This window comes from Somniosus microcephalus, chromosome 24 (assembly GCF_052327205.1).
Source record: "Somniosus microcephalus isolate GS21.2 chromosome 24, FLI_Smic_1.0, whole genome shotgun sequence".
Lineage (NCBI taxonomy): Eukaryota > Metazoa > Chordata > Chondrichthyes > Squaliformes > Somniosidae > Somniosus > Somniosus microcephalus.
Window position 1 is genome coordinate 14,587,328 of NC_141010.1, and position 72,089 is coordinate 14,659,416.

Below are 72,089 nucleotides of genomic sequence, written 5' to 3' on the forward strand. Positions count from 1 at the left end.
TGCAGAAAGAAGTACCATGGAAGTGGAGCGAGGACTGTAAGAAGGCCTTTCGCAAAAGCAAGGCATTGATCACCTCAGAGGAAGTGTTGGCTCACTTCAACCCAACGCTACCTATTCGTTTAGCTTGTGATGCTCCTCCTTATGGTATTGGAGCAGTACTCTCACACAAGTTGCCAAATGGCTCGGAAAGGCCAGTCGCATTTGCATCCAGATCATTGACCTCCGCTGATCGCAACTATGCTCAGATAGATAGGGAGGCTCTCAGCCTTGTGTGGGGAGTAAAGAAATTTAATCATTACCTGCAGGGCAAGAAGTTTACACTGCTGACAGACCACCAGCCGTTGGTATCCATATTCAACCCTAAAAAGGGCGTTTCCATTATGACAGCGCAAAGGCTACAGAGGTGGTCCCTTTTCCTAGGGGCACACCAATATGACATAGAATACAAAGGATCAAAACAGCATGGGAATGCTGACGGTTTATCGCGCCTACCGTTGCCAACGGTAGAAGAGGCGCCTACAGTGGACCCAGTGGAGATGTTCCACTCAACCATAGTGGAATGTCTACCAGTAACAAATTCTACCATCGAAAAGGAAACGAGAAATGACCCGACTCTCTCACGAGTCTACGATTTAACGGTGAAGGGATGGCCAGCACATGGCGAACCACTGTTGCCAGCATTCTCGCAAAGAAGAGAACAGCTGTCAGTGTGCCGAGGAACTTTGATGTGTGGATCCAGAGTGGTGATTCCACCCAAACTCCGGCATAAAGTGCTAAAGGAGCTTCACGAGGGGCATCTGGGTGGAGTGAAAATGAAGAACTTAGCCAGAGCGTTTGTGTGGTGGCCAGGTATCGATGGAGACATCGAAGAAATGACCAAGAGCTGTCTAGGATGTCAGAAGGTCCAAAACGCCCCACCACAAGCCCCTCTACATCCATGGGAGTGGCCCTCATCTCCATGGCAAAGGGTACATATCGACTTTGCTGGTCCATTTATGGACTCAATGTTCTTAATCGCGGTGGATGCACACTCCAAGTGGCCGGAGGTAATAAAGATGTCCTCCACCACCACGGAAAAAACCATCACAGTATTAAGGACCATATTTGCCAGGAATGGGCTGCCAGAACAGATCTGTTCTGATAATGGACCGCAATTTGTGTCCGAAGAATTCAGGAAGTTCTTAAAAAACAATGGGGTTAAGCACTACATGTCCGCCCCATACCATCCCGCCACCAATGGATTAGCTGAAAGGTTTGTCCAGACCTTCAAGAAGGCCATAAAGGCCATGGGTAATGAAGACATAAATCTACAACATAAGGTAGATAACTTCTTGTTGGCGTACAGGAATGCAACACATGTGGTTACAAACCAAACTCCCGCCATGATGTTTTTCAATAGAAGACTAAGATGCCGGCTGGATTTGATCAAGCCAAACATCAGAAGGGACGTAGAGAACCGGCAATTTCAAGGCATGAATGAAAGACCAACTAGAACCTTCCAGATAGGTCAACAAGTTTTGGCCCGGGACTACCGTACCGAGAAATGGCAGCCTGGAACTATTTGCACACGACTAGGACCGCTGATGTATACCGTGGACATGGGTGAAAGCATAATAAGGGACTAGGGACAGGGTCACTTGTCAAGGCTTGGAAGCTAAGCAGAGCCAGGCTTGGTTAGTACCTGGAGGGGTGACCATCAGGGAAGACCAGGTGCAGAAGGTCACGGAAGGAGCCCTGAGGAGGGGCGGTTGGTGAGATGGTCACGGAAGGAGGAGCGGTTGGTGAGCAGGCCCGGGCGTTGGGCTGAAGATTGTCGGACAGGAGGAATGGTGGAAATGGAATGGCGGCGTGCACTGACGCAGCAGCTTTGCTTCTCCCAGTCATGGGAGCTTGCAAGATCACATTTTGTTGTTCATGTACTTGTGCAATGACAATAAAGTTGAATTATTATTATTAGATCATAGAGTCATCCGGAAAGGGACAACCTACTCCACAACTCTATACACCTAATGATGAAGCAGAGATACCCATAGTATCTACCTCCGATCCGGTGATACTGGAATCAGATGAACCCGACACTGGCATTCCAGCTGAATCGACCTTGCCAAAAGAAGCTACTACACCACCGAAAACTACTACACCACCGAGGCGTTATCCGGACCGAGTCAGGAAGCCTCCAGAGAGACTGAATCTGTGAACTGTTTTTACATGAAGTTGTGTATATATGTTATTATGTTATGTTAATGGGGAATATATACTGTTAAGCTAAAAAGGGAGGATTGTGGTGTATGTAACCGTTCCACCTTTAAGAGAACTATTTTAAGAGTTGCACTACTTTATCTTGGCTGCTGTATACTGTAATACCGGTGGTGACCACACCGGTATATAAGTGCTGTGTAATGATTTATTGGACAGTTCAGCCCGGACCTTCGACTAGTAAAGACCTGTTAAAAGTTACTCTTGTGGTCTGTGTAGTAATTCTCATTATAACACACAGACTTAACAGAGGAAATAGAGGTAGAGAGGCAGTGAGGTTTAAGGAGGGAATTCCAGAGCTTAGGGCCTTGACAGCTGAAGGCACGGCCACCAATAGGCCAAGGACAGTTAGCCCATCAAGCCAACTCTTTCTGCAGACTAGGTGCAACTTACCATACTGTGGACTCTATCATAGCCGTTGACTTTCCTGAGGGAAGATTCTGCATAGATACACTCTCAAGTAATCAAGCAAGACTCCAAAATACTCATGGCTTTGATATTAACACCTCCACAACAGGCAGGAGGAGGTTGGTGGGGCGGGGGGGTTAAACCCTAAAAAATGGGGAGAGTGTCTCCAACCCACCTTGTACGCACCTGTTGCCATTTTTACGGCGGTAGGTAGCAAGGCGTACGATTGCCCTGTCTTGGACAGGTGGGGCACTTCTTTAACAGATTTAAATCATGCTCCCACTGTGCAATTGGGAGCCTGATTTAAATTTAACAGTTGCCACACGGGTTTCCCAGGGCTCGGGAAACCTGGCAGTGAAATGGAGGTGGGGGCTGCCGGCTCCAGAAGGTAAATGCCTTTTAATAGCACTCCTAGAGTGCTCCCCGCCACCCCCCCCAGCCCACCTCATGGAAGCCTTCGGCCTTCTCTCTAGCTCCTGCCACGTTCGGTGACCTCCCCACTACACAAGCCCCGATCTTCAGCTTGCCCCATGATCCAATTGCCATGGACTGTCCCCAAGGGTCCCCGGCTGCGGCCTCCTGACGTTTGCTTTCCTGCCTGCCAGCTGGCCAGGCTGTCAATTTGGCCGGCTGCCGGGCGGGAAACGGAAGAAAAAAAATTAGAATTTCGGCAGGACCTCAGCATCCCCAGGATTTTTGGGTTTCCCCTGTGCTCCCCCGCACCCTCCCCGCCTCCCAGTTATATCATAAGAACATAAGAACATAAGAAATAGGAGCAGGAGTAGGCCAATCGGCCCCTCGAGCCTGCTCCGCCATTCAATAAGATCATGGCTGATCTGATCCTAACCGCCAATCCGCTATCACAGAACCATCTCCTGAATCTAACAGAATTAGACACACGAAATAGGAGCAGGATCAGGCTACACGGCCCCTGGGCCCGCTCCGCTACCCACAGGGCCATGACCGATCCGAACCTAGACTCATGTCCAAATTCCTGCCCGCTCCCCATAACCCTTAATTCCCTTTACTTCTAGGAAACTGTCTATTTCTGTTTTAAATTTATGTAATGATGTAGCTTCTACAGCTTTTTGGGGCAGCATATTCCATGGACCTACCACCCTCTGAGTGAAGTAGTTCCCCCTCATCTCCCGCACGGGCAGCATTTATCTTTGCTATCCCCCCATCCCAGCAGTACGCGAATCATTGGAGAATTTACCACCTCAGTCTAATATCTATTTTTATAATCTCCAATCCCACTTCCAACTAGATACTTATCCAGTTCCTTATTGAAGGTGTTAATCGGCACAGCATTAACTCTTTTTCATGGGTGTTCACTGTTCTGTGGGAAAAGTAATTCTTCCCGATCTATAATTTTGCTTGAGGCTTCTTAATTTGAGACTGAGGTCCTCCAGTACTGCGCTCACCATGTAAGTCAAATAGTCCACTTATACCTACATCACCCATGCCTCGCAGCATTTTAAAAATCACCGCCCCACGCAAATTTTATTTTCTCTACAGAAAACATGTAGTGAAAATCTGATAATGCAGGGCCCTAAATCTGGAATCATCCTTATCACTGCTCCCTGAACCCTCTCCACTGAATGGTAGCAAAATACTGCTGATGCTGGAAATCCAAAATAACAACAGAAAACACTGGAAAAACTCAGCAGGCCAGGCGACATCCGTGGAGAGAGAAACAGAGTTAACGTTTCAGGTCAAAACCCTTCTTCAGAACTGAGACCTTTTAACGGTGGTTTGATGTTCGGTAGTGGGGCCATGGTCCAGGTGGAGGTAGGAGGAGGTGTCGGAGAGTTGGCGTTCAGCTTCCGCTAGGTAGAGGTCGGTTCGCCAAACAACAACAGCACCACCCATGTCAGCAGTTCTGACGAAGGGTCCTCGACCTGAAACGTTGACTCTATTTCTCTCTCCACGGATGTTGCCTGGCCTGCTGAGTTTTTCCAGCATTTTCTGTTGTTATTTCCCGCTCCACTGAATCACCGTTCCATTGAAGGCTGCGCACAATATTCCAAAACGTGGCTCCACGTACAAGATTGGAAGAACTTGTTTTTGACCCATCAAATGACCCTGAGAAAGGTCCGAGCATTTGGATCACTTTGTTAGTTGATAACAGCTTCATAATGACCGGAAACTTTCAGTTATTGGTTCATCGACGCAGCCAAATCCCTGCACGTTTCCATCTTGCCTGATGGGACAGCCCTTCATCATGTTCTCATTTGTTTCTTGTTCTACAAGAACAATTATAGGCAGGTCAAGCCTGCTTCTATTTTGCAATTGAAAACTATCTCAAGCTTGCCCAGTAGTATTAACGGCGTAGTACAAATATACTTAATTACCCTACAGTTACGGCCATTAAAATCCATGTGTTATTCATTACCCATCTGCTTAATTCAAAATGCCAGCTCTCAACTACTGATGAGGGGCAGTAAAGATGGTGCTTGATAAATCAAGTCTGCATGATTTTCATGTATAAATATGGCCCAGTTGCAAAATATTCCTATATGTATACAGGAATCCCGCCCCAACCGCGGTTTTGCCATACGCGGATTTCATGTATACACGGTTTCCACTCTGCGACAATTTTCGCCAACTGCGGCAGTGAAATTCACGTATCTGCGATTTTTAATTTAGGAATAAAGTAGATAACATGATTTTTATGCTTTTTATATGCTTTTTTATTGTGTTTATACACATTTATACTGAATTTGCCAACCGCGGTTTTACTAACCACGGGGGCTTTCAGGGACGTATCCCCCGCGGTTGGGGAGGGATTCCTGTATTATGCTTTAATACTACTGAGCTGGTTTAATTGTGGCACAGCAGGCATGACCTGTCTGTAGTTGATCAAATTGTTCTTTAAGCAGAAAGAACCTTAAGTTCTGACTGCTTGTTGCCAGACGTGTCCACTTGCAAGCAAAGAATTTCACAGCACTTAGGGGGCTATTTTCCCCACTGTAGCGCTGGTAGTTTAGGCACTAAAGGATCCTCGAAGTGGCCAAGTTGGGGTCTTGAGCTGCAACGCCTGGTTAACGCACCTTTAGCGCAAGACGACATCTTGGTAAAGGACTTGGTAAAGTCTGCGCTGGGAATGTAGGGGTTTTTTTCTGCTCTCTTGCCCGTTCTGGCCCCCTGCCAGGCTTCGTGCAAGAATTACCCTTGAGTGGTTCGACCCACCCCCCCCCCTACGGTTCTAGACCTTGGACTTAGATGCAGAGAACAGTAGTGCAGAGAAGAGGACTCAATAGACCAGGCTGAATAGCACGAAATGGATGCTTTTATTTTTGAACAGTTTGAAGCATTACAAAATACATGTCATAGGCACAGATTAAAGTAACTACAATCATGCACAAATTTATGAACTTGACTCTATGGAAATGGGGAACACACGGCACATCGTAAAAGGGGAAACACATTACGATTTCCCTTAACTCCCTCCCCTATACCTAAACTAAGTTTCGACCGCTTCCCGTCGTCACGTGGATTGGAAGCTTCTGGCGCAGTCGATATTCTCTCCTCCCTCGAGGCGGTGGGGTAGACCCAGCCTCGATGAGCGCTCGTCAAGGTTGAGATCCACAATCGTGGATTTTTGTTCGTGGAGTAGACCTAGATGCAGGTTATGCACATGGGAGAATCTTGTGGCATCGATCGCCGGTTCTCCAGAGGGTTTCTTCTCCGTCGGCCTGGGTCGTCGATGATCTCCCGACCCCAGTACCCGGGCCACCCTTGTCGTCTTCTCGTCGTGGCCGAGCCTTGTTTGGCTGAACACCGGCCACGTTGTCCTTTTTCCGAAACCGTCCGTCTTTAAAAAGACGAAAACGTTTTCATCGATCTGCCGAAGTGGAAGAGGCGCCGATCCGGGCACCGTCCGCCCTTCGTTCGTTCCTCGTAGAAGAAAGTTCTTGAAGAAATGGAAGCCTGAAGTCGCCCAACAAGAAGCCGTAGCAGTGAAGAAGTAACTTAGATGGACTTTCAATCCATAGTTATACTCTTTTGGGACAGTCTTATCTCCCGCCAAATCATAGTCCTGTCTTTGTATTAATTTTGGCGGGCAGAAATCTCTGCAGGGGCGCTTTGTCTTGTAACGGAGCCGGTGATAACTTGAACTGGCCTTCCTGGCCGATAATGTCTGTTAATGTCCTTTGCATTGTCACCGCGGCTCGGTTCGCATATTGATCGGTCCGGACATTTTCCTTGATGGCTGCTAAACGGTTTTTCCTTTGTACGATAAATGGGTATAAGTGTTTTTACATTGTCCGCCCATATCTTGGTGGGCCCCATCCTGTACTTATAATCCATTGAATATGTATGCTGTTGCTCTGAGTTTCGGTTCCCAGATACTGGCTTTCGCGGGCTCACTGTCTTCAATCCACAAGCCTGTCTGGCTTGCAGTAACAGAAATAAAATGGTTCATAAACTGATCACGGGGCCTGGCGGCCATTTTGTATGCCCTTTTATCAAAGGTTTTTCTGTGCAAGCTTACTTTGGTCAATAAACAGTCTTATTTTATCCAGTTTTCTTGCGTGATTTTTTGCTGAAAATTGCGAATCTTACAGGCCCCCCTGTGATACTGATAGCTTGCTTAAAGTATCAATAATCCTTGATGAGCAAATTTTCCCTGATTCCCCACATCCAAACATTCCTGGCACTTAGCTATCTATGACCCTCACGACACATGCAGTTCCCATTTCCGCAGAAAACGAAAATTACCTTTTGTACATTTGGACAATCATAGACAGCGTGTTTTAAACTATAACACATTCACTTGTCAGATGTGCGGGGGTTGATACCCCCTGGCACCATCTGCATGCATCTTTTATTAATCCAAAAAAACTTAAGAACAACTAATAACATAACAATACTTATTTCCTTATAACCCAAAACAATCACAAAAAATTTTAAATGGAGGGACGCTTAATCTTATACTAGCAGCTTAGAGTGGGGTATCTGCTTCCCCCATTCGCACATAGCGTTCTCTCCATTCTCCTGTGTTCTCGTGCCTCTGGAGGCGTTTGCCTCTTTTGCAATGCACGAAGAGCAAAAATATCACAATCAAAACCTGACATACTACTAGGATATGGGATGCTATTCTAATCCAGGCGGGGACCTCTATGTTGGTGAACAAGTCCCACCATGGTGGGATGGTTATGTCCAATATGTCTTTTCCTATCTCTAAAGTCTTCTGCTCCAGTGTGTAGAAATGTTTCTGCGAAATTATAACGGCTTTTAAAATCTTGGTGAGGTTTTCGGGAAGAGGGGGAATGACATAACCAAAATGCGCGACAAATCGTTGTAAGTCTGTGAAATTCTCTTTGATAGTGATGTGCACGGTGGAGGGCGCAGGAATGGGAACAATTCGTTGTTGTGCCACTTGAACCTCGGCCCTGGGTTTGAAACAGAAACTGCTATCACCGACCGAACACCACTCGTGTTGTCCATATCGGTACTGAGGCGCTGCAGTGGTGACGCAGTATGTCCCACCCCCGATATATGCTACCTGTGGGGGCACATGGTCCTCTGCCATTGCCTCCATGGTGCAATTCACCGGCTTCGCGCTAGCGGTTCTGAACCCGCACTGTGGTTTCAAAAAGGCATTCAAGTGCTGGGGACACAGGATGATGTGTGCTCCCCGGCTCCGACATCCCGAGAGGTCGGTGCCTGTCATCGTACGCTCCCATCTGATGACGTAAGGCGGGACCACTGCGTAACGAATGTGTGCGCCCCCCTGAATGACTCCAATGTTCTCCACTCTGTATACCGGGGCGGGCTTTGCTGCGGGACCCAACACCGGCATTCTTACTACTATTCCCATAATAGTGTGATTCGAATGTCCGCAGTCCACTGGAACTGGGTATGCTTCTGCGGCTAGCCTGAGCTGGCACGGGCTTAATGCATTCTCAAAAGGGTGGAGCGCTTGCAAGTGCTTGTTGCTGATCCAGGACGGGACCAAACCCTGTTTTAAATCCTCAAGATTACTGCGGCCCTCGCCCAGTAACCACGCCCCGTACAGCACACAGGCCTCGTTTTGCGCAGCTTGATCGGACGCATTCCGATCCTCCTTAATGAGTGCATTTACCGTTCTCGCGTGTTTCTCCAGCTCAGCAATTATGTCCTTAAAGTGTAGTGTCATGGCCTGGTCCTCATGCAACTCAGAACCCACGACCTTGTTTTCGTCTGTCAATATGTTCCTTAACTGGGCTTTTAAACCGTTGATCTGTGTCTGCAGCTCCACGTTATCTAGAGCGTTGACAACAGATGTCCCGGTATTAAAAGCAGTGAATATGTCATTTACAGTACCCCTTCTTTGCCTCCCGACTCGATCCAAAACTTCTGGCGGTGTGGTGTATAATTTTTCTCTGTCGATGTCGGCAAAGTCAAATTCGTAAAATTGTCTAAACATACGGGTTAACAGGACCTGGTATAATTGTTCCGTTTCTTTGGGACACCACTCCGGCAATCTTACCTCAGTGAGATTTTAAATCACTGAGGCCACCGCGTAGTGTACCCCTTGGTACAGCACCTGACCGGTGGGTACCAATACTAAATCGTTCCCGGGTCCCTTGGTGGTGGTTGGGCACCCTCCTTTCTGGGCTAGTGCTACCGGAAGCGTGGGCAGGGGCTTGCGTGGGCGGGTGATGAGTTCAGTGGCGTTCACCGGAATAGGGGAGTATGGGGCTCCGCACGCTCGAGTGCTAACATCCCATCTCATCCCCTTCCCTTCATCCTGCCACTGCCTCTGGAAGAAGATGGACACGCCCTTGGGGCAGACGTGTCTCGAACCCCACATACAGACATATATTCCCTCATCTGGTTCCCACCATTTGTCCCAACACACACGTAATTGTCCGTGAGTTCCCGTAATAGTCCGATGGGTATTATTACCCAGTCGCTCCCACTCGACCGTAGAGTTTCTCATGTCCTTTCCCAGCTTTCGTAGCCACCACCATCGCCTTGGTGGTACGTTCCCATTGCACACCAGACAAATCCTCTTTCCCACGGTGACGCTGACTCTGGGCGCTAGGATCCTCACTCGAGGGCACGTTAATGAAGTCTCTTGGTAGGCAAAACCGAAATTGCTGGAATATTCCGTAGAATTCGTTCCCAGCCAACCTGGCCATCTCCCTTGGTGGAAGTAGGTGGCGGTTTCCTCTACCTCTCGCTCCCCCGTCCCATCCGTTGCGATGGGGGCCGTGTCCCCGGAGCACCCGAAAATGATGACGTCCTTGGTGCGGCCTCGGTAGGCCCACCCGCACCCGATCGCCATGAACGCGACGACAATCCTTTCCATCGTATCCCAGGTTTCTGTAACCAACAAAATGATGTAGCCGGGCTCCCGATAGGTGCTGGCCTAAATTAATTGGACGCGCGGGTTCCTGGACCCCGCTCCCTAACAAACACACATACCGGGCAGACCTCAAAATTGTACTCTTAACACCATATACTTTACATTCCTTAAACTATGACCATAATTACCTAACTTAACTTATGTACAGCGCCGCCCTCCGTGGGGCGGCTTTCCGAATCCCTGTGAGGTCTGTCGTGTGCCACACCCTGCGGTGGGGCTGCATTGATCTTTGGTTTTGATCCCCCGCAGCCTGTCGCTGCTGAACGGGGATCATGTCTTCCTGGGGCTGCTTTAAACCGTGGTTGGGGAGGATGGGGAGAATCTGGCCAAAATTTTCTGGGCTGGGGCGCTCGAGCCGACCTACGAGGGGCTGCTTTGGGTTGGGCTCCCGGGGCCGATGGACCGGGGGTTGTGACTGTTACCGTTACAGCCTGTGGTTCCTCCACAGCTGCCGGCTCCAGCTCCCCTCCCTCAGGCTCCGCCCCCCCGGGGTCGGGATCTGTGGCTTCCGACTCCACCTCACCTGTCCCTACAGGTAACGAGTCTCCACCCCCACTCCCTACCTCCCCCAAGCTTGAGTCGAGGGCGGGACTGCCGTCCTCTGACTCTTCCTCCTCCGTGATTGGGTCTAAAGCGAGGTTGAGCTGTTCGGGCTCTCCCCTGCCTAAATCCCATTCAAAAGATGAGACCTCCCACTCCAATGGGATGGCCTCTCCCTTCACGCAGGCTACTGCTCCAGCCTGTGTGGTCTGTGACTCTGTTACAGGCTGAGGATCTTTGTTCTCAGACCTGGTCCCCTTTGGTGGCCCTTGTGTACCCGGTTTAAACAGTTTACACTGGTTGATGTGAAACCATTTGGTACGTCGGGGCGTCTTCACTGCATAAACCATGGGGCTGGCCTTGTCTACAATGCTGTATGGCCCCATGTACAGTGGTTCAAAACTCCCTACCCTGGCGTAGTTTCGGACCATGACCTGGTCTCCGACTACCCACTCTTGTTGTTTCCGAGGTTCCAACAACAGTTTATTTCCCTGGTGCTGTCTTCCCATGTTCCCAGCCGCCTGCCCATAAATCTGTCTCAGGCGCTCCAAGAGGGTTTGGGCGAATTTGTCCCGTTTCACCTCTCGGAGCTGGCCCTCAGTGAGCACCGGGGCTAGCACATGGGTGGGTGTTCGCATGATCCTTCCAGTCATTAACTCGTGCGGGGAATACCCCGTGCTTTTGGACTGGCTGGCTCGGATCCCCATGAGGACTAAAGGCAGGACCTCCGCCCATTTCTGGGGCGAGCCCATTGTCTCTTTCCTCAGCTTTTCCTTGAGGGTCCGATTCATATGCTCAACAATCCCGGATGACTGGGGATTGTATGCTACGTGCCACTTTCCCTCAATGCCCAAGAGCATGAGGGCGTTCTGCATTACTTGACCGGTGAACTGACTCCCTTGGTCGGACTCTACAAAACGGGGGAGTCCCCACCGTGAGAACACTTCCCGAATCAAGATCTTAGCAGTACCCAGTGCCGTAGCTGTTCTGCACGGGAAGGCTTCTACCCATTTGGTGAACACATCTACCAGGACAAGGCAGTACTTATAGCCTCCCTGGGCGGCGGGCAGGGGCCCTATGTAGTCGACCTGAATCGACTGCCATAGTCCCTCTACCCTCCTGATGTGCCCCATGGGCACCTTCCTTTTGTGGGGGTCTGGGTTGTTAGCAGCACACACAAGACAGCTTGCGCAGAACTCGCGGACATCGTCCCGAAGTCCCGGCCACCATCCCGCCTGCTCCACCCGTTGCCAGGTGACCTCAGGTCCGGGGTGTCCCGCTCCTGGACCCTCGTGGGCCAATTGCAGGAATTCCCTTCGGTGCTGCTGCGGCACAACCCACTGCTCCTCTCGGAACAGCATACCTTCTTTGACTGTGAGGGCTGCCGTACTGTACGGACCTTCTACCTGTTTGCCCTCTGTGATGGCTTTTAGGACTGCTTTTAGGGCGGGATCCAGGGTTTGGACGGTCTTTAGGTCTGGGGGCGGTGTCACCCCTGTGTTCCCGGGAATTCCCTCCCTGCCTTGGATCGCCGCCACGGGTCCGGGTTCGTATGGGTCCCAGAGAATGCCGTTGCGGGCACCCTCCCTGGCTAGCGCATCCGCTTGCTGGTTGCCCTGACTGCGGGGTTCTGTAGTGGAGTGAGCCTTCACCTTATGGATGAACACCTCTCCTTTCTCCCCCACAGCTGCTAGGATCTTCTCCAGCAAGGGCTTAACTGTTAAAGGCCGCCCGTCCGCGGAGGTGTACCCGCGTCGGGACCAGATGGCGAGGTACTCTGTACACGAATTGCACGTGAACATGCTGTCTGAGCAAATCGTGTATGGGGTTGGGAAAATCTCGGGGTGGGTAACCACGTACGCCACCGCGGACAGTTCAGCCTGCTGCGCGCTCATAGTGCTGGGGAGCTTAATTGCCAGGGCAATGTTTGCCGCAGGGTCATAAACTCCACACCCTGTGAGTCGCTTGCCGTCAGCTACAGTGCTAGAACCGTCTACGTAGATCTCGCGGCCCGTGGGATGTATCCCGGCCCGTAAACCTATGTTAACTTCCCATACCCCTTCTACGGAACATTGATGGGCTGTCCCGGGATATGCCATATTGGCTGCGAGCCTTGGCGCGCAGAGGCCTTTAACTTTGAGATCCATCTGGGAAAGGAGGAGGGTCCAGCGCGCAATCCGAGCGCTGCTTACGGTCCCATCCTTAATCCTCCCGTCCAGAAGCATCTTCGTGGGGGTGTGATGGGTGAGGAGCGTAATGGGAGAGGTCCCTGTGAAGATCACTGATCTGTTCACAGCCCAATGCGTGGCCAGGAGATGCCGTTCGCAATTGGAGAAACTCCTCTCCACATCCGTGAGCACCCTGGAGGAATAAACTACTGGTCTTAGCTTGCCGTGCCGCTCTTGGAGCAGCACTGCGCTCAGGCTGTCCCCACTAGCGGCTACCTCCAGAAAGAACTCCTCTCCCCCATCTATGGCCCCTAGGGCTGGCGCGGTCTGCAGATCTCTTTTCAACTTCTCGAATGCTGCCTGGCACCCCTCGTCCCAAGACCACTCGACTCCCTTGTGTAAGAGTCGAAGTAGCGGGGCCGCTGTGGCAGCATAGTCCTCGATGAAATCTCTGCAGTACCCGGTCAATCCCAAAAAGGACCTTACACCCGTTACTGTGTTGGGAATCGGCAGATCTTGTATAGATTCCCGTCTGGCCTTATCTATGGCTCTTTCCCCAGCGCGGATGGCCAGACCCAGGAATTTAACTTCCTGCTGGCCGATCTGGGCTTTCTTTGGGTTTACTTTGAAACCCTTCCTTTCTAACAGTTCCAACAATTCGGCTAACAGTGGGCCGTGCTGCTCCCTTGTATCTGTGAACAGGAGTAAGTCGTCCACATACTGCACTATCTGGTTGGGCTGGCTGAACTCTTTCAAACTCCCCGCCATGCACTGATGGAAAATGCTGGGGCTGTTGTGAAAACCCTGTGGTAAGCAGTTCCAAGTGTACTGTTGCCCTTTGAAAGTAAAGGCAAACTTGTACTGGTCCTCCCGCCGCAGCGGAATGGACCAAAAACCGTTCGAGATGTCCAGCACCGTGAATGTGGTCGCCGATGCTGGAATACTCCCTATTAAGTCTGCAACTGCTGCTACCGTGGGCGCGCAGGCTGGGATATTACTATTGAGGACTCTGTAGTCCACCGTGGCTCTCCACGAATTGTCCGGTTTCTTTACCGGCCATAATGGGGAGTTCACGTGGGTGGCTATCGTCCTCAACACGCCCTACTGTACCAATGAAGATATTGCTGTCTCCATGTCGGGTTCTGCCTCCTTGGGGAAATTATACTGCTTTTGGGGTCGGATCATGGGGTCCCCGTCTACGCTGACTTCGAACCCAGTGACTCTCCCGCAGTCGTGCTTGTGGGTGGCGAACGCGGTCAGATTTTCTGACACACGCGCCTGCAAGTCCGTTGGGACGTTTGTTATCATGAGCTCGAGATCGTAACCTCCTGACGGCTTCATAGTGCACAGGGCTCCCTTTTCTTCCTTCCCCGGGATTACGACTACCTTACCTAAACCGCCCTCGGCTCCCCAGAGACAGTGATTTCTCAGGTCCACGAGGATCCCGTGTTCCACCAAGAAATCAGCCCCGAGGATGCCTTCCCCCCCCCCCCTCATTCCACTTCAATAGGATGCACGTCCATGTGGTGTGGAGCGCTCCCAACTGAATGGAGAGCGGGAGGGAGTACGCGCCAGCCTGTTCTCTACCTGTGAAACCCGCTACTAAATATGGAGCCTGGGCGGACAGAGGTGAGGCAAAAGGTTTCTCCGTGTGGATCACGGTACACGAAGCTCCCGTATCCAACAGGTAACTACCCCTTTGTTTCTCCACCTCCATCTCCACCACAGGTCTTCTCCAAGCGTCATAGCGGAGCGGACACAAGTAGATGGGCTGCGCGGGCGTCAGTCATTTAGGTGTTTCGGCTGGGGTCTCGGGGGCGATAGGGCTGTTAGCAACCGCTACCTTCCCCTGCCAGGTCATCAGAGACCGCATAGTCTCCAAGACTGACTCGATCACAGCGGGGTCCACAACCGCACCACCCCCTTTATTCGGGGCAGAGGCTACGGTTGGGTTCTGGACTGGTGTTGGGGCAGCGGCCTGCACTTGTGGTTGTGCTGGTGTTGGGTAAACTCTCGGGCCGTTGGCGACTCGGGCTTGGGCTTGATCTTGGGCTGCGGCGAACGCTCTCTCCCTCTTATCCTTCCAAGGATTCCTACAGTCCTTGCGCCAATGACCCTCCTTCCCACACCCGTAACAACTGCTATTTGCTTGGGGATGGCGATTTCCCTCCTGACGCCATTCCTTTTTAGCAGAGGCTGCGGGTCTCACCTCATGCACCTTTCCTTTCACAACAGGCGTTTTCTTGCCCTTGTTGTTTCTATAACTGATCGTGAGCTGATCTAGTACTACTTCCTCCGTGGAGCGGGCGTTAGTGGGGTCAAACCATGCTTTGGCCTGTTCCTTCACTACTGGCAGGCAACCTGCTACCAGGCACCGAAGCCAGTGAGCCCTTTGTTCGCCATCCAGCCCGGCCCGGGCCGGCCCGCCCGGGCAGCTGCGCCGATACACTGGCCACAACCTGTCGGCGAAAACCCGTGGGGGTTCTCCCTCTAGCTGCACTGTCATTTCTAAACGGAGGAACGGAGTTCCGTCCCCCTCTCCCATGATCTCCAGAATCTCATCCCGTAGCAACTCATAGTCCCTGTGCCCTCTCTTGCTCTCGTCAGGGAGACACTGGAGGAGCGAACTGTCCAGGGAGAACAGCAGCATTTTAGACTGTTCAACCCCGTCGCAGTCATTGACTGCTGCGGTCTGCTCCACGTCCCTGAAATGCACGGAGGGATCTCCTGACTCGGAGAGTTTTGGGATGTGACTTATCATCTCTCTTAGCTGTCGTGCGCTATGAGGCATTATGATCTGACTCTCAAGGGGTCCGTCATCGCCATTTTCTTCATTTGGACCGGTCCTCCGGTGTCTCGTTGGACACATTGGCGCCGGCCCCGACTCTACTGTCTGGGGTTGCTCTACCTCAGGGCTCTCTTCCTCTACCGTCTCCGTCTCCTGTCCCGGAGTCCAAGACTCCTCATAGGCAGGAGGCGCAGAAGGTTCGGGGGTTGGTACCCCAACTGCCTCTTGTGGAATCGGTCTTTTGGATTCCTTGGCTAGCAACAGCTGACTCGCTGGTGGATTTATGAGACACACCAACCCGTTTGCCTTCGCTAGGGCCTTTCTCAGGTCCTCTAGCTCCCGGCGGCAAGCGCTGTGGTCGGTGTTCTCAGATCTATCCTCCATGGCCATTTTATATGCTGCCCTGGCTCCCAGGAGCTTTTCCTCTTGGGCATCTACTTGTTTGGCTAGACGGAAACACCTCTCTCTCATTCTACCTTCACTGGCCTTGGCCTCAATGACCTGACATTTTAAATATTCTACCCGGGTTTCGTGGCAGCGAATTACAGAGCGGCGTTCCTGATTCAGCGCGTCAAGCGATTCAATCAGTTTTTGACCTCCCGCAACCTTTTCCTCTACGTCTTTAAGCAAGCCGTTGATCTGGACTGTCTGTGCTGCAACTACCTGGTCCAAAAGCTGGACTTGCTTCTTGTAGCACATCAGCCAGACCGCCTTTTCTACAGATTTCTTATGCTCTCTACCCGCTGTCCACTTGATGGCTGCGTCTAGCGGGCGCCTATCCCTTAGTAGATCAGATATCCATTGTTTTGTGAGGTTGACTTTTCCGAAAACATAATCTGCTATTCTTTCATCCATCACATTTCATTTATTCAGATCTTGATCTAACACACTACTTTCCTGCTGCCAAGGTCCTGCCGCGGTCGCCATTTCTGTAGGGGTTTTTTTCTGCTCTCTTGCCCGTTCTGGCCCCCTGCCAGGCTTCGTGCAAGAATTACCCTTGAGTGGTTCGACCCACCCCCCCCCCTACGGTTCTAGACCTTGGACTTAGATGCAGAGAACAGTAGTGCAGAGAAGAGGACTCAATAGACCAGGCTGAATAGCACGAAATGGATGCTTTTATTTTTGAACAGTTTGAAGCATTACAAAATACATGTCATAGGCACAGATTAAAGTAACTACAATCATGCACAAATTTATGAACTTGACTCTATGGAAATGGGGAACACACGGCACATCGTAAAAGGGGAAACACATTACGATTTCCCTTAACTCCCTCCCCTATACCTAAACTAAGTTTCGACCTGGGGAACTTGGGATCATGCTCACCACTCTCGAAATCGCGAAAAGGGGTTCGCAGACTTTTTGACACCGCTTCCCGTCGTCACGTGGATTGGAAGCTTCTGGCGCAGTCGATATTCTCTCCTCCCTCGAGGCGGTGGGGTAGACCCAGCCTCGATGAGCGCTCGTCAAGGTTGAGATCCACAATCGTGGATTTTTGTTCGTGGAGTAGACCTAGATGCAGGTTATGCACATGGGAGAATCTTGTGGCATCGATCGCCGGTTCTCCAGAGGGTTTCTTCTCCGTCGGCCTGGGTCGTCGATGATCTCCCGACCCCAGTACCCGGGCCACCCTTGTCGTCTTCTCGTCGTGGCCGAGCCTTGTTTGGCTGAACACCGACCACGTTGTCCTTTTTCCGAAACCGTCCGTCTTTAAAAAGACGAAAACGTTTTCATCGATCTGCCGAAGTGGAAGAGGCGCCGATCCGGGCACCGTCCGCCCTTCGTTCGTTCCTCGTAGAAGAAAGTTCTTGAAGAAATGGAAGCCTGAAGTCGCCCAACAAGAAGCCGTAGCAGTGAAGAAGTAACTTAGATGGACTTTCAATCCATAGTTATACTCTTTTGGGACAGTCTTATCTCCCGCCAAATCATAGTCCTGTCTTTGTATTAATTTTGGCGGGCAGAAATCTCTGCAGGGGCGCTTTGTCTTGTAACGGAGCCGGTGATAACTTGAACTGGCCTTCCTGGCCGATAATGTCTGTTAATGTCCTTTGCATTGTCACCGCGGCTCGGTTCGCATATTGATCGGTCCGGACATTTTCCTTGATGGCTGCTAAACGGTTTTTCCTTTGTACGATAAATGGGTATAAGTGTTTTTACATTGTCCGCCCATATCTTGGTGGGCCCCATCCTGTACTTATAATCCATTGAATATGTATGCTGTTGCTCTGAGTTTCGGTTCCCAGATACTGGCTTTCGCGGGCTCACTGTCTTCAATCCACAAGCCTGTCTGGCTTGCAGTAACAGAAATAAAATGGTTCATAAACTGATCACGGGGCCTGGCGGCCATTTTGTATGCCCTTTTATCAAAGGTTTTTCTGTGCAAGCTTACTTTGGTCAATAAACAGTCTTATTTTATCCAGTTTTCTTGCGTGATTTTTTGCTGAAAATTGCGAATCTTACAGGAACGGCCACCCTGAGGATGATTAAGCCTCTGATTACCAATTAAATTGGCTCCTAATGCTCATTAAAGAGGCTGCACACCAGGCTAGTGCTGTAATTACCAATTTCTCCAAATAACGACCAAATGGACAGGAGTAAAGAAGTTGTTGGTAAGGATTGCGAGCGTTACTTAAAGCTATGCTCAACCAGAGATCAGTTAACTACACTGCGTTTGAAGAGGACATTTTTAATACACATCGAGAGACTTTCTGGGATATTTTGTCAAGACTTCACCAACACTCTCTATCAACATTTATTCTGGAAATTCTCTGAGGACTTCACCTAAAGCGAGTGAGTGCTGTGCTACTGTACTTTATTGGAGACTTTATAGGAGTCACCAGCAGAAAGGTCATGGGGATCTTGCTAGGGAACCCCCTTGGTCTGGAGGAGGAATGGAAGAAGGAGATGAGATAAGGCAGAGCAGCATCAGCTGCGGGAGGAGAAAGGGAGATGAAGGACAGGAGGGCGAGGAGGACTCCAGATTCATGGTGACTTGCTGCATGCTCCACAATCTGGCGATCATGAGAGACCAGCCGTTACCACCAGCGGTTGTGCCAGAGGGTTAAGCTCAGGGGCCACAGGAGGCGGAGGAGGTTGAGGAGGAGGAGGAAGATGAGGATGAGGGAGACCAGGGGGGTTCACCAGCGGGCTCCAGGTAGATGACACACACCTGGGAGCGAAGATCGCCGCCATCTAATTCAAGACCGCTTCTGAGAGACGTCCTTCACCGTCAGACTTCGGAGCACCGTTGCTACATCTCTTACCTTCCACAACTGAGGATCCATCAAGAAGTCCACCATAGAAACATAGACTTAGAAGATAGGAGCAGGAGTAGGCCATTCGGCCCCTCGAGCCTGCTCCGCCATTTAATGAGATCATGGCTGATCATCCAAATTCAGTACCCTGTCCCTGCTTTCTCCCCATATCCCTTGATCCCTTTAGCCTCAAGAAATATATCCAACTCCTTCTTGAATATATTTAATGAATTGGCCTCAACTGCCCTGTGTGGCAGCGAATTCCACAGGTTCACCACTCTCTGGGTGAAGAAATTCCTCCTCATCTCAGTCCTAAATGGCTTACCCCTTATCCTTAGACTGTGACCCCTGGTTCTGGACTCCCCCGCCATCGGGAACATCCTTCTTGCATCTAGTTTGTCTAGACCTGTTAGAAGTTTATAAGCTTCAATGAGATCCCCTCTCATTCTTCTAAACTCTAGCGAATATAAGCCTAATTGACTGTTGCCTCACAGCGCCAGGGACCCGGGTTCGAATCCAGCCTCGGGCGACTGTCTGTGTGGAGTTTGCACATTCTCCCCGTGTTTGCGTGGGTTTCCTCTGGGTGCTCCGGTTTCCTCCCACAGTCCAAAGATGTGCGGGTTAGGTTGATTGGCTATGATAAATTGACCCTTAGTGTTAGGGGGATTAAATACGTGGGGTTACGGGGATAGGGTGGGATATGTGTTGGTGTAGGGGTTACGGGGATCGGGTGGGATATGCGTCGGTGCAGGCTCGATGGACCGAAATGGCCTCTATCTGCACTGTGGGGTTTCTGTGAATCTCTCCTCATACGTCATTCCTGCCATCCCAGGTATCAGCCTGGTGAATCTTCGCTGCACTCCCTCCATGGCAAGAACATCCTTCCTCAGATAAGGCGACCAAAACTGCACACAATACTCGAGGTGTGGTCTCACCAAGGCTCTGTACAATTACATCTGCTCTGAAACCTTTCAACCCCTTCCCCATGAAGAACACAGTAAAAAAGACCACCAAATCCACCACTGCCCAATTACCATAATCACTCTTTATCTGGAGCAAAAACAACAATCAACAGCACTTACAAATATGAAGCAATTCACCCTGATGCCTGCCCTCAGTGGCTCTCCTATAAGTGCTCTTGCCAACTCTGGTGCTACGAAGTGCAACCCGAGTGGCAGCAGCACACATGGTGGATGCTGAGAATCTGAAGAGTGCAGTTCAGATGTCCTCCTGCCACGCCCTCGAGAGGCTGTGGGCCGTGATGGCTCCGCCTCAGCCTACACCATCTCAGCACAGGCTTGAGCAGTCTGGGCCGCCTGGCTGACAACTGCAAAGACAATGGTGGAGAGTGGCGGAGGGAATAGCAATGCTGGCATCCGGAGAGAGGCCAGTAGGTTCCTGCTCCATGATTCCCATGCCGCAAACCTCGGGGCGTCTGTTCGGCCAGTCCAGTGATCTGCTGGAGGACAGATCTCTGGGCAGCTGAGACACTCTGCAAGCCCCTTTCAACCGAGGAGCCCAGAGCCATCGTGGCAGCTGCCTGAGCTTCCATTGCAGCACTTTGCCATTCCATGGAAAATACCAGTAGTGAAATGGAAACTGTTTGGGCTTCGATTGCAGCACTTTGTCGTCCCATGGAAGCTGCAACCTCCGTCATCGGACGCTGCATGATGTTAGGCTCCACAGGTCGCTGGATGGAATTGGCCAGCCTCTCCACGCTGGGGAGGATGGGCTCCAGGCTCTGCGCCAAGCCACAGGCCAAGCTGGAGGCGGACTCCTCCACCACCCCCCCCTTAGCCACGACCCATAAGCTTTCAGGTAGGCAGTCCATTGCACCAGGCATTTAGTTTGTCAAACCCATCAGCCTTCTTCTGAAGCTTGGCCCTGCGAAGTCCCCATCTGACACCTCTACAGCAGAACTAGAATGTGACCTTGCCCCCACAAGTTGGCACCTCTGTTGTCCCGTCCAGCGTGGCTGCTGCCCACTAGTGCCCGGTGCTTGCCACTGTGAGGATCCGTGGTTCTACCCTAGACTCTAAGTTATGTGTGGTGCCAGTCTCTGAGCTGGTGCCTGCGACAGTGGTAGCGATTGACACAGTGCCATCTTCCTCACTCTCTTCCTCCTCCTCCTCCAGTGGGGGGGGGGGTGGCTCTTCCTCATCTTCCAGTTCCTCTGGGGGGGCGGGGGGGGGGGTGCGTGTGGCCACGATAGGTGGATTTGTGTGGTGAGACCATATGGAGCTTGTGAGTGAGGATAGGTTTGGGGGAATTAGGGATCATGAATAGTTGTGGATATGTAAGGGAGCTGGAGTGGTCACATACCTCTAGGTGAGATGTCCCCTGCTCTGCCTGTGGCCACAGCATCTGCCACTCGCCTGCCAATTACCGCTAGCATTGCCTCCTCAAGGAGAATGATCTCACAAAGTCGTGCTTCCCCTCCCCCAGTCAGGTCATGCTATTTGCTATGTTATGTGCTATTTTGTCCTGGAAGAGAAAGAGTGGCATTTGTGAATGAGGGTATTGGCAGAAGCGTTTGCGTGTGATGCCTCACATGGTCGAAGAGCCATGAGCTGTGTCTGAGGTGTTGGTAGTGCCTGTGAAGGATGCAATCGTGTGAATGTCACTGTAGAGTTAGATGGTGGGTGCAGTGAGCTGAGGTGGTGGCGGTGCAGTTATTGAGAAGTGTGTTTGTGAGCTGGGATCTTACCTTGATCGCTCATGTCAAATCGTTAAAATTTTTGTGGAACTGGAGCCATGTCCTGGGGACAGCGCTCCTGGCTGTGACCTCCTCGGCAATCTCCTCCCACATCTGCCGCATTAGTTGCCTCTGTGGCCTCCTTTCCCCCGCCCCCCTGTGGGTACAGGACATCCCCCTTCTGCTGTACCTCCTCCACCAGGACCTCTAGTACCGCCTCTGAGAACCTGTGTCCCTGAGCGTTGTCTGTCAGCCAACGCACTCCAGATCTTCAGTGGAACTGTGTGTGTGGAGGCTACATATACCGTTCCTGGAAAATTGCTCCTAATCAGCACTTGAGTGCTAAACATGCAGGCGTCCATTTTAGCATCTCCGGGTACATTTAAATCATGGTACTCAGCAATTAGCCCCAAAATTGCAGTCTAAAACCAAACTTTTAAGCAGGCACGTCTTATTCGCACAGCACCCATTTAGTGCCTGCTTTCACCCTTTTGCCAAAATAACCCCCTTAATTTTTAATTCCCTATCCACTCTCATATGTAATCTAAATGAACAATACTTGCATTTATAAAGCAACCTTACCACATTGCAATGTCTCAAAGTCCCTCACATAGTGAATTACGTTTGGAGTGAGCAGACTCCTGCTATTGCCGACTAATGTGTTACTATTCTCTGCCAGCCTCTCGGAAAAGCTGTAAGCTGAGTGACCAGTTAACCAATTTTTTTTCCTGTGGTAATTGGTTGAGGGAGAAGCATTGGCCAGAATACCAGTAACAAGTCCCTTGTTCTTCTTCAAACAGTGCCGCGGGATCTTTAACCCTCACCTGAGCAGTCAGACGGGGCCTCGGTTTAGTGTCTCATCTGAAAGAGACCACTGACAATGCAGCGCTGGAGCACCAGCCTAATGTAAACCAGAGAAATTGGCTGTAAGCAGTGATTTAGTGAAAAATAAAACAACTCACTATGTCGGAAGGAAGGGAACCCATAAGCACCAAGTAAGTAACTGCAGAGTTGGGTTATGCAGGTCCTTCTATCACCCGATGGTTTATTATCTGGTAAACTACTGCTCTGTTGTTTATTCTCTCTAGATTTAAACCAGACCTTTGGTTTTTTTGCAACATACCAAACAGTTTTCAGTTTTAAACTTATAAGACTAAATTGGAGTCAAATTAACTAGACATTTTGCGGCAGCGCTAAACACTACCGCCACGATCTCCTGCGCCGGCAGATCATGACGTCACTCGAGTGCGTAACGCCCCGGTAGCGCCCCGGACCGGATATTGAGTGGCGCCCCCTGCCTTACCGCCTGCCGCTAGCAACGACAGGTTGAGGGGAGTGGTTTGCAGTCAGGAAGGGACTGGGGGAGCGCTATTTAAAGGCGACTGCTTCCTGCCTTTTTTTGTTGGTGACATTTTTGCACCACGCATTCTGAGAGAGAGAGAGACTTCTGGAGAGATTCAACGCTGTGTGAAGGAGTTTTGGGTACTGAGCAGCACTTTGCAGGTTCATTTTGATTTGCCCTTCCTTGTATCGATTTAGAAGAGACTGTGGGGGCTGCACTCTGAGCTCTTTCCCTGGGCCTCTCCATTGTTCTTTCCAGCAGATTTGATGTGCAGGTCTCTCCAGGCCGAGATTCAAGGCTGCAATGAGCAGGATGTGGATGGAAAGCAAAATCAACCCTCCCCTTTAAGATAAAAACAGAAAATGCTGGAGAAACTCAGCAGGTCAAGCAGCATCTGTGAAGAGAAACAGAGTTAAGGTTTCAGGTCGATGACCTTTCGTCAGAACTCCCCTTTAAGAACTGGCCGGCGCCAGTGTGTCTGTGTTCCATTGCTGACTGACATCACATGAGCTTCGCCAGCGCTCTGAGGTAGTGCCTCGCTCCTTGGCCTTTGTGCCTTAAGACAGGTGTGAAGTGCCTGATTTAGCGCTCCATTCACCTCCAGGGACGATAAAAGCCAAGTTTGCCGTCGGAGGCGATAATTAGCGCCAGGCGCTAAACTTTGCGCATGGCCGATAATGGCGCCCCAAATGGGGCGATACTGAATTTTTCCCCCTTAATGTTTTTGGCACAGTGTCATCTGTATAATGAACCTGAGTAAGACAAATTGTATTATGTTATGCGTGAGATAGAATGGGGTTGCAGAGGGCATTTGATCATTCAAGGACATTGCAAAATCTTCTAATGTTGCCATTTATTTATTTGACTCAATGGTGACCTATCGTTGTGAATTTTTACTTTCACAATGCTTTATTTTCACGTTATTTTCTCCCCCTCCGGCGTGCATGTCACGTCAGACACCGTTCCCCTATTAAGATGATGATGGATGTCTGACCTGACCCCCATCAACTTTGGCCTTCTACCAGTCACTAAGTGGTTTACAAGAGTGATGTAGAGTTGGTGTGCATTGTGTTTACCCTGTGGTATAGATTGTCTGACTGAGATGGGAATGGCAGATGATGTGTGTGAATCATGGGTGTGGGGCTTGGGAGAATGCCTACTTGTTCTAATGAACCTAGTGTTTCATATCCCTGTGCTTTGGTATAAGTCACTGAAAGGTTTTAATCCTATCTTTCATTAGGGATGGGCAATAAATGCTGGCCTTGCCAGCGACGCCCACATCCCATAAACGAATTTTAAAAAAAGTAACGTGAACTGTTATGCTATTCCCATCTGCGCCATAAATTGAAAAATCTTATTTTATTTTTGTGAGTTACACCGTTTTGAGGCAGCAGGGTACTGATTGGACTGGGAGCCCAGGTCTGCAATAAGATTGGCCTGTAAACTGAGTGCAACATATCCACGTTCTTATACAAGATACTCATGGCATCTCATGATTTAGAAGAGTTCTAAAGTAAGTGAGATTTTCTGTGCTACCTGCATTTGGATTTTCAAGCTCTCCATACTGAGAATTATATACATTTTGAATTTTTGCTATTGTTGGGAGGCATCTCATTTACCATTTTGTAAAAGGTAAGTGGATGAACAGTCAACGTACGCATGGTCGTTGTGAGCCCCTGGACTGGTTTTGATCACCTGAGGGGGGTCGGAGAGGAATTTTCCAGATTTTTTTCCCCCCTTATTGGCGGTGAATGTTTCTGGTTTATTGTCTCCCCCAGCAGATTACATGCCTTTAGGAGGTCAGGAAGTTTCTAGTCATGAGAGTGGGGCAGGCTTGATGGACCAGCTGGTCCTTTTCTGCCTGTCATTTTCGTATGCAGGGAGAATGTTTCCTCTGGCTGGGGAGTCTAACACCAGGGGTCACAGACTCAGAATAAGGGGTCGGCCATTTAGGACAGCGATGAGGAGAAATTTCTTCACTGAGAAGGTGGTGAATCTTTGGAATTCTCTACCCCAGAGGGCTGTGGAGGCTCAGTCGTTGAGTATATTCAAGACAGAGATCGATAGATTTTTGAATATCAAGGGAATCGAGGGATATGGGGATAGTGCGGGGAAGTGGAGATGAGGTAGAAGATCAGCCATGTTCTTATTGAATGGCAGAGCAGGCTCGGAGGGCCAAATGGCCAACTCCTGCTCCTATTTCTTATGTTCTTATGTTCGTAGCTGGCGAATGTAAACTTCTAATTTTTTTTCACCCTGGGGTCAGCATCAAGTGTAGTGTGGAACATGGCATGGCTATGTCAAAACCCAGTGCCATTATTTGGGTTCAGTTTATATTAGGGTCCACGTTACTAGCAGAAAGCCGTCGCTTGTCGGAAAGGTGTATCGGAAATTGGGTAACGCCGTCTATGATTTTTTTGATCATTAACTTTAATGGTTGAAAAATTGTGGGCAGCGTGTGGCTGAGTTTTTGATATGCGGTGTGGGCGGGAGAAGCACCCTGCCAGTAGAACGGACTTGTAAGACGGCACCTACTGAGTGCATGCAGACAGATTATGGGAATGGCCCCAGTTGTACTGGATGTTTTAGTAGGGGAACTCCACACCAACGTTCCTGTTAAGCTGCGCGGCCATGCAGCCACACAACGGTCTGAAGATCCCGCACAGGCCACTCAACGGTTTTTATATGGAAGAAACTGCATGCGCGAAAATTTGAATGGAACGCCAGTTAAAGGGACCGTGCATGAAAAAAAATAAGAGGCAACATTGATCCACACATGTATATGTGGAGAGTGTGGATTACCAATTATAATAACTCTGTACTTGGAATTATAAGGACCATCTGACACCAGGACTTCTTGATCTGCTTTACACCATAAATTATCTTTGAAGGTGCAATGACTAATATGTAACAAATGCATCAGCATCATCTCCCAACCAATAATGGAATGAATAGCCAATCAATCTGTCTTGTGGTGATATGGAGAAAAACATTGGGCAGACAAATACATTTTCAATACCAAGGGTGATGACTCAGGGATGGCAGCCGCAGGCAGGCCATTGTGGGAGAAGTGGTTTTGCAAGTGGGCAGAGTTAAGTGCATGAACACAGTGGTTGTGGCAGACTTAGTAGCAAGAGGAGCAAACAGGTCCTTCTGTAACCTTCACCGCTCCTGCCTACGCTCATCTGCTGCTGAAACCCTCATTCATGCCTTTCTTATTTCTAGACACGACTGTTCCAACACTCTCCGGGCCAGCCTCCCACCTCGCACCCTCCGTAAACTTCAGCTCATCCAAAACTCTGCTGCTCGTATCCTAACTCGTACCATGTCCCATTCACCCGTCACCCCTGTGCTCGCTGACTTACATTGGCTACTAGTCCGGCAACGCATTAGTTATAAAAGTCTCATCTTTGTGTTCAAATCCCTCCATGGTCTCACCCCTCCCTCTCTCTGCAGCCTTCTCCAGCCCTGTGCGATCTCTGCGCTCCTCCAATTCTAGCCTATTGCGCATCTCCGATTTTCAGCGCTCCACCATCGGCGGCCGTGCCTTCAGCTGCCAAGGCGCTGAGTTCTGCAATTTCCTCCCTAAACCTCTCCGCCTCTCTCTCCTTCTTTAAGTCGCTGTTTAAAACCTACCTCTTCGACCAAGCTTTTGGTCACCTGTCCTAATATCTCCTTATGTGGCTTGGCGTCAAATTTTGTTTTACAACGCTCCTGTGAAGTTGTTCTTCTAACCAGGAGCTGGCTGGCATTCTGTCTCCAGGTGCCAGGGTAAGGGGTATAACGGAGCAGGTGCAGAAGGTTTTGAGAGAGAGTGGGATACGGCAGAAATCTCGGTTCATGTCAGAACTAACAACATAGAGAAGAACAGGTTTCAGGTCCAGCAAAGAAAAAAGTCCTAGCAGTTAAGCTTTAGATTAAGAAACAGGACCTTAAAGATAGTTATCTCAGAATTACAGCCAATGCCATCCGTCAGCCAATACAGGGACAGACAGATTCAGGAGCTAATTATAGGCTAGTTTTGATTTTAACCTGATTCGCCTGGCGCGAATGGGTCAGGTTTGGGTTGAAGGCAATGAAGAGTAAAACTGGGTGGGGTTTAAAACGGGCATCCGATCTGATCCCATCAGTTTACTGCTGACGCAGGTTAGGTTAAGATTAAACCCTATGACATAGGATGAAAGCACTGGGAGAAACATGAGTAATACAGAGCCAGTCAGCATAGATTTCTAACAGGTTTGCCCAATTCTTTGAAGAAATAATAGAGAAGATAAATATGCACAGTGGATGAGACTTGTTCAAAAAGCATTTGGTACCATATATGGGACTTGCTGCAAAAATAATGCCACATGGATTTAAGTTGGGGCTGATGTTAATTACAATGTACATAAAATACCTAGAGTTTGGAATTAAGGGAACATATTGAAATTTGCTGATGGCACAAAATTGGAGGGAGCAGGGTTTAGCACGTTGTGACTATAGGGTCGTAGGGTCATAACGGCACAGAAGGAGGACATTCAGCCCATCGAGTCTGTGCCGACTCGCTGTGGAGCAATCCAGTCAGTCCCATTACCCCGCTCTATCTCCATAGCCCTGCAAATTTATTTCCCTCAAGTGCCTATCCAGTCTCCCCTTGAAAACATTGAGTGTCTCCGCTTCCACCACTTCCGTCGGCAGCGAATACCAGGTCCTCACCACTCGTTATGTAAAAAAGTTTTTCCTCACGTCCCCCCTGTATCTCTTGCCCAAAACCTTAAATCTGTGTCCCCCTAGTCTTTGCACCATCAACTAGTGGGAACAGCCTTTCCCCATCTAGCCTATCCAAACCCGTCATAATCTTGCACACCTCTATCAAATCACCCCGCAACCTCCTTTGCTCTAATGAAAACAAATCCAACTTCTCCAACCTGTCCTTGTAGCTAAGATCCCCCATCCTCGGAACCATTCTGGTAAATCTCCTCTGCACCCCCTCAAAGGCCTTCACATCCTTCCTAAACATCCAGAACTATAAAAGAACGCAGGAGGCAAAAGATAGCTTAACGGGATGGGCAAGTAGGTGGCCAGTACAGTTCCAATGTAGAGAAATGTGAAGTAATACATTTTAGAAGTAAGAACAGAGGAATAAAGTTTGCGCCTTACATGTTAGGATTTAAAATGGAATAAAGAAACAGAGAAATGTTTGTGTGCACATATATAGGTCATCGAACTGAAACGTTAACTTTGTTTCTGTCTCCACAGATGTTGCCTGACCTGCTGAGTATTTCCAGCATTTTCTGTTTTTATTATAGGTTATTAAAGGTGGCCGCACATGTAAATAAGGCTGTAAAAAAGAATTGTTGGTTTTACACCTTGAATACAAAACCGAGGGAGTAATGTTGAACTTGTAAAAGATCTTCGTTAGTCTGCAGCTGCAATACAGTGTAAAGTTTTGGGTTAAAAGCAGTGGGAAAGTTGTAGTGTAGATTCATTAGGATGTCATCATGGAAGAAGGCTTACAACTACAAAGAGAGGCTTTAGAAATTAGAGTTTTTGTCAATGGCGCTGACATGATTACGGTGACCTAATAGAAGCCTCAAAATTAAAAAGGGCTTTGATAGGATAACTAGTAATTGAATGTTTCCACTGGTTGCTAAGAAAATCACAAAAAGGTGAGGTTCGAAAATGTCTTTACACAGAAGATAGTTACAGTGTGGAATTCTCTGCCGGATACCATAGAGACAGGAGAAGGCCATTCAGCCCCTTCGAACCTGTTCCGCCATTCAGTTAGATTACAGCTGATCTGTACCTCCACTCCATTTGTCCGCCTACCTTCACATCCTTACCTAATAAAAATCAGTCGCTCTCAGTCTTGAAAATTTCGATTGACCCAGTAGCCACAGCCTTTTGAGGCAGTGAATTTCACATTTCCACTGCTCTTTGTGTGAAAAAGTATTTCCTGATTTCACTCCTGAATGACCTAGTTTTTATTTTAAGACTGTGCCCCATGGATTCCACCAGAGGAAATAACTTCTCTGTATCTCTTCTATCGAACCCTTTTTATCATTTTAAACACTTCCATCAGATCAACCCCCTCAACCTTGTAAACTCAAGGGGATGCAAGCCAAGTTTATGTAGCCTGTTCTCCTAATTTAACCCTGGTGTCATTCTGGTAAATCTGTGCTGTATCCCTTCCAAGGCCAATATATTCTTCATCAGGTGCCAAAACTGAACATAGTACTCCAGATAGTGTCTGACTAATGCTCTGTACAATTGAAGCAAAGCTTCCTCCCCTTTGTATTCTAGCCCCCTTGAAAGAAAGAAAGAAAGACTTGCATTTCTGTAGCGCCTTTCAGGACCACCGGACGTCCCGAAGCGTTTTACAGCCAATGAAGTACTTTTTGAAGTGTAGTCACTGTTGTAATGTAGGAAACGTGGCAGCCAATTTGTGCTGCGTGACTACGCTGGATTGTCAACCTAGCTTTTTGATTTCAACTGGAGCCCAAGCCCATAATAGGGAGGGGGTGGTGGTTGTTAGATGGGAACTGGATTGATGGGTTCCAAATTCACCTCATGTTGGACCCTTTGAATTACATTATATAGTAATTATTACATAGCATTTACAGCACAGAAACAGGCCATTCGGCCCAACAGGCCCATGCTGGTGTTTCTGCTCCGCACGATCCTCCTCCCAGTCTTCTTCATCCAACCCCATCAACACATCCTTCTATTCCCTTCTCCCTCATGTGTTTATCTAGCTTCCCCTTAAATGCATCTATACTATTCGCCTCAACCACTCCCTGTGGTAGCGAGTTCCACATTCTCACCACTCTTTGGGTAAAGAAGTTTCTCCTGAATTCCCTATTGGATTTATTAGTGACTATCTTATATTTCTGGCCCCTAGTTCTGGTCTTGCCTGCAAGTAGAAATATCTTTTCTACATCTACCCTATCGAACCTTGTCATAATCTTAAAGATCTCTATCAGGTCACCCCTCAGTCTTCTCTTTTCTAGAGAAAAGAGCCCCAGACAGTTCAATCTTTTCTGATAGTTATAATCTCTCATTTCTGGTATCATTCTGGTAAAACTTTTTTGCATCTTCTCCAGTGCCTCGATATCCTTTTTATAATATGGAGACCAGAACTGTGCACAGTACTCCAAGTGTGATCTAACCAAGGTTCTATACAAGTTTAACATAACTTCACTACTTTTCAATTCTATCTATTTAGAAATGAACCCCAGTGCTTTCTTTGCTTTTTTTAATGCCCTTATTAACCTGCATCGCTACTTTTAGTAATCTGTGTATCTGTAACTCCAAATCCCTCTGTTCCTCTACCGCATTTACATACTTATTTTCCAAGGAGAATGTGACCTCCTTATTCTTCCTTCCAAAATGTACCACCTCACACTTATCTATACTGAAGTTCATTTGCCAATTATCGCCCATTCTGCAAGTTTATTAGGTAGAGCGGAGACTTTCATTCCATCAGACTTGGCTGGTTTGAATCCAGGGCTGAGATTTGAAAGGACCATGTGGTTATCCAGTCTTCTTCTAACTGATGAAATGGGAGCAAGCGGAAGCCAAGCGCAGACAGCGCAAGGAGCGCACGTCAACCCAAGCACCCCACACCCACCCGCCCCTTCAACCACCATCTGCCCCACCTGTGACAGAGACTGTAGGTCCCGCATTGGACTCATCAGTCACCTGAGAACTCATTTTTAATGTGGAAGCAAGTCATCCTCGGTTCCGAGGGACTGCCTAAGAAGAAGAAGAGAAATGATGAAAAGCAAGCAATGATCTCTAAGCATAAACGGAATCCTGCATACTAAATAGATGGGCCTAGAAATTCAGTATAGCCACTTTTGGGGCGGTAAAGTCGGGCGGGCGCTAAAGTTAGCGCCCGCCGGAAAGTGGAGGCCACTTCGCCGATATTCAGTAGCTTTGGCCAAGGAGTTTGGGCGAGCGCTGAAACTGGCGTTGCACCCCTATCTTTAGGCGCTAAGCCGGCGGTGCAGAGTGATAACGCCGAGGCCGGGCGCAGCGCAGGTGCGGTCATGTTTTGATTGACAGCAGACACCCTGACGCCGGCCAGCTCTTAAAGGGGGAAGGGTCGACTTGGTCTGCTGCCACGCCCTGGATAGTGGAGCCCTCCAGCTAGGCCTGAACACTGCTGCTGGACCCAAATAGCGCCTGAAGCCATGCAGAAGGCCCGTGAACGAGTGCAGCGCTTCTCAGAGCATGCTTTGAGGGTGCTGCTTAGGGGTTTGGAGAAGAAAAGAGATATCTTGTGCCCGGACAGTGGCAAGAAGGCTCCCAAGAGGCTGTACAGGAGAGCCTGGAGGGAAATCGCCCAGAGGGTCACAGCCAACAGCGATGTCCCCAGGACTGGTGACCAATGCCGCAAGAAGTTCAACGACCTCACTCGGTTGGTCAGGGTGAGTACCCTTTCCAGTGTCCTCCTCATCCTTGCATGTGCACCTCACATTATGGGCAAAGGGACCTCAAAGGCCTAATGGCCAGCCCTCCTCCAGCAGCTATGGCACTGGCATGATCATCAGTAGCACTTTCTGCACTTGACACACTGGCCAAGCTATTCGACCATGGGAGGCAGTGCACACAACAACAGGGCACCACACTGGCCAAGCTATTCCACCATGGGAGGCAGTGCACACAACAACAGGGCACCACACTGTACTTAGAGGCCGTCCTTTCTCTTGCAGGCCAAGCTGGCGCAGAATCTGAAGAGCCGGACTGTCACCGGGGGAGGCCATGTCCAGTTCCAGGAGCTCAGTGACCTGGAGGAGCGCGTGGCTCGACTCATGCGTGCCCGGGTGATTGGCCCCGTTGCTATTGGAGATGCCGACCCTGTGCTGGGCCCCAATGGTAAGGACATGACCGTTTGGATCTCTCTCGTTCCCCTTGCGCTTCAGATCTACATCCTTTGCCACTGTCCCACCAATGCGCATAATGCCACCACTCATGCCTCCCTCGCTGATGCCCTGTCCTCACTCTAAAGCTACTCTTGCGCCTTCCTGCTTTCAGCTGGTGAGGAGGAGGTCCCTGAAGCTGCAAGTGTCAGTCCCTCGGAAGAGGAGGACGACGAGGACCAAGAGGAAGGCGGCACATCGGGGGAACCCTCATCCGCGCCAGGGGATGGCAATGGAGGGGACACGTCTTGCCTGGAGGACAGCCAGGGGGAAGTGTTGCAGGGGGGTGTAGCTCCTGTGCCCAGTGGCATCCAGCCACGCGGGAAGGGTCGGGCAGCACGGCTGCCTTCTCCCCAGAGGTGGGAAGTGTTGCAGGGGAGGGCAGTTGCTGGGCCCAGTGGCGTCCAGCCACGTGGGAAGGGTCGGGCAGCACGGCTGCCTTCTCCCCAGAGGGGGGAAGTGTTGCAGGGGAGGGCAGTTGCTGGGCCCAGTGGCGTCCAGCCACGCGGGAAGGGTCGGCCAGCTCGGCGGCCTTCTCCCCAGAGGGAGAGTCCGGCCTCCAGTCCGGAGACGGTCCTCGCCCAGGAGGTGCGCCTCCTTGATCAAATGTCCGCGGATTCGGAGCGGCGCCACACCGAGTTCATGGGGGTTGTGGGACAGTTGCCTCAGGCCATTGAGTCCCTGGCTCATAGTGTGGCTGATTTCGGGGACTCACAGGCCAGGGGTGTCGAACAACTCGCGGCAGCACAGGACGCGAGTCGAGAGTTCATGAGTGGTGCCGTGCAGACACTGGCTGGTCTGATGCGGGCACAGACCAGGGCAGTACGGGCACTCACTTCTGCCACACTCGCTGTGTCACGCATGCATCGCCAGGGCACCCGCCGCGCTGCTGCAGCACAGCGGTCTGGCCTTCGCCAGATTGCTGCGCTTGCTGCAGTGCCAGCCCGGCCGAGTGCCAGTGTCTCTGGCGACCAGCGCGCGCCTGGCATCAGCCAGCTTGCCCCCATTGCTGCAGCCGCCACTGCCACTCCCCCAGCAAAGCTGCGACGAGCTGCTGGAGAGACTGATGCTGCCCAGCCACAGCTGCAGCAGTCAGCAGCCGGCCCCTCCAGGGCCGGACCTCGTCTAGGCCGACCCCCAAGGGCATCTGCCGTCACGCTTTGTGCCCCTCAGGAGCCTTCCCCCAGCCTTGCAACATCCACAGGGCCCAGGTTGAGGCAGAGCAGCAGGTCGGGCAGGGGCCAGAGAAGACTGCACAAGGACTCGCCCTCTCGGCACACCAAGTAGAGTGTGTTGCCAAATGTTTTTTTATATGGGGGTGTTTGTGTTCTGTATGGGGGGGGTTTATTTTGGTAAGGCCGAAGATGATGGCAAATGTTTTTTTAGATGGGGGTGTTTGTGTTCTGTATGGGGGGGTTTGTCTTGGTAAGGCCGAGGATGAAGGCCAATTGGATGGACAAGTTTTGTTATTCCTCCCCAGGTTGTGGGAGTGAGATATGTTTTTGACTGTTTTTTGGGGGTCTTGTCTGTTTTTGTGTTTCATGTGGGAAGGGCCCTGAGTTTGTTAAATAAAGCTTTTTATTTATTCAGCTTGTCCATGTGTCATGTTTCAAGTGGTTGTTGCGTTAACCGGCTGAGGGCTTGCGGAGCGGCTGCATTCAGGTGCGTTCATTGCCACAAACCATTCCCTGACAGGGGGCCTAGAAGTGTCGTTCAATAAGCCGCTGGCGGACGGCCCTTGGACCTTGTGGCTCCCTCCTGGGCTGGTACTCCTCCTCCTCCTCCTCCTCCTCCTCATGGTCCTCCTGCTCGTCCTCCTGAGGTGGTGGTCCAACGTGAGGTGGCAGTGCCTGAGTCCTGCGGATAGCCAGGTTGTGCAGCATGCAGCAAACGACGACGAACTGGGAGACTCTATCCGGCGAATACTGTAGAGATCCGCCGGAACGATCCAGGCAGCGGAACCGTTGCTTGAGGACGCCAATCGTTTGCTCTATGATGTTCCTTGTGGCTTGATGGCTTTCGTTGTATGCCTCCTCAGCAGGGGTCCTGGGCGCGCGGAGCGGGGTCATGAGCCATGTACACAAAGGGTAGCCCTTGTCCCCGATAAGCCATCCCCTTGGGGGAGGCTGTGCCTGGAACATGTCAGCCACAGTAGTCTGGCGCAGGATAAATGCATCGTGGCTGCTTCCTGGAAAGCGGGCATTGACAGCTAGGATGCGCTGCCTGTGGTCACACACCAGCTGTACATTGAGGGAATGGTAGCCCTTCCGGTTGCGGTAATCCTCGGCATTGTCGATAGGTGCCCGCATAGCCACATGCGTGCAGTCAATGGCGCCCTGCACCATGGGGAAGTCGGCGATCCTGGCAAATCCGACAGCACGCTACTCCTGCCTCTCTAGGGTCATGGGGAAGGAGATGAATTGGTGTCTCCTTGCGAAAAGGGCATCGGTGACCTGCCGGATGCAGCGATGCACGGCGAACTGGAAGATGTTCGCTATGTCCCCAGCAGCGGCTTGGAAGGAGACGCTTGCATAAAAGTTCAGAGCCACCGTGACCTTCACTTCCATCGACAGAGACGTCCTGCACATCAGCTGTGGACGCAGATCTCTGTGAAGCAGCTGGCAGATCTCTGCAACCACCTCCCTTCTGAAGCGCAGCCTCTTAACACAATGCGCGGCAGTCATGGTGAGATAGGACACCTGCTGCCGGTATTCCCTGAGTGGGTAAGGCCTACGTTGCCGACGCCTGATGGCCCCTCTGCGTCTAGGCATGGCTGCCCCTCTCACACAGCGTCTGCGAGCCCTTCGCACATAATGCTGGAACTGAGGGTTGGAACCCCATGCAGCCCCCATAATATACTTGCAAACAGTCAAATCACAATGAGTCAAATTTCCAAGCTCTGGCCAGAAGCCAAAAATACCTCTCCTATGTTGTCCCAAATCAGTAAGGTCTGTTCCTTGGTCTCTGTCCAGAAATCCAAAGCACTAAAGTCATTGCAGCAAAATGGCTGGCCTTTATACCTCAGTCTAAGTGCCCTTTAATTAGCGCTCCCCGAGGCCCGCAGGGCCTCTGCTGCGTTCCACTTCACAGTTCTTAACAGCACCACGCCCACATTGGGCGGGCGCCACTGAAGTTCCGGTTTGGGGCACACAAACGGCGTTGCACGACGAAATGACGTCATAAGGTGCGCGCGCAGCTGAGCGCGCGCAAACACTTTGCGCCGGCGCAAAATGTCAACTGAAGTTGGGCGTAGGCGCAGATCGCTCTGCGCCCGGGCGCTAAGTGCCTAGCGCTCGAAATCTACTCCTCTTATGGCGCTAACGGCTGGCGAACGCAACTGAATTTCTAGGCCATGATGTTTCACTCATTGTAAGCTCTCCACATGGGAGTTCTGACTTGATCCACGCTGCTCTAATGAAAGCATTACCTTATAGTTTGATGCAGAATTTTCTATAAGAATTTTTAGGAACAAAAAGGACCTTTAAGCTTAATAAGCTTGTTCCTTTTTTTGAAACCGACCCATCTTCTCACCATAGTCCCTAACCTTCTATCCCCAGCGTTCAATGCTCTCTTCAACCCACTTGTCCTGCTTCAATGCCATGCCGGGTACCCCTGGTATAGGTGAAGAAGTTCCACTGCACTTTCTTTCTTATTCCTAATTTGTATCTTGTGAATACTTTGCTTAGATCCACTACGTTAGTTCCCTCATAATCTTAAAATCTCATCATTAGGTTTTGTAGTTTTTCAATATTATTTTCTGCATAGAGGACCTCAAGTCGTTACCATGATGTTTGTTGTTTGCCATTGATGATTTTCTTTTTGGTCATGCCATGTACGTATCCTATCAAGCTCCTCTGTGTTAAATGAAAGGTAAGATACGGATGTGATTTTTACAGCAGTCGGTAGCAGACCCCTTTACAGCAGGAGCCATCTTTGTTATGGAAAAGCGGTGTAGCTCTCCATTGTACACTGGAGGGTTGGAGATCAATGCTGTACATCGCCTGCAATCAAAACGCCTCCCTGCTTCAATTAATGTCAAGCTCTGAGCTGAATTCCAGCCAACCCTATCATCTTCACAGAAGCATACTTTTGTTTCCCAGGGCTGGGACATAAGTCTGAAGCCAGGGTGTAATTTTGTGCTTTATTATTATTTTTTAAGTGTTAATAAGTGCCAAATGTGAGTGCAATTTGGCGTTGTGGACTCACGTCTCCTGAGAGCTACACTGAGGAAAACTGAATTCACATAGGGAGGCACAGCCATTGGAGAGAATACTCCTTCTGGGCTCAACCTGGCTCAAGCTACACACGGTGAAACATTACATTTTGAAGCATTCTCTTGCCTACTGCTCACAATTATTATTGTCGTTGCTGTCATTTCTCTTTCCTTCTTTTGACTTTAATACAAATTCCCTCCACAAAAGATGCTCCTGTGTTCCTGATGTCCATGACTTTGCAAGACTGGAGTTGTATCCTGCTGTTAAGCAAAAAAAAGAGTAGGCTTAAAATGTTACTCGTACATCTCCCAGAGGCTGAGGAGAAGGCCGGGGTAAAGTCTGGTAGCTGAGGAGCCCTAGGACTGAGTGGGAGAGCGGGCTAAGTGAGAGTGGAGAGTGAGCAGCAGGCAAGGGCCAGGGCCCAGCACAGAGCACAAGGCCCAGAGAAAAAATAGAAGAGAGGGTTAGACAAGGATGGGGAGCACACATGATGGAATGGCCATGGCGTATTAGAGAGCAGGAATCATGAGGATTGAGTAGCAGGGAACCTGCTGCCAGGGGTTTGGAAGGTAAGCTCGGACTTCTTTGTTTTTTTGTATCTTTGCTGAGCCGACTGAGGAGACTTAAACTTTCATGGCAGCTGCATTTGAAGGAAATGTTTTCCTAACCAATCAGAAACATAGAATTACATAGTATTTACAGCACAGAATCAGGCCATTCGACCCAACAGGTCTATGCCGGTGTTTATGCTCCACACGAGCCTCCTCCCACCCTACTTCATCTCACCCTATCAGCATAGCCTTCTATTCCTTTCTCCCTCATGTACTTATCCAGCTTCCCCTTGAATGCATCTATGCTGTTCGCCTCAACCACTCCCTGTGGCAGCGAGTTCCACATTCTCACCACTCTCTGCGTAAAGAAGTTTCTCTTGAATTCCTTGCTGGATCTTTTAGTGACTAGTTATGGTCTCCACTCACGAGCGGAAACATCGCCTCCATGTCAGTAAAACAGTAGAAACACGGAACTAATGAGTCTGCACTGAACCAATCAGAAGCCTCAGACGTGAGACTGCCCTGAACCAAGCTGAAAGATGAGCCGAACCTGAACAGACACCAAAAAATGTGATTTTATAGATAAATATTTCAAGTGGGTGGAGCTGCTTTCTATTGGCCTTACCGCTGCACCAGTTTGTGGAATTTCAGAAATGGGCAGCAATTGCCATCAGTTCCCTCTCTTCCCTTGGAGACAACAGTGTGAAGTAGTGGAAGGATTTGCAGGCTGATTAACAGCCTGACTGGCCGCAACGTGAACGTGATGGCCATAAAGGTCTGCCTTAAAACCCACCTGTTTGACCAAGCTTTTGGTCACCTGCCCTAATTTCTCCATATGTGGCTCGGTGTCAAATTTTTTGCCTTACAATACTCCTGTGAAGCACCTTGGGACGTTTTACTATGTTAAAGGCGCTGTATAAATACAAGTTGTTGTTGTTGTATACCAGCTGATAGGATGGTTAGTCCTATACGACGGGAGGATTTTATGGCCTCCCACAACCCATATGGAGTGAGCCTTTGGCGTAATGGTAGCATTCCCGCCCGCGGGCTAGAAGGTGCAGGGTTCGTATGGGTTGTGAGAGCCCATAAAACCCTCCTGCCGCATAGGACTAACCGCGCTATCAGCTGGAATAAAGGTGGTTACGGACATGGAAGGAGCGCTAACGTGGCCAGTTCAGACTGTTAATCGGCCTGCGAATCCTTCCACTACTTCACATCCTTCCCCAAAGGGAACAGCAAGAAGACACAAAAAGAAGAAGAAGAAGAACCCATACAATGGGGCGGGCAACGCACACACCCACCAGACACAAATATCCTGCCGGATGTCAACCCAGAATTCAGAGCCAGAGCTCTGGTCCCCACTCGCTGGGACTGTCTGGAGTGGGGTTTGATCCCTGCACTTAGAGGCAGGAATGCTACCACTACGCCACAGCATCCCTCCATCTCCATCAGTTCACCAATAATATGCCCCACTGATATGCCACTTGTGTGACTGGCAGACAGAAAATGATACAGTGGGTGGGAGGGAGCTTCCATACTCAATTTTAAAATCATGGTTTGGTGCTCTATAGCTGGCAGCTGCACCTTCCCGAGTGGTGGGGGAGGAGTGGGGCGGGGGGGAGAGGAGCAGGATGGGGGAGGGAGCCGGGGGGGGGAGAGGAGCAGGGGGGAGGAGTGGGACCAGGGCGGGGGGGGAGGAGCGGGGGGGAGGAGTGGGAGCGGGGCGGGGGGGAGGAGCGGGGGGGAGGAGTGGGAGCGGGGCGGGGGGGGAGAGGGTGTGGGGTGTGGGGGGAGAGGAGTGGGGGGGAGGAGTGGGAGCGGGCGGGGGTGAGGAGCGGGACGGGGGTGGGGTGGGGAGAGGGGGCGGGGGGAACCACTTTGCTGTCTGTACAAATTAGGTCAAACTGTGATTGGCCAGAACAACATGGGTGCCTCTGCTTCCGAGGGTAAGCCCATATTCTGACAAAGTTGCATTGGAAGAGGTACTGGAGCTGCTGGGAACATCTCTTTTGTTAAGGTGTGCTGCATCCCACGCTGGTAATACTGTCTTGTTTACATGGCCGGTTGGCAGGTGGTGGTAACCAGGCTCTATAAATGCCACAGGAGCTGAACGTGTATATTACAACACAGCCGCTGTCCCTTTCTATACCCATCAGTGAGGCACAGTCACATAATGAATACCTCAGAATATATTAGCTACCACCACTTTTCACCAGTCAGCCATCTCTGAGTGCACTGAATTCCTTTACATCGGCAGTACTCATCCACTTTCTCCTCCTTCCAACTTTTCTCCCAAATTTCTACAATATGCAAGACTTGATTTTCTGTAGAGCCTTTCATGGCCGCAGGGCATCCCGAAGCACTTTACAGCCAATGAATTACATTTTTTGAGATGGAGTCACTGTTGTAATGTAGGAACCGTGGCAGCCAATTTGCGCACAGCAAGCTCCCACAAACAGTAATGTGATAACCACCACAAAAATCTGTTTTAGTGATGTTGGTTGAGGGATAAATATTGGCCAGGACACTGGGGATAACTGCTCTGCTCTTCTTCAAATAGTGCCCTGGGATCTTTTACGTCCACCTGAGAGAGCAGGCGGGTCCTCGGTTTAATGTCTCATCCAAAAGGCAGCACCTCTGACAGCGCAGCACTCCCTCAGCACTGCACAGGAGCATCAGCCTAGATTTTGTGCTCAAGTCTCTGGAGTGGGAGCTTGACACCCCCCCCCCCCAGCCTTCTGACACAAAGGTGAGAGAGCTACCACTGAGCCATAGCTGATATCAAGGCCTAATTAATACCAGGGTCAGATGCAGGCAGCCCTCCAGTACTTCACTGACGGGAGTGTCGACAGTGCTATTGAACTGTGGGGAGCACCAGAGCTGAGCATCTTTCAGTCCTCACCTGCAAACGTACAGCTTCCAGCAGAGTTTGCTGGATGGTCATTAGGAGGGGGGACCCTAGCTGATTTCCTCTCTCTCAGCCCAAGGAATGATGAAGACACTTTTTGGTGTCCCAGCTATTACCATGATGGAGATTAACTAATTCAGCGCAGGCTAGAGATCAAACTTGAGACTTTTCTGATCGTTAGGGTTAAGTCCCATCTCGGGCGATGCTGTTCCTCACTGGGAGCTTAACAATAATTATCCTTAAAAAATCAAATACTTAATGCTTACAAAGAATTATAGTGATGACTTCTAACATCCTTTGGTTTTCCTATGCCTATTTCAGTTGGTTTTTGCAGTATCTCTGTAAATAATGAGCTTCAGTGACACAGCGAAGAGCTTCTTGTAATTTACTCTGAATTGGATGGCGGGGGAGAGATGGAATTCTACCAATTATTGTCAGCAAGTGTGGAGGAGCGAGTGATCCTGACAGCCTGACAGTGTGAGGGAGCTAAATTAATATCAACAGAGATATGGTTATTAACCCAGGCTGCTTCAGCAATCGTGTCATTTCAATTTCTGCATTTTAATTAAAATCCATCAACAGACTCAGGCTCAATAACAGTCACGGAGCCCCAGCGCTGTGAGGGATTTTAATTAGTATGACTAACTCCTCTAGGCCAGTTATCTGTCACTACTTAAACTGAAAGATTCAAGAAAATCAACACAAAGACAGAAAAGGGGTCTGCACAGAGCGGGATTAAAACGGAGTGGACTTAAACAGTGAGTTTTATTTGGGAATTTGGAAAGAGTGGGAATTCGGAGAAGAGGGGGCCGGAGTTGTTGCTTTTTGCCTACACTACTTGTGGTGCTTTGTGTTACAGGTAGATATTTAATTTCAGCACCCTTAACTTAATCTAGATCAAGTAAGTAGTCAAGAAATTACACTGTAAACTAAGTTACCTAATTACAAATTTAATTAAATGTAATTAAATAAAATAAGGTCATATAGGGATGGCAGTGCAGGCGGTGTGCCGCAACTGCAGCATGAGGGAGTTTGTGGAGAGAATCGCGATCCCGGACAACCACGTTTGCAGTAAGTGCCTGCATCTTGAGGAACTTCAGCTCAGAGTTTTTGAGCTGGAGTCTGAGGCGCAGACATTGCGGGGCATCAGGGATGGGGAGAGTTACCTGGACACTTTGATCCAGGAGGCAGTCACACCCCTTAGGTTAGGTAGTGGTACAGGTCTGGTTAGTGGTCAGGGACAGGAGGGTATGACTGCAACTCAGGCAGGTAAAGGGACCCCAGGTGCAGTGCTGGAGGAGCCTCAGCCTTTGCCCTTGTCCAACAGGTATGAGGTTCTTGCTGCCTGTGTGGATGAGGGAAAAGCCTGCAGGATGGATGAGCAAGCAGACCATGGCACCACGGTGCAGGAGGCCATTCAAGTGGGGGGAGTGAAAGGGAATGTAGTTGTGGTAGGGGACAGTATCGTCAAGGGGATAGATACTGTTCTCTGCAGCCACGACCGAGAGTTCTGAAGGTTGTGTTGCCTGCCCGGTGCCAGGGTTAAAGACATCTCCTTGCGGCTGGAGGAGAACTTGGAGTGGGAGGGGGAGGTTCCAGTTGTCGTGGTCCACATAGGAACCAACGACATAGGTAAAACTAGCAATGAGGTTCTGCTGAGGGAAATAAAAACAGAAAATGCTAGAAATACTCAGCAGGTCAGGCAGCATCTGTGAAGAGAGAAACAGAGTTAACGTTTCAGGTCGATGACCTTTCGTCAGAACTGCTGAGGGAGTTTGAGGAGCTAGGATCCAAATTAAAAAGCAGAACCTCAAAGGTAATAATCTCTGGATTGTTACCTAAGCCAGGTGCAAATTGGCATAGGGACAAACAGATTAGAGGTTTAAATGCGTGGCTCAAAGAGTGGTGTGGGCGGAAGGGGTTTCAGTTCATGGGGCACTGGCACCAGTGCTGGGGAAAGAGGGAGCTGTTCTGTTGGTACAGGCTCCACTTAAACCGCGTTGGGACCAGTGTTCTGGTGAACTGAATAACTAGGGCAGTAGACAGGGATTTAAACAAATGAAGGGGGGGGGGGGAGGATTCAGGAAAGAGTAAATTTAAAAGCAGTGAGAGAAATGCCAGGGCTCTAGAGCAGAGTAGAGTTTGGGGTATGACCTGAATCTTGTCATTCATGTGGAAATGACTTATGAAATGATACTGGGCGGCCTGCTGGTGGCGCTGTCCAGGGAGACTATAAATACTCGGGCATGGGCCCAGCTTGTGCAGGACATTCTGTAACAGGAACTAGTGAAGGACACAACTAGATCTCCATGTTGTAAAACAGTTGATTAAAGCCTTGTTTAATACTTAGACCAAGTGCCTAGTAGTTTTCTTACATCAGGGTAAAAATAAGCAGAGTGGGTCAGGAAGGGACAGAACGAGTAACAAAGGTAATAAGGCATCAGTGACTAAGGTGACATCAGGGAAAAATAGAAATAAGTCAAAGTTAAAGGCAGTATATGAGAATGCGCACAGCATTCACAACTAAATAGATTAATTAATAGCGCAGACAGAAATTAATAGGTTTAATCTAATAGCCATTACGGAGACGTAGGGGTCGATTTTCCCGAAGCTGTCGGGAAGAAGGCGGGACTACAACTTTCGGGTTTTAGACCTGCCTACATCGACGTCCGGCCAATCTGTGCGATTTTCCCTTGATTGACCTTGTTGAGCCCGTCCAGCGGGCTCAGCAGGCCAATTAAGGGCCACCCGGCAACAGGTGATGTCACAGACTGCAATTTCATCTGTCAAGAGTTCTTGACAGATGAAATATCAGTGTTTCACAGCTGTTTGAAGCTACCAAACACTGACAGTCTGACTTCTAACATGAGTCCTTCTGCACAGACTCAGTTAGAACTCAACGACTCAGCATCCACTGCCCTCTGGGGTAGAGAATTTCAAAGACTCACAACCCTCTGAGTGAAGAAATTCCTCCTCATCTCAGTCCTAAATGGCCTACCCCTTATCCTGAGACTATGACCCCTAGTTCTAGACTCTCCAGCCAGGGGAAACAGCCTCTCAACATCTACTCTGTCAAGGCCTCTCAGATTCTTATATGTTTCCATGAGATTAAAGGTCAATGAGGGGGCACCATGGATTTGAACCCACGACCTCTTGATCTAGGCAGCCAAATGCTCTACCACTGAGCTATGCCCTCTCTCCCAGATGCTTTAAACCAGTGGTGCTGTTTTGAAGCTGTACAGTCCCACTTCCTTTGTGTTAAATTCTAACCGGAAAGATCATTGACTGAGGCACAGTGTGATGAGAGCTGCCACTTAACTCCTTAGACATGACTGACACAAACAAGCTGTTGTCAGCTGGTGTCAGTGCTCCTGGCCGCACCCTCTTGGTTGATTGACAGCTGAAAGGGTAAATAACAAACAGCACCTATTACTATAATCTCAGTAATTAAAGCAATTGGAGGGTCATTTTACAAAGCGCTGTTATTTTATGGAGCATTTCAGAATGGGAGAAAATTACGCGCTCTTGCAGTTCTGCAGCTAGTTATCTCGGCCGGCCATTAGTTAGAACAATTTCAATTGAAGAGAAAGATTTTTGTCGAGCTGCCTGCTCTCAAGGGATGGGCATTTTCCTCGTGCTCTGATTTCCCTCTGTGCCTGTGGGCTAGCACCTCCCCTCCCTCTGACAGCATCTGGATCCGCCGTGCATGTTAGGAATTGCCCACTCTGCCAGCACGGTGGCTGGCTTAGAACCAGGGTGCCCTCTCCGCCCCCTCATCATCTTCACTCGTATTAATCTGCAGCTTCTATTTCCAGTCACTTGGCATCAAACCACTGCTGCCTCACAAGACAACCCCAGGGTCTTTACAAAGCTGAGTATAGGTTTGTCCTTTACCTTGCTGTGTTGAAAAAAATTAATTTTGCCTGCAGGCCCAACATTTCGAATTACTCAACCATCCCAGTAATCAGGTTGAAGCTTTGGCCTTTTTTTTTTCATTCATGCAGTGGAAGTGGTTCCGTAAGTGTAGAAATAAATGAATTATTTTTAATTTGCTAATTGTGACCTCTGCCCCCCTTTTAAAGTGGAGCCGCTGCTCCTGCGGCTCCCATGCCTCGCGCTCGCTGTCAGAAATACTTCAGGTGCTTCTACCAGCACGGAGCCTTTTCCCTTTTCTGTCAAATCATTAACATGAAAGGAGTTTCGCCCACAGCCAACAGGAACTTGCGGCCACATTTTCAGTCATTATTCCCGGACTCTGTGTTGTAGCTAGCAGCAGGAAATCATTAGCTCTCAGGCATCTCGCAGCAGCTGCAGAGTATTTAACTCTTTCACTGGCATAAAATGCAGTCTGCAGAAAACAAACATTACTCCATGAAAAGGTGCTGTATAACGGGACACCGACTGTTCACTAATCTGCTAGGATACAAGGGTGCCTGGCTATTTCCACTACAGTATTAGAATATTCTTTGTTTCAGTCCCCGCCTTCTCCAGGCACAGTGGGAAGATTTAATGTCATTTACCACCTCACAACCTAAGGAGTCTTTGCAGGCTATTATCATTGCAAAAATATGTCTGTCTCTATGGGGGAAAAATTCAGTTGCTTTGCGCCTCCCGTTAGGGGGCACTAACGGGGCGCAAAGCAACTAGGACCTGGGCGCCGCTAATGCCTCCCGCGAAATTCCCGCGTCATTGATGTAAGAAAACTACTAGGCACTTGGTCTAAGTATTAAACAAGGCTTTAATCAACTGTTTTTCAACATGGAGATCTAGTTGTGTCCTTCACTAGTTCCTGTTAAAGAATGTCCTGAGCAAGCTGGGCCCATGCCTGAGTATTTATATTCTCCCTGGACAGCGCCGCCAGCAGGCCACCCAGTATTATTTCATAAGACTTTCCACATGAATGACAAGATTCATGTCAGTCATCGCCATGCGCAGCGCCCCGCTCGCGCCCCGGCCGCAAACTAGGCTCGCGCCCCCTGACCTACCGCCGGACGCTTTGTCCGACAGGGCCAGCGTGGCATGTTTGCAGCCAGGGTGGCGCAAATTAAAGGGCAGGTGCCGGGCGGCCTTTTTTTTGGGCCGCCTGCCAGCACCTGCCCCCTCTCGCCTCCTCCTGCGGGGTGTCGGCCGCAATCAGGCAGCCCGGTGCTCCTCTTGAGTGCCGAGCTCTTTTGCCGGCATGCCGCTCCCCGGTGGTCCATCAGGGCCCCGGTGCGCGCTATGCTAGGCCCCTCCCCTTTAACCAGGGGAGGGAGGCCTGAAGTACCACGGCGCTTGACGTAATAAAACTCACTACGCACTTGGTTTGAGCATAAAGCAAGGCTTTAATCAACTTATTGCAGAACATGGAGGTCTAGTTGTATCCACTAGCTCCTTGTCTTTACAAAATGTCCCTGGCAAGCTGGGGCCAACGCCCGAGTATTTATACTCCTTGGACGGCGCCACCAGCTGGCCGTCCAGTGTTATTTCATAGGTAGTTTGAGATTTATGACAGCGCTGTTGCACGTAGCGCCGCAATATTCAATAGGAGTGCCCCAAGAGGGAGGGGGGGCGCTTCCGGTAGCGTCGCACCTCCTGCTTGGGACGCTACCATTGAATTTCGGGTGCGGGGGCGCTAACTTTTTCGGAGCACTTAAAGTAGCGCCCTGGCAAAGTTATCGCCCCAAAGGGGGCACGAGCCAATTTTCCCTATGTCTTTATGCACCAGCTTATGTCCTGTGGTGAATTGGACTTTCTCTGTACACCTGCCTCCATTACGGTGTGTTAACCCTTTAGGGCCTTTGCTCTGTCCTGAGTCACAAGGCAGTGAGACAAAATATTCTGATAGAATTTCCAGTTAGCAGCAAAGAGAAGGCAAAGGTGGGAACCAAATTACTTCCGTATATCAAGAAACTGATTATAATCTATCTACAAGTACCAGTTGATCTCTCATAGCATTATGCATGGACATATATTCTCGAAGAACAATAACAGCCATGGGTGGAATCTCAACCATGTGGCCATGTAATAGTAAAGAAAGAACTTGTATTTATATAGCGCCTTTCACGACTCCAGGATGTCCCAAGGCGCTTCACAGCCAATTAAGTGCTTTTTGAAGTGTAGTCACTGTTGTAATGTAGGGAAATGCGGCAGCCAATTTGAGCACAGCAAGCTCCCACAAACAGCATTGTGATAATGGCTGGATCATCTGGATTTTTTTTTGATAGATAAATATTAGCCAGGACTCCAGCAGGTCTTCATCAAAATAGTGCCATGGGATCTTTTATGCCCGCCTGAGGCAGCAGACGGATCCTCAGTGTTACATCTCATTTCAAAGACAGCGCTTCTGACAGTGTAGCACTCCCTCAGTACTGCACTGGAGTGTCAGCCTGGATTATCTGCTGACGTCTCTGGAGTGGGACTTGAACCCACAACCTTATATATCTGCACAGTATCATTCTTGGAGTTAATGTGATCCCTGCTCCGGTGCTCTTACAAACAACAACAGCATGAAATCTCTGCTATAAAGGAAGCAATGAATGAATCTCAATGTGCCTGCTGACTATTAGGAAAAGAGTCACTTTCTATAATGGTGGAAAAAATGTACAGGACTATACTAAAACCATGACAGTATTATAACAACTTGTACAGCATCTTTAATGCAATGAACATCCCCAGGCACCTTTCACGACCTCAGGACATCCCAAAGTGCTTTTCAGCCAATGAAGTACTTTTTGAAGTGTTGTAATGTAGGAAACGCAGCAGCCAATTTGGACACGGCAAGCTCTCACAAACAGCAATGTGATAATGTTAGAGGGGTAGATGGTTCCGGGGATGGGGGATCTTAGCTTCAAGGACAGGTTGGAGAAGCTGGATTTGTTTTCATTAGAGCAAAGGAGGTTGAGGGGTGATTTGATCGAGGTGTACAAGATTATGACGGGTTTGGATAGGCTAGATGGGGAAAGGCTGCTCCACTAGTTGATGGTACAAGGACTAGGGGACACAGATTTAAGGTTTTGGGCAAGAGATACAGGGGGGACGTGAGGAAAAACCTTTTTACGCAGCGAGTAGTGAGGACCTGGAACTCACTGCTGACGGAAGTGGTGGAAGCGGAGACACTGTTGTCAAGGGGAGACTGGATAGGCACTTGAGGGAAATAAACTTGCAGGGCTACGGGGATAGAGCGGGGGAATGGGACTGACTGGATTGCTCTACGGAGAGCTGGCACGGACTCAATGGGCCGAATGGCCTCCTTCTGTGCCGTTATAACTCTATGACTCTACGTGAAGATTGTTTTCAGTAAATGCATGGCATAACTCTGGAAACGGGCCTTTGGAAGGGAAGGTTATTCCGGGAGTCCGCATCATCCCCATCCTTGCCATTGGCTTCCTATATTCCACTGGATCGACTATAAGATCCTTGATGTAAGAAAACTGTTAGGCACTTGGTCAGTGTATTAAACAAGGCTTTAGTCGACTGCTTCACAACATGGAAGTCTAGTTATCCTTCAATAGTTCCTGTTTACAAAATGTCCCTGTGCAAGCTGGGCCCGTGCCCGAGTATTTATACTCTCCCTGGACAGCACCACCAGCAGACCGCCCAGTATATTTCATAAGTCCTTTCTACATAAATGGCACGATTTATGTCAATCCTCATGCTTGTGTTCAGAAAATATCCACCATGGCCTTGTCCCAACCTAAATTTGCAATCTCCTCTAGCAGTATGTCTCAACACACTAGGGAAATTCTAAGCCCCAAAAAATGGGTGGGTTTGGTTCGACTGAGAGGTTAGAAAGCTAAAAATCTGAAACAGGCACCCAAACCGCCTCGAACCCGCCCACTTCCGGTTTTAACGGAGGCGGGACGAGGTGCGGCAACCAATCCACTCGCAGGAGGCGGGTTGGTCATTTAAATATTTTAATGAAGCTGTGTACCGTCATTTTAACAGTGATTCTATTTTAAACTACAGCCGGCCAGGTTTCCCAGGTCTCGGGAACCTGACAGGTTAAAGGAGGTGAGAAAGGCTGAATCCATGAGGTGAGTGCCTTTCCAGCACTGCTCGTGGGCCAGGAGGAGCAGGAGTGTTTCCCCCAGGGCCAATCTGCCCAGTAAACTTCCCCTCACTCTCTGCGATCGGACCCTCCCCCCCCCCTCCGACCACCATCGGACCCCTACCCCCGACCACCATCTGCTTCCACTGACCACCATCTGCCACCCGCCCCCACGATCAGACCCCACCCCCGATGATCTCTCCCACCTGCCTCTAGACCTAGCTGCTCTCACCCGAGTTTGGCTGTGGCCTTGTCCCACAGGATTTCCCGCCCAACAGACAACCAGTCTGTCAATCAGGCTGGCTGTGGGCGGGAAACCTACAGAAAAAAAAATTAAAGACGTCCTGCAGTTTAAAACTTGCAGGATGTTTGGGAAACCTGTACTTCTGGGTTTCCTGACCTCAAAACAGCATCCCCACACCCCCTCCCCACCACCCCACCCCGCCCCACTCTCTCCCCACCTCCGAGCTAATATCCAGCCCACAGCCTCTGCTCCTTGGATCCTCCACCCCGGTCCTCTGAAATTCACTCCCCAAATCGCTCTGCCTTGCCAACTTCCTTTGTGTTCCGCAGTGCACTTGATCAGTTAATCTCTGCACTTATCCCTTAATCCTTCAGTTTCTTTCATGACGAGTTATTTGTCCAACTTGAAATTGGACATCTGAAGTTTGAAACAAATTAGGAAATGCTGGAAAAACTCAGCGGGTCAGGCAACAACTGTGGAAAGAACAGAGGTTAATGTTCGGGTGCAAACCCTTCGTCTCACTACATCGAGCCTGAATCTGACACATTAAGCTGTCTGTTCTCTCCATCTGGTCTAGTTTTGTGTGCAGTTCCTTTTTAAATAAGGAGCTGTAAAGGTACAGGGGTGTAAAGGGGGAGCCGGACCAGAGAGACCTGGAGGTGTATGTACACAAATCTTTGAAGTTGGCAGGACAAGTGGAGAAGGCTGTTAAAAAAGGGATACGGGATCCTTGGCTTTATATATATATATATATATAGAGGCATAGGGCTCGATTTTGTCAATGGGGAGCTTTTGGAGACGGGACTCCCACTTGTTGGGTTTTAGTCCCGCCTCCATCAACTTGTGGCCAACCCACGCTATTTTCCCTTGATTGACCTTGTTAAGCCCGCACAGCGGGCTCAGCAGGCCAATTAAGGGACACCTGGTTACTGGTGACGTCAGCGACTGACATTTCATCTGTCAAGAGCTTTTGACAAATGAAAAATCAGTGTTTGACGGCTCTGTGAAGCTGTCAAACACTGACAATCTGTCTTCTAACTTGAGTCCTTCTACTCAGACTCAGTTAGAGATCTCTCCAGACCAGAAAGCAGAGGCTGCAGCTTTTGACAGTTCAGCGGCCATTCTGCTTTCTGTGCCGGTGAGCTGAGGGACTCCCGAGAACTGAAGGAAGGAAGCCTGCAGGAGAAAGTAAAGGTAAGTAAAACTTTTTAAAACACTTTACACTCACCTCATACACTTACCTCTGCACTCATGCACCCATCACTCATCTGCACAACGGACATCTTGACCCCGCCAACCCCTGCAGACCCTCGCTAACTTGGTGTGGTTCGGAGCCGTCGGGAAGCCCACACTTCAGGGCTAAAAATAGGGATTAGGTAAAAAACAGGCAGTTAATTGGCACTAATCCCCTTCCCGCCTCGGGGAGGCGGCTCCCAGCACAGGTCGGGTCCACGCCTCCTGGGACATTGGCACGGAGGCGGGTTGGGGGCGGGATGGGTTCCTGCCCCCCCAATTCTGCAATTTTCCCACCACTCCTGCCTCCAAACCCACCTCCTTGGGGCTTGGAAAATCGAACCCATAGCGTACAAAGCCAGGAAGTTTCGCTAAAGCTCTACAAATCACTCGTTAGGCCCCAGTTGGAGTATTGTGACTAATTCTGGGCACCACACTTTAGGAAGGATGTCAAGGCCTTAGAGTGGGCGTGGAAGAGATTTACTAGAGTGAACAGAGAAGGTTAAGGGGAGATTTAATGGAGGTGTTCAAAATTATGAAGAGTTTTGATAGAGTAAATAAGGAGAAACAGATTCCAGTGGCAGAAGGGTCGCTAACCAGAGGGGACAGGTTTAAAATAATTGGCAAAAGAACCAGAGGCGAGATGAGGAAATGTTTTTTGTACAGCGAGTTGTTATGATCTGGAATGCACTGCCTGAAAGGATGGTGGAATAGTAACTTTATAAAGGGAATTGGATAAAGACTTGAAAAGTAAAAAATTGCAGGGCTGTGGGGAGAGGGCAGGAGAGTGGGGTTAATTGGAGAGCTCTTTAACAGCCAGCACAGAAACAATGGGCCTAATGACCTCCTTCTGTGCTGTATCATTCTATGATTCTCAATTAGTACAAATTTGGATCTTCTCCAACCTTACATTACAACAGCCACTACACTTCAAAAGTACTTCATTGGCTGTAAAGGCCGGGAAAGGCACTATATAAATGCAAGTTCTTTCTTTCTACTCCACTGACTTCCTCTGTTCCTCTAATTAAAAAAATATATATATTCATTCTCGGGATGTGGGCAAGGCCGGCATTTATTGCCCATCCCTAATTGCCCTTGAGAAGGTGGTGGTGAGCCGCCTTCTTGAACCGCTGCAGTCCGTGTGGTGAAGGTACTCCCACAGTGCTGTTAGGGAGGGAGTTCCAGGATTTTGACCCAGCGACGATGAAGGAATGATTACAGTTGAAGTTAAATAACCTGCTTCCACCTACACTAAGCATGTAATAGTGAGTAAAGGCTACAATGACATGCGTACGTAGATTATCCAGCCTTTGCTGCTTAACTTCAGGACTGGGTACAGCAGGCTTTCCACTGGCCCCATTGTCTGCAGATAGACTTTGGGAGATATCCATTGACTGGGAATTTTACTAATTTAATTTTATGCCGGCAAGTCCCCAGCCTAAAAGGCCTGCTGCCATTGTATTGTGGGGAAATTAAAAAGGATGAGACCAGTTAAAGCTGTATATATGGGGACAGAGATTTGTACTGCTTTTATAAAGGCTGTATGGAAACAAGGGATACTTTGCAAAGTCTTTTTAAAGACTATCTTAAAAGGTTAAACAAGATAAATAAAGTTTTATAAAGGCTGCAAGGGGCAAAATATTGGCTGCCAAGCACCAGTGAGAGACAAAACATATCTGGAGGCCGGGAATGGAGTCTGTGTCCGTCATGGAGCAGTGCAGCACCCAAACACCCTTTTGGATGCCCAGTGAGCTCACCATGCTTGCTATATGAGGTGGACGTGTGAAGAGTTGTTCTGCTTGGTAACTCGCCCCAGGGGACTGCACTGCAACACGGCTGGATGGGTTTAACCCTTTGTGCACTACCCACAAGACCCGGGACACAGACGAAGGTGGCAAATCTTACGGAAGCTGCCAAAGTAAGCCTAACAAACAGTACAAGTTACCAGTTACATGCCCTTAAGTATGTATGTCACCAAGTGTTACTGGGCAACCTGTTGCACATTTACTGATGGCCCCTCCTTCTAACGTATTTTGGGAAGTCGAGTAATGCGGTGACATGGGGCAGCTAGTGCTTGTCAGCAACAATGCAGCCGGTAATTCTGACATTAGTCACTTGTTCCCTACGCTAGAGTGGAAGAAGAGAGAGGCAAAGAATTTGAGTGACTTTACCTACCACTGTCAATGCTATCCTTATAGTGCAGTTGTACAGGGCCTTGGTGAGACCACACCTTGAGTATTGTGTGCAGTTTTGGTCGCCTTATCTGAAGAAGGATGTTCTTGCCATGAAAGGAGTGCAGCAAAGATTCACCAGACTGATACCTGGGATGGCAGGAATAACGTATGAGGAGAGATTGGGTCGATTGGGCTTATACTCGCTGGAGTTTAGAAGAATGAGAGGGGATCTCATTGAAACTTATAAAATTCTGACAGGACTGGACAGACTAGATGCAGGAAGGATGTTCCCGATGGTCGGGGAGTCCAGAACCAGGGGTCACAGTCTAAGGATAAGGGGTAAGCCATTTAGGACAGAGATGAGGAGGAATTTCTTCACCCAGAGAGTGGTGAACCTGTGGAATTCTCTACCACAGAAGGCAGTAGAGGCTAATTCATTAAATATATTCAAGAAGGAGTTGGATATATTTCTTAAGGCTAAAGGGATCAAGGGATATGGGGAGAAAGCAGGGACTGGGTACTGGATTTGGATGATCAGCCATGATCGCATTGAATGGCGGAGCAGGCTCGAGGGGCCGAATGGCCTGTTCCTGCTCCTATCTTCTATGTTTCTGTGTTAACTTGGCTGCAGAAGTTCTTGCAGCAGATGGAACAAGTGGCTCTGCACAGACCCAGGGCCTGAGGATCATTCCAGCTATGGTCACTGCTAAGTAGGTGTACCTGAGCCTGTAGATATGGTGGATGGCATCATTGTGGGTGTGACTAAGCTGCTTCTGGTGCCTGCTGATCTCCTTGGCTACCTTATTTCCTCTAGTTCTCTTGTAGCTGAGTGCTTTCAAAGCAATACCCGGTGTGAAAGTAATAATGACTTGCCAAAGAACATGCACTTGGCCTATCTTCCATTTAGGTGCCTTGGTGCACCCTGGGTGGTATGAATGTTGGTATTGTTGACAACACTATAAAGCTCTCATCTTCTTTAAGGATCTTCCTGTTCTGTAGAACTGTTGGAAAGAGTTTCTAAAGAGTCAGTAGCTCTGTGATATTGTGATTTTGCTACTTCTCTCATTACATAGACTCCATGGTCTGACCCAACAAACACAGGAAATAGATGAAACCTTAGCCGGAATAAAAAACAAATCATTCATCATGAGCATGCTTGATGTACGCATAATTTAGCTGGATTGGGGCACAAGTCCAATGGGGACTAATGGAGATCCTTGGCACACAATTTCCAGATCTCCAAATCCTGCCAAGTGTTACCAATGTTGATTGGCAGAAAAACAAAGAGAGTTTCATCCAATTGTTGTCTCCTTCTGCTTTGCATTACTAAGCAGAAATTGAATTATCTTTATGGCCACTTTGTTCTTCAGATGAATTTTGATAGCATCCTGTAAAATGCTTTGTCTAATTTTCCCATTAACTAGTGTTAGATGGGGGAAAAAATGTGTGCACCAAATGTTAGATGAAAAATAAATAATTTGGAATGAAAATATTTAACCTTTTTTTTCCTTCTGTTTCTTTAAGTTGGGACGTTAATCAGGTTCCCTTTAATGTTTCAGTGGATAGGAGTCATAACCAAACATTGCAACTTTCCATTGACTTGCTAAATTTCCACATTAGTAAGATGGATACATGCATAATTAGGTTCTCAGGAGTGTAGTTCATAGACTCACTGATCTATACTCCTTGATTCATGTGTCGCTCCTTTTTTTGAATATCAAGCCACTCTCTAGTTCTCGTGTACATTATAATGAAATTCTTAAAAAGATCAACGAGACCCTCACCTATTTCCACTTGGGCTTGTAGATAACTTAGTGCTTGGGGTTCTTTCATAACAGATGTTTTATTGACCTCTGCAAATACTGTAGATCCAAAAACCACTTTGATTCTGTTTAGATGTAGCACGCCTGCTATTTCCTGATTCGCCTCATTATATTTCTACTCAAACATTATTTTACAGGATTTAGCTGGTCTTTAGCACTCTGCTTATCTCGTACACAACTAAGGCTATTCATTTGATTTCTCTTGCTGCTATCAACAACATGCCATTTAATTTTATCCTTATACAGTACTGTAGGGAGAGGAGGTCCTATACAGTATTGTGGGGAGAGGAGGAGTTATACAGTATTGTGGGGAGAAGGGGAGCTATACAGTACTGTGGGAGAGGAGGTCCTATACAGTATTGTAGGGAGAGGAGGTCCTATACAGTATTGTAGGAAGAGGGGGAGTTATACAGTATTGTGGGTAGAAGGGGAGTTATACAGTACTGTAGGAGAGGAGGTCCTATACAGTATTGTAGGAAGAGGGGGAGTTATACAGTATTGTGGGGAGAAGGGGAGTTATACAGTACTGTAGGAGAGGAGGTCCTATACAGTATTGTAGGGAGAGGGGGAGTTATACAGTATTGTGGGGAGGAGGGGAGCAATACAGTACTGTGGGAGAGGAGGGTACTCCACTGGAAGCAGCAGTCGACCTATTGAGCTGGGAGGAAAGCTGAATGTATAAATAGTCTAAATTTAAATAATAAACATACTAGCAGATCTCCCTTGGCATTGCACAGCAATAATTTGGGCCACGAGGTATGGAGAACAATTTCCTTGTATTGCCTGTAGCGAGTTGATGTTGCTTTGTTTTTGATCGAAGTCTTGCTGTTTGAAAAATGCTGGAAGTTTACATAAGAACATAGAACATAAGAAATAAGAGCAGGAGTAGGCCACACGGCCCCTCGAGCCTGCTCCGCCATTCAGTAAGATCATGGCTGATCATCAACCTCAACTCCACTTTCCAGCACTATCCCCATATCTCTTGATTCCATTAATATCCAAAAATCTATCGATCTCTGTCTTGAATATACCCAATGACTGAGCCTCCACAGCTCTCTGGGGTAGAGAATTCCAAAGATTCACCACCCTCTGAGTGAAGAAATTTCTCCTCATCTCAGTCCTAAATGGCCGACCCCTTATTCTCAGACTGTGACCTCTGGTTCTAGACTCTCCAGCCAGGGGAAACATCCTCCCTGCATCTACCCTGTCAAGCCCTGTAAGAATGTTATATGTTTCAATGAGATCACCTCTCATTCTTCTAAACTTTAGGGAATATAGAATAAATTCTCGGGAATGTAGGGAATTTACCAAATTACAATGTGCCTTTAAACAATCGTTGAAAGCAAAAAGAACCTGATTAATTTAACGGAGTGACTGCTGCCAACGACCGGAAACTGCGCAGAAGCGTACTGCGCATTAATCTGGAACCAGAAGCATGATGTTTGACATGAATCAGTCATTCATGAAAGAAAGACTTATGAAATAATACTGAGTGGCCTACGGGTGGCGCTGTCCAGGGAGAGTATAAATACTCGGGCACGGGCCCAGCTTGCGCAGGACATTCTTAACAGGAACTAGTGAAGGACACAACTGGACCTCCATGTTGTAAAACAGTTGATTAAAGCTTTGTTTAATGCTTAGACCAAGTGCCTGGTAGTTTTCTTATGTCAATGTTTCTGTTTTTTTCCCCCCAGAGCCCGCTCCCACTCCCCGGCACTTTCCCCCAGAGCCCATTCCCACTACTTCCCAGGCATTTAAAAACATTTTTTTAACAAGCCCGCTCTCGTAACGAACCGGAAGCGCGCATGTGCAGATCGCTTCACCGCAGCTTCCAGTTCGTTGGCAGCAGTCACGTCCTTAATTTAATATCAATTTCTGATATCTTAATTTGATGTTTTTTTTCCAAGTCTTACTATTACGCTTTGCCTGGAATGTTACAAGAGTAAATAGTGTGAGCCTGACTCTCCCTATCCTCTCTAACGCGTTAGTCAGCTAATGCACTATACATCTAAATCAAGCTCTCAGTGTAGTATTTTTTAAGGTGTTGTAATGTAAGAAACCCGGCATCCAATTTGCGCACTGCAAGGTCCCACGAGAACAATGATATAATGATCAGATAATCTGTTTTTTAGTCATGTTGGTTGAGGGATAAATATTGGCCCGGACACCAGGGAAAACTCATTTGCTCTTCTTCAAAATAGTGCCATGGGATCTTTTATGTCTTCCTGAGAGAGCAGGCAGGGCCTCGGTTTAACGTCTCATCTGAAAGACAGCGCAGCACTCCCTCAGCACTGCACTGGAGTGTCAGCCTAGATGGTAACGGTCCCATGGCTCTATTCAAAGAAAAGCACTTGATGTTCCTGGCCAACCAACTGGTTCTTCCCTCAACCAAGCACACCCAAATAAAACCGCTTATTCCTACATTACAACAATGACTGCACTTCGAAAGTACTTCATTGGCTGTGAAGCGCTTTGGGACATCCTGATGTCATTAAAAGGCGCTATATAAATGCAAGCCTTTTTTAAAATTTATCTTATTGCTGTTTGTGGCAAACACTAATTGCCCTGTTCACACACACAGCAACAGTGACTAAACATCAAAATAATTCAGTGTATGTGAAGTTCTTCGGGACATTCTGAGAGATGTGATAAGGTGCTATTAGAACATAGAACATAGAAAAATAGGAACCTGCTCCGCCATTCAATATAATCATGGCTGATCCTCTATCTCAATACCATATTCCCGCTCTCTCCCCATACCCCTTGATGCCTTTTGTGTCTAGAAACCTATCTATCTCCTTCTTAAATATATTCAGTGACTTAGCCTCCACAGCCTTCTGTGGTAGAGAATTCCACAGTTTCACCACCCTCTGAGTGAAGAAATTTCTCCTCATCTCAGTCCTAAATGTCCTACCCTGTATCCTGAGATTGTGACCCCTCGTTCTCGACCCCCCAACAATAGTTAATCTTTTATCTTCCAACAGGACATGATGGCAGATTTAATGCTGCACTGAGAGCCAATCCAGAGGTTGATGGGGTGTCATCAACTCATTAAGGAGGAAACTTCAGTATCAGTACGGCCTACTTCCAAAATTCAGCTGCAGACTCACTTATTGAGCATTTGCAACTAGTTTGTTCACAAAGGTTGGCCATGGCACTTCAGTGTTTTAATTTGGCAGTGAATTGACAGCGTTCTCACAATGCCCATCATGTCATTGCACTCACTGCTTTTATGGTAAATTGATTTGAGATTTAAAATTCAGCAGGCAGGATTTTCCACGTTCTCTCATTTTTCACTTGGATGATACCAATATTGACCACTTTTAAGAGCTTTAATGGAAAGCTATTGACTCGAAGCTTCGGAAGTGGTTTCAAACATTGAAAATGTTTCCTGCTTCTGAAGCTTGCAAGGTTATAGGTAGCAATTACAGCTCAAACTTCAATCAATATTTGGTTTGTTATACAACTGAGCTGAATTTATTTAAAGTATTTTCAACTATTTCAGGTTGTACAGTAACTTTCCTTCAGTGGTGTGAGAGAGCTATAAGGAGTGAAAAGAAAGAAAAAGAAAGTGGGAGTGAAAAAATGACATTCAGTCGAACAAACCCCACTCCTTCCAACAAAATAAGTTGCACTGCCATTCAACTGTGGCTCAGTGGGTAGCACACTTGTTTTTTAAGTCAGAAGATTGTGGGTTCAAATCTCACCCCAGGGACTTGAGTACATAAATCTAGGCTGATATTTTAGTGCCATGCTGAGGGAGTGCTGTAATGTCGGAGGTGCCGTCTTTCGGATGAGACGTTAAACCAAGGTCCCGTCTGCTCTCTCAGGGTGGACATAAAAGAACCCGCGGCACTATTTTGAATAATTGGAAAGGCGCTATATAAATGCAATTTATTTATTTATTTATTTATTGCTTTCTTTCGTTCTTTCTTTCTTTCTTTCTTTCGTTCTTTCTCTCTTTCTTTCTTTCTTTCTTTCTCTCTTTCTTTCTCTCTTTCTTTCTTTCCCTCTTTCTCTCTTTCTTTCTTTCCCTCTTTCTTTCTTTCCTGGTGAATCATTACAGGTAAACCTTCCAAACTTCTCCCTCACCTTCTCGGGCAGTCAATCAAAGCTCTCTAGCCCTGCTTTTAACTCAGAGCTCGAGTGCAGCATGTGAGATGTGGGGCAGGGCGAGCAGCAAGCTGAAATCGCCATGCCATGTGAGGCCTGAAGACATTTTAACTTCCGGGCCTCATTTCCGTGTTCGAGGGTGGATTCCCGCCCGAACCCAGTGGGAATCACCAGGTGGTCGGCCGGCGGGCAGGAGGGGGATGTTGGGCAGTGGGAGACCACCGCCAGGGACCCGAGGGAACGGTCACTGAGGTTAGTGGTTACGGGATGGTTGGGAAGTGATCGCGGTGCAGGGAGAGGTGGGAATCCATTAATTCTGGTGCCAGCAGTAATCTTTCATTGGAGCAAAGGCTTCACAGCCAATGAAGTACTTTTGAAGTGGTAGCCACAGTTGTAATATAGGGAAAGGACCACTTGCATTACCATAGCTGTCCCTTGCCCTGTGATTTTTTTTAAATTTGCTTATGGGATGTGGGCGTCACTGGCAAGGCCAGCATTTATTGCCCATCCCTAATTGCCCTTGAGAAGGTGGTGGTGAGCCGCCTTCTTGAACCGCTGCAGTCCGTGTGGTGAAGGTACTCCCACAATGCTGTTAGGGAGCGAGTTCCAGGATTTTGACCCAGCGACGATGAAGGATCGGCGATATACTTCTAAGTCAGGATAGTGTGTGACTTGGAGGGGAACTTGGAGGTGGTGGTGTCCCATGCACCTGCTGCCCTTGTCATTCTAGGTGGAAGAGGTCGTGGGTTTGGGAGGTGCTGCCGAAGGAGCCTTGGCGAGTTGCTGCAATGCATCTTGTAGATGGTACACACTGCAGCCACGGTGCGTCGGTGGTGGAGGGAGTGAATGTTTAAGGTGGCGGATGGGGTGCCAATCAAGCGTGCTGCTTTGTCCTGGATGGTGTCGAGCTTCTTGAGTGTTGTTGCAGCTGCACTCATCCAGGCAAGTGGAGAGTATTCCATCATACTCCTTGATTAACCTGCCCATACTGGACATAGTCAGCAGTGTAGCCATAGTCCTGGATGCAGCCCAAACTTGAATTGGTGTCTGATATAATTATACGTATGGAGTCCTATTGTGGTATTAAGACTATATTGTAGAGTTATAAACCTGCCGCACTGTCTGCATGTGTAAATAAGGTGCCTGTTGCTAAGTTACAAGCCCTGAATTTCAGTATGTTCCTCCCAATCTCCTTCTGTTACTTCAGTGGGAAATCAGCAGAACCCCTGGATAAGTAGCATGACGGTCATTGACAGCCATTGACACTGTCTCTCATGGGGTTCCATTGATCTCCCTCTGGAGAGCTCACAGAGAAATTCCAGGTGCCAGTGCTTATCAATCACCCAGGCCCTCCCAGTAAGTTAGACAAGCTGGATGAGGTTGCAGGACACGATGGCAAATGATGGAATAAATGTTTGTGAAACTGAATATCTATTGCCCCCACCCCATTTAAATGTTCTTTGTTTTTTGCTCAACCAAGAGGCCATTGTTCATCTGTGAGTGTCAGTAAGTTATTCAACTGTGGGGAAAACCCTGATTAGAGGATTCGAGTACAGGAGCAAGGATGTCTTGCTGCAGTTGTACAGGGCCTTGATGAGACCACACCTTGAGTATTGTGTGCAGTTTTGGTCACCTTATCTGAGGAAGGATGTTCTTGCCATGGAGGGAGTACAGCGAAGATTCACCAGACTGATACCTGGGATGGCAGGAATGATGTATGAAGAGAGATTGGGTCGATTAGGCTTATATTTGCTAGAGTTTAGAAGAATGAGAGGGGATCTCATTGAAACTTATAAAATTCTAACAGGACTAGACAGACTCGATGCAGGAAGGATGTTCCCGATGGCGGGGTAGTCCAAAACCAGGGGTCACAGTCTAAGGATAAGGGGTAAGCCATTTAGGACTGAGATGAGGAGGAATTTCTTCACCCAGAGTGGTGAACCTGTGGAATTCTCTACCACAGAAGACAGTTGAGGCCAATTCATTAAATATATTCAAGAAGGAGTTAGATATATTTCTTAAGGCTAAAGGGGTCAAGGGGTATGGGGAGAAAGCAGGGACAGGGTACAGAGTTTGGATGATCAGCCATGATCACATTGAATGGCGGAGCGGGCTCGAGGGGCCGAATGGCCTACTCCTGCTCCTATGTTTCTATGTTTAAAATGTTCTAATTTAATTTTCTCACCTAAAGCCAGCTTGGACTACACACTGCATCTGAACGGGCTGGCAGGTGACCTATTCTCCACCAGTAACAATGCCCATTGCTAGGAAATGGCCGAGTGTAGTTTGGGGTGACCCAGTCCCCCAATTTTGCGCTGCTTCCCGCATTGACGTGGGTTTGAAATATTTATTCCCAGGAGCAAAGTTTAGGATTGTGGGCAATAATGAACACCCACTCCATTAATGGCAACTCTCAAAATTGCAATCCCTTAATGCGTAATTAGAGAAGGTTTAGCTCGCCGCTGCTCTTCCCCCACCCATCCTCCCTCACTCCCACTCATCCCAGGAAGGACAAGTTGACGTAAAAAAACTACTAGGCAATTGGTCTGAGTATTAAACAAAGCTTTAATCAACTGTTTCACAACATGGAGGCCTAGTTGTGTCCTTCACTAGTTCCTGTTAAAGAATGTCCTGAGCAAGCTGGGCCCATGCCCGAGTATTTATACTCTCCCTGGACAGCGCCACCAGCAGGCCGCCCAGTATTACTTCATAAGTCATTTCCACATGAATGACTAGATTCATGTCACAAGTCACCACCTCCCCCATCCCCATGGTCCCAGGCTGGCCCTCCCTGCTGAGGTAGTTTCAATGCCTTTGCTTCCCCCTTGCCCTCTCTCTCATCTCCTGCTTCCCTCCTATCTGCCTCTTCCCCCCACCCCCCTATGACGCTCCCCCTCTCCATGTGTCCAATTATCCCCCCAACCTTCTAACCCAGCTTGTCCTAAATGCTGCATTTGGTCTTGACTCCCTGCTTCCAATGCCATAGGAGGTCAGCGAGTTACTATTTAATTGTAAATGCACTTTGCTTTAGTCTGAAACCCTTTGGTTTGTGGGGTAATATCTATCATTTCAGAGGGAGTTTGGTAGCATAGTTCAGGCAAATCTAGTAAACAGATTACCGGGTGGGGGTCATTGTTAGCCCCTCGGGTGAGTAGCTGTGTGAAGACGGAGCATAGAAAAGGCACAGCTTCTGGATTGTAAGGATTAGGATCTGCTTACATGAGTCACTGTTAGATCACGGAAAGAGAGAAAAAGTTCAAAAATTCCAAATTGTAAGAGTGCCACGGAGTATGTTTTACAGATGCATTAAAGAGATGGCATTTACTTCTGCACTATCACTGATTCATCCCAGACTTGAACATGGTTCAAATTAGGAACATTAAAGGAGATTTTCAGCAACAGCTGATACAGTACATAGAGACTGGCATGGAAATCACACAAATCGAAAATATTTTTTTTGAATGTTGTTTTTTGAAGCACAAACAAACGAGATGGCTTCTTCAAAGATTTGCAGGTCCTTGTTTATTTTTGAAGCCACTCAAATCAAGCGGTACAAGAGACTCTCAGTCTCACACGAAGAATTGAACTGATTTTAGAGATTAGTAAGATTATAATTCTCCATCTTCCAAGTTTTCGGCTAATTTCTGCCCAACCTCCTTAGGTCTTCCTGGGCCCCATACACGCCTGCGGCGGGGAGGGCTTGCGGGTGTACCTCATCCCAGAGTCTGCGCGGGTGACGCTCTGCTGATGGCTGCTGGGAGGCGCACTGGAGTGTCCTTGGGGAATTAGGCCTCTAGGGGGAGAAATTGGGTCACTTCGCGCCTCCCGTTAGCGCCCTAAGAGGGCGCGGCGCCGGCCAGGCCTCCCGCGAAATTCAGCGCCGTGCGCAGTGCCCCGCTCGCGCCCCGGCCTCGATCTTCGGGAGCGCCCCCTGACTTACCACCAGACACTATGGGCTGGACTTTCATTGAGGAGTTGGGACTACAACTTTCAGGGTTGTAGTCCCGCCTCCCTCGAGTTCTAGCCAACCCACGTGATTTTCACTTGATTGACCTTATTGAGCCCGCCCAGCGGGCTCAGCAGGTCAATTAAGGGCCACCCGGTAACAGGTGATGTCACAGATTGACATTTCATCCGTCAAGAGCTTTTGACAGATGAAATATCAGCGTTTCACAGCTGTTTGAAGCTGTCAAACACTGACAATCTGTACTCCAGGTTAATTCCTTCCTCTCAGGCTGATTTAGAGATCTCCCCAGAACAGAAAGCTGAATGCTGGAACTTTTGACAGCTCGCGGCCATTCAGCTTTCTGTGCTGGTGAGATGAGGGACTCCCGAGACCTGAAGGAAGGAAAGCTGTAAAGGTAAGTACATGTAAGCAAAACTTCTTTAAAAACTTTACACACACCAAACACACTTACCTCTTCACTCATGCACCCATCACTCACCTGAACACTGGACATCTCAACCCCTCCAAGCCCTTCATCCCGACGGCCCGCCTCGCTAACTTGGCGTGGTTTGGAGCCATCGGGAATCCCACATTTCACCAATGAAAATAGGGATTAGGCTAAAAACTGCCTGTTAACTACCTGTTAACAGGCAGTTAATTGGCACTAATCCCCTTCCCGCCTCGGGGAGGCGGGTCCCAGTGCGGGTCGAGTACCCGCCTCCTTTGAAACTGGCATGGAGGCGGGTTGGGGGCAGGATGGGGTCGGGACCCCTGATTTCGAGATTTTAACCCCCCACACGCCCCCAATCCCGCCTCCACGGCCCAATGAAAATCCTGCCCTATGTCCGACGGGGTCAGGGGGGCCTACCTGTGGCCGGGGAGGCGCTTGTTAAGGCGAGGTGCGGGGTGGCCATTTTTGCTACTGGCCGCTTGCCAGCACCTGCCTGCGCTCCCGTCCCCGACCTCCTGAATGTCCCCCCCTACGGAGTGCTGGCTGCGCTCCAAGAACCCGGCACTTCTCTTGAGTGCCGGGCTCTTTTGCCGGCAATCCCGATCCCCAGGAGCCCAGCTGGGCCCCGGGTCATGCAGCGCAAGGCCCTTCCTCTTTAAGAAGGGGAGGAAGGCCTGCAATACCACGGCATGTAGCACCGTGATATTGACTCGCAGTGCCCCAAGAGGGATGCAGGGCGATTCCAAATGGGGCGCTACTCAATTTTTAGCCCCTAATCTTTCCGTATATACCTGAAGGGAAACTTGCAGCCACCTCCTGCTGCCTCCCTCTGACTGTACAGTAAGGATCAGGACCTGTGCTTTTTTATAATCATCCAACTGACACTGCGCGTATTTTAGAGGCTAGGTTAGATCTGCACGTGGTGAGACACCGGCCACAAGTGCGCTGGAGCCAGGGCAAGTGGAAAAGATAGCGCAGGTGCCAGCTCACCAGAGGGCAAGGTCGCACACGAGGTCTGCTGCAGAGGAGTCACACGAGGACTTCAATGGGCCAGGCTACAGAAGAAGGTTAGAAACATAGAAGATAGGAGCAGGAGTAGGCCATTCGGCCCCTCGAGCCTGCTCCGCCATTCAATGAGATCATGGCTGATCATCCAAATTCAGTACCCTGTCCCTGCCTTCTCCCCATATCCCTTGATCCCTTTAGCCTTAAGAAATATATCTAACTCCTTCTTGAATATATTTAATGAATTGGCCTCAATTGCATTCTGTGGTAGATAATTCCACAGGTTCACCACTCTCTGGATGAAGAAATTCCTCCTCATCTCTGTCCTAAATGGCTTACCCCTTATCCTTAGACTGTGACCCCTGGCTCTGGACTCCCCCGCCATCGGGAACATCCTTCCTGCATCTAGTCTGTCTAGTCCTGTTAGAATTTTATAAGTTTCAATGAGATCCCCTCTCATTCTTCTAAACTCCAGCGAATATAAGCCCAATCGACCCAATCTCTCCTCATACATCATTCCTGCCATCCCAGGTATCAGCCTGGTGAATCTTTGCTGCACTCCCTCCATGGCAAGAACATCCTTCCTCAGATAAGGCGACCAAAACTGCACACAATACTCGAGGTGTGGTCTCACCAAGGCCCTGTACAACTGCAGCAAGACATCCTTGTTCCTGTACTCAAATCCTCTTGCTACAAAGGCTGACATACCATTTGCCTTCTTAACCGCCTGCTGCACCTGCATGCTTACCTTCAGCAACTGGTGCACAAGGACACACAGGTCTCGTTGCACTTCCCCTTCTCCCAATCTATTGCCGTTCAGATAATAATCTGCCTTCCTGTTTTTGCCACCAAAGTGGATAACCACTTGATGGGTGTTCATAATCAAATGCTTGGTGCACTGGAAAGCCTGCCAGAAAGGAGGAGTCCAGCACCAACTTGGCACAGGGCTTGGAGCCCATCGTTTCCAACACGGAATGGGTGGTCATAAGCAGACATGTGGAACCCACCATGATGCAGCGTCTGATGGTCGATGTCACAGTTTCCATTGCAGCACAAACAGCTTCCATCAAAGGTCTGAGTGCTGCAGTGGAAGCTCAGACCGCTGCCATCATGGCTCTGAATACCACTGTTCAAAAGTGGCTTCCAGGTCATCACAGCACTCCATCAATCTGTCCAACAGATCAGCAGGATTGCTGAGGCACCATCCCAGGAGAGTGGTAATGGCTCCATGGAGCACACACCTACTTTCCTCTCTCGGGATGCATTCCTGCTCCCAACCCTGCCACTCTGCTGGTGCCCTTGCCGTTACCTGTCAGCCAGCCAGCCCAGACTGCTGCAGCTCAGGCCGAGATGGTGCAGTCTGATGCCGGGCCTTCTAGGCCCAGAGCTGTTCGAAGTCGCCCTCCAAGGCCATCTGCAATCTCCTCAGTTGGAGGTCCGCCACCCATCTGCAGACACGGGGGAAGCACCTCATGGGAGCACTAGGAGAGGCAAAGGCACACGGAAGACAGGCACTAAGGGAATGCAAAAGAGTGATTAGTTTATTTTTGTATGCATTATGCCACAATTGAATTTATAAATATGGATTGGAATGTGCATTTTTTGGTAGTATTTATTTTTGTGTTGTTGGAAAAAGGATGATGTGATGAACTGTGATAGAGGAAAGGTAAGGAGTGTGGGACTGTTGGTGAATGGGGAGGTGTGGTTGAGGTTACTGGTATCGCTCATGTATTAGAGCCCGGGCAGAAAGGGCTGTTTACATTGTAGCCTCCCTTCCTCTTCTGGTTCTTTCATTTCCTGTTGCACTTCCTCCTCCTCCTCCTCCTCCTCTACCCTCTGCTCCTGCTCCTCAGCTTCTCTACTGATAGTTGGTGGCAAGGACTCTTCCCGCATGATGGCCAGGTTGTGCAGCATGCAGCATACTACCACAAATCTTGATACCCGCTCAGCTGAGCACAGTAGGGCTCCTCCAGAGCGGTCCAGGCAGCGGAATCGTTGCTTGAGGATGCCGATGGTTTGCTCTATAATTATCCTTGTGGCAGCATCGCTCTCATTGTAGGGCTGCTGTGTAGGCGTGCCTGGGTTCCGACTGGAGTCATGCGTCATGTCATAAGTAGATGACCTTTGCCGCCCAGTAGCCAGTCTTTGACATGATGGGTCAAATACAGGTGGCACAGAGGATTGCCACAGAATGAAGGAATCGCGACTACTGCCAGGACAACGGGCATTCACCTGCATGTTGCGCTACCTGTGGTCGTACACCAGCTGCACATTGAGGGAGTGAAATCCCTTTCGGTTCATGAAAATGGCCGAGTTCGCAGGATACGCAGGCAAGGCAATGTGCGTGCAGTCAGTGGCACCCTGCATCATGGGGAAGCCTGCAATCCAAGCAAACCCTTGCGCTCGCTCCGCCTGCTTATCTCTGGCAGGAGGTGAAGCTGTCTCTCTGTTTATAGAGAGCCTCGGCCACCTCCCTTGTGCAGCAGTGCACTGCAAGCTGCGAGATGTCGCTTATATCTCCAGCAGCAGCCGGGAAGGAGCCAGATGAATAAAAGTTAAGAGCCAACGGTCACCTTGACAGCCGCAGGTAAAGCTGTCCTTGCTCTGCCCAGAGGTTGTGAGTTGAGATCCCACCATGGCAAGTGGTTAAAAATGGATTCATTTAACCTTATCCTTTGTGAGCTGGGACCAGAAAATGTCCACCAACAGCTGCTGGGTTGTTGTAAAAGCCCAACTGATTCACTCTTCGGGCAAGGGAACCTGCCACCCCTACCCAGCCTGGCCCACGTGGCTCCGGTGCCACTCTATGCGGTTGAATCTTCAGGGTAGCGAGGATGGGCAATAAATGCCACCTTGGTGGTGCTGCCCACATTCCAAGAACAAATGCAAACAAAAATTGTATGAAATTCCTTTTTTCCCCCCCTTTGGATATTTACTGTGGAAATTTTTTTTTGACTGTGCCATTTAAAAAAAAAAATTGGATAGGTCTGTGAAAATTGCAGCTGAAAGAATTTCCTACAATTGTGTTAAAGTGTTCATTAATGGGATCTGTGTCCAAACTAAACAGCAGGTTAGTGGGATTACAGCTGTTATATTCCGCCACTTGATGGAATTTTTTGTGGACCGTTTTGCACATCTGCCAAATGAGCTTCTGCGCTGTTGATACTGTGGAAGCATTGGGAGAGGAATGGCAATAGATTCAGCCAGTAACTAAAGCGGGTAACTCCTTAGAACTGGGAATAAAATGAGATTAAAAATTGCTCAATTGCTATAAACAGTTTAAAATCCATTTGAAATGAGGACAGTGGTCCCTCTATTTGGAAATGTCACTGTAGCAAACATGCCGGGCCATCCACTAGTTTGTTTCATTGATAGGACCGGGTCAAGACCCAAGCAATGAATCCAATGATGTCACCACTGTGGGAGACAGAAATAAACTTGTGCTATGTTATGCTGCTAGGTTCTGCTGCGCTGAAAACAGCACCGACATTATTTATGGACACCAATCATATTCTACCCTGCAGTGTGGAAAGTCTAACAGTACTCGAGAGTCAAGCTCTCAACCAGGAGCCCAGGAGATCTGAATTCAAATCCTAGTGACAGATGTCACTCACACAGGAATTGGCCCAAGGGCGAGTTCGCCTCTCTCAGTCAGGTTATCTGAGTGATGGAAGAAAAACCACCCAGACTGAGAGGGAGGGACTCAACTACATCTCTTTTAGTGGCTTAATTAATGTATTGTAGGGAACTGTATTCACAGGGCCTCTCTTGATTGAAGAGAACAACATAATTATGGTAGAGGACACCCTGGCTTGTGGGATAAGGAACTTAGACCTTCCGAAACATCAAGAAAACATTAACCATCAACATTGCCCCCTACCTCCCACACCCCCGCACAAAAAAGTACTGTCACCCTCTAAAGAAATAATGAAGAGCCACTTCTGCGAGTTGTAGTGTTCTTTGAGCCGCCTCCTGCTCATGTTAATCGTCAGTGGGACAGGAGATGAAAGCATTGGCCGAGCTGACCTATGCATCAGTTTCCTGTTTTCTCCACGTGTGTGCTCAACTACTCTCCTCACTCTTCCCTTCCTTTGTGTTGTGACCTGTGCGCGGTCATCTCATGGACATTGTAACACTGGTTGGGCACATTCTGCCTTCTTTCTGCTTACTGACTGGTGGTTTTTTTAAATTTGTTTTTATGGGATGTGGTCGTCGCTGGCAAGGCCAGCATTTATTGCCCATCCCTAATTGCCCTCGAGAAGGTGGTGGTGAGCCGCCTTCTTGAACTGCTGCAATCCGTGTGGTGAAGGTACTCCCACAGTGCTGTTAGGTAGGGAGTTCCAGGATTTTGACCCAGCGACGATGGAGGAACAGCGACAATATTTCTAAGTCAGGATGATGTGTGACTTGGAGGGGAACTTGGAGGTGGTGGTGTTCCCATGTGTCTACTGCCCTTGTCCTTCTAGGTGGAAGAGGTCGCGGGTTTGGGAGGTGCTGCCGAAGAAGCTTTGGCGAGTTGCTACAGTGCATCTTGTAGATGGTACACACTGCAGCCACGGTGCGCCAGTGGTGGAGGGAGTGAATGTTTAAGGTGGTAGAGGGGGTGCCAATCAAGCGGGCTGCTTTGTCCTGGATGGTGTCGAGCTTCTTGAGTGTTGTTGGAGCTGCACTCATCCAGGCAAGTGGAGAGTATTCTATCATACTCCTTACTTGTGCCTTGTAGATGGTGGAAAGGCTTTGGGGAGTCAGGAGGTGAGACACTCGCCGTGGAATACCTAGCCTCTGACCTGCTCTTGTTGCCACAGTATTTGTGTGGCTGGTCCAGTTAAGCTTCTGGTCAATGGTGACCCCCAGGATATTGATGGTGGGGGATTCGGCGATGGTAATGCCATTGAATGTCAAGGGGCGGTGGTTAGACTCTCGCTTGTTGGAGATAGTCATTGCCTGGCACTTCTGCGGCGCGAATGTTACCTGCCACTTATCAGCCCAAGCCTGAACGTCGTCCAGGTCTTGTTGCATGCGGGCATGGACTGCTTCACTATCTGAGGTGTGTCCACGATTTCCCAGTCAAAAGAGTGTGAGGTGCGATCTGTTTACCTAATACTGTCCTACAACATACTGAGCCTTCTAACAGCTTATAGAACAGTCTTTCACATTGAGGGCTTTTGAGGATACAAGGGAAATGCATCGTTTTTGAGAAGTAGTCTGGCATTGTCAAATGTCTCTGAGACGCTGAGAGCAAAAATAATGCCCTGTTATTTGAAAAGCACTGACATTTCTGACAAATCACGTTACAAAGATATGGATCTTAATTGATTAAAATCAGACTGTGCAGTCCAACAAAAAGCCCAGTGTCTCTTCAATTGATTGAGACAATCTGGTGCAGTTGTTCTTGTTGGAAAGCTGCAGCAGGAGATCAGAAGGGGAGACGACTGCGGACCGCGGGTGTGGGAAGATTTGTGGTTTACTCACAGACCGCCATGGTTCAGGCTGTGTGACTCCATGCAGGCCCTTGATGTTCTGAACATTTGACATTTTTCAGTGAATTGGGGCAGTACTTCATGGTAAAGTATAAAAAGCTACACTTAGCTACAGAGGAGCACCTTTAATATGCCGTATAACTTAAACACAATGCTATAAATGTCATGGTATACTGGTAACATACACTAGAAGCTTTTCTTTGTCTGTTTAAACAGTATTAAAGTATTTGTTTAACGTTAAAATTGAACTTTTCCCCACGTACATAGTCATTTTCCAATTTGTTTTTTTCCCTGGTGTCTCGGATATACACAGGTTATTCAATGTAGAGAATGACGGACACCTGGGAATGATTTCAAGGCCAGTAACCTTAATCCAGAGGTTCAGCAGAAGTCACAAAACCACCAGAGTGAAGTACAAGCAGTCGCCAACTTACTGTCCAAAGATGGTTATTATAGCTGTGAAATGTTTCAGAATATCTGGTTATTTCTCTCTTCACTTGGCGAGGTGGTTCTGTTCCCCTTTTGTGCCAAGAGCAGCCTTGAGTGTGCATGCTGACATTCGCTGTTAGTGACACGCGAACCTAAGGATAACGCAGTGCTGTAATCACCGCAAGTGCATCAAGGAATAAGTAGCAGCGAATGACTGAGAAATGATACATATCACAATCTGAAATTACAGTTTGGTTGGAGTGTGTTATGAAGAGTGTAATGTTCACGTTCTGAACTGAGAATGAAGCCTGAAGGTCTCCTGATCTCCACGATTGTACAACACCTCATAAATCATTCCAACACAGCTGCTATCTCATCTTATAATGGTTGGGTTCTTACCAGTGATCAGTGCAATTGCTATAAAGTCTTCCAGGGCTGAGTGCTCCTTATCCACCACGACAGTCTGTTGAAGCAATAGTTGTTAGTTGCATCATGTGACAGGAAGAGGGCAACATCCAACTTTTATGATTACTGACCTCAGATATATAACACCGGGCTAAAGAAAGACCTGGTGATAAAGGACCCAATGATGATGCCAGCATTGACAAGCTATCTTTAAAGTTGCTATTATTTTTCATTCTTGCTGTTAGACCAGGGGCAGAACTTGAGATTAGCATTTCTGCACTGACCCAATGCTGTACACTGCACGCCACCTCTTTCTGCATTGCTTTGCTATAGCAGCCCAAACCAGCTCCTAGTTTGCCACCATGACTGATGGGAACACTGATAATGTGCAGGCAGAGCATCGAAGAAAGTGTGATATCAGCACGAAAAGCATCATAAAATCCCAAATGATGGACAGTGCACCATAAAAATAAGTGTTACCTCAATATAAGTGCTGATCAGGGGACATATAGGCCCTGAAAATCAGTGATCCCAATCTAGTGTCATAATAATGGGACTTGCACTTTGTAAAGGTTCAGTAGAGAGCTTGGTATAATTTATGGGAATATTTAAATGGTGTACCACATAACAATCAAATGTGTAAAGAATGGCGAGGCCAACTTATACAGTAGTAGGTGGTTTAAAACAGGACACTGCTGGGGCAGAAAGAGGCAGAATCTGATTTTAAAGTTCACAATACGAAATGAGGATTTTAGTAAAATCAAAGAAATTAATATTAATGTTTTCACTCAACTACAAAGAGCAGATTTCATGAGTGCTGATGTGTCATGAGATACCTGCCATAAAGTGAGAAGCACAGGCAGTAGGCGTACAGTCACCCAGTGTGTACAGGGTACCTCAGCAGAAAAGCTACCCTAGAATACCAGTGAATATATATTATCTTGAGATTCCTCAACAGTTGCTTTTAGGAACATATGGACATAGGGACAGGAGTAGGCCATTCAGTCCCTTAAGCCTGCTCTGCCTTTCGATTAGATCAAGGTTGATCCGCACCTCAACTCCATTTATCTGCCTTAGCTCCATATCCATTGATACTCTTACCCAACAAAAATCTATCGATCTCTGTCTTGAAAGCTCCAATTGTCCCAGGAACCACAGCCTTTTGGGGGACAGTGTCCAGATTTCTACTGCTTCTGTATAAAGGAAGAGTTAAGCACTGTTTAATTTGGAGAATGCGGTACACTGCAAGCACGTAGAAAACTGTATTAAAGAAGCAGGCTGTATAATTATAAATGTAGCACTGATATCCCCTGGATCGAAATCATGTTGTGTGGTGTCAGTAATGAATGCGTTAACTTCTTTGCATGAAGTCCATTGTTTCAGTGAAGGTTTAAAATAAATAGGTTCACTACTTTATTAAAATAGCAGACAAAGGAATGCCATGGGAACACATTGATTGCTGACATCATGCAGCACAGTTTCAACCCTTAGACCTTCAGCCCACCCGCCTACAGGCCATTTACAGCAACAGGTGCAGAGGAGAGATTGTTGTGGCGACTGGGAAAGAGAGCAAGTGAGAGCGAATGGAGAGTCATTTCCCTCAGCTGAGTCACTTCGAGAATGGCCGCACCGGAGGAGTAGAAGGGGTGTATAGCAAATTTCATTTCTAACTTAAACAGTAAGGGCTTCTTTAAACTATTTGTGAATTTGGCAGACATTCAGCAGTAGAATCGCAGTACTAGCTGTTCAGTGACTAACAAGTGCTGTCTAAGGCCCACAACTCCTTTAATGAAAGGCAGATGGCCATTTTCACTTAGACTAACTCGTGTTTATTCAACCTGTCACTGGCAGTTGTAACAGTCTGGAGGAGATGTAAGCTGGTGCCGTCAGAGTCTATTTTATCGATTAGTATCAGGTACAATTCAATTCCGAAGCTGGTGCCTTACAGGAGACCATTTTGCAATTAGCATCAGGGTGTGCAGTCCTACTCTCTCCTTAAAGGACATCCATTTACGTCTATAAGCAATAGAATATCTAAAGTCGCTTTCATACATATATAGTAACATTTTGCATTTCCTTGTAAACAGATTCTAGCTGCTTTGCCTCACATTTCTGTACCATGCAGTCAATTTGAATAAAAATGACAAATATTAAACAGCATGATCTCCTTGCTAGACAGGGTGTTATTTTTTAACTTCATTTTAAAAAAAGAAATTATTTTCTTCTCATCTATTCAGGTTCTGCCCACGCTCCTTAAAACACAACCTGCCAATGTCTCTTCTGATCCGCTGTCTGAGAGTTGAGTGAGAATAGACAGAGGTGAATCACCTTCCTGGAGTCCTGCTCTTCCTGCTGTAGGGAAATGTCTGGTCCTCTGCTTTGCCACTTGCATAGAATTACAGCACGGAAACAGGCCCATCGGCCCAACCTCCACTTGCCTGGATGAGTGCAGCTCCAACAACACTCAAGAAGCTCGACACCATCCAGGACAAAGGAGCCCATTTGATCGGCACCCCATCCACCACCTTAAACATTCACTCCCTCCACCACCGGCGTACCGTGGCTGCAGTGTGTACCATCTACAAGATGCACTGCAGCAACTCGCCAAGGCTTCTTCGACAGCACCTCCCAAACCCGCCACCTCTTCCACCTAGAAGGACAAGGGCAGCAGGCGCATGGGAACACCACCACCTGCAAGCTCCCCTCCAAGTCACACACCATCCTGACTTAGAAATATATCGGCCGATCCTTCATCGTCGCTGGGTCAAAATCCTGGAACTCCCTCCCAAAAAGCACTGTGGGAGCACCTTCACCACACGGACTGCAGCAGTTCAAGGAGGCGGCTCACCACCACCTTCTCAGGGTAACTAGGGATGAGCAATAAATGCCGGCCTTGCCAGCGACGCCCACATCCCATGAATGAATTTTTAAAAACCTGTCCCTGTGTTTATACCCCGCATGAGCCTACTCCCACTCTAATTACATCACCTCACCCTATCGACATAGCCTTCTATTCCTTTCTCCCTCATGTACTTATCTAGCTTCCCCTTAAATCCATCATTGCTATTCGCCTCAACCACTCCCTGTGGTAGCCAGATCCACACTTGGGAACCAGACGTGGAGGTCCGCCTGGTACTAACACATCAGAACAATAACGGGTCACAAAACCTGATCAGCAGCAACTATTTTAGGACCCTCGAGTTTTAACAGAATTATACGAACTGTGGCATCGGTTGTTGGATGGATGTATCAAAGGTTTTGCTTGTTCTGCGCCAAGTTTCTAACATTTATTTCATAACATTTCCAGTTGGTACTGAACGCTATCATTTATTTTGTTTTAATGTAAAAAAAAATAATTTTCAGTTTGTGC